Source organism: Catharus ustulatus, chromosome 21, assembly GCF_009819885.2.
Source record: "Catharus ustulatus isolate bCatUst1 chromosome 21, bCatUst1.pri.v2, whole genome shotgun sequence".
In the NCBI taxonomy this organism is placed as follows: domain Eukaryota; kingdom Metazoa; phylum Chordata; class Aves; order Passeriformes; family Turdidae; genus Catharus; species Catharus ustulatus.
Genome location: NC_046241.1, coordinates 2,780,863 through 2,851,282, shown reverse-complemented (window position 1 = coordinate 2,851,282; position 70,420 = coordinate 2,780,863). Strand labels below are relative to the sequence as shown.

Here is a 70,420-nt window from a genome sequence, read left to right as displayed (position 1 = left end):
CAGACTCCTTTAACACATACTCATTCTGGGAGTCCCAGGAAGGGAATTTTAGCTTACAATTTTCATGGAATTATTATCAGGTATTTTCCTGTGATTTAATTCACATTATGGTATTCTAATTTGTGCACACTGTCACAGTAATGATTTCTTGAAGATGGGGGGAAGATTGCTCAAATCTGTGCACTGAATTACTCAGAGAGGAGATTACATCTGTTATTATGGCATCCATTGGTAAATTAATCAGCCTGGTAATGGATGAGTTAAATAACTCCATCATCTCTCTCAGGTTTTGGCAAGAGCCAAACCAAGCAAGCAATCTTGGATCTAAACCACTGCTTTATCTTGTCTAATTCTGATGTTTCAGCACTTCCAAAACCTGTGGTTTCACCTCAATCATTCAACAAAACCCAAGTCAAATTCATGAACAGGCTTGGTCAACCTGAAAGTTCCTTTTCTAATGAACTGATGAGTCACTGAATGATTTTCTCCCAGTTTTAGAGCCCCAGCATCTCCTGGCAGGCAGCTCTTTGCTCACAGAGATGCCTATCACAGCCCATTCCGCCGTAGGAGTGTTGAAAGCTTGGGCTGTGGGCTGTGCAGCGTCTGGGACTGTATCCTGTGCTAACCTGAGCTCTGGGGCACCTCCTCCTGTGCCTCAATTCATCCAGCACTCAGTGCCATTCAGTGGCTGCACCCAGTGAACTGCTCACCGCCCTCTGCCCTGGCTGGGCTCTGCTCTGACTCGCAGCTCCACAAGGTGCTCTGGCATTTTCCACCTGGCTGCACACTCAGCTGCAGGCCAGGCTAAATATTGAGATTTCGACATCACAAGGACAGAGATACAGAAGTCTCATAGAAAATTCCTCTTTGTGTGGAGAATCCCTGATCCAAGTACTGGCTTTATTCAGGAAAGTGCTGCCCAAAAGAATTTCCTAAAGAAAATCAGTGTAGTCACCAGTGTTTGCTGCTCTGCTGGAGCTGCCTGACCTCTGCCTGGCTCCATCCCCTGGGACAGTGCCCTGGGCACCTTTTCTTGTGCCATGAAACCTTCATGACAACATCCTTCCCATTCCCTTGGACCCACAAATTCAATCTTTAAGCCACCTAATCCTCATTTATCCCAACAGCTCCTTCCTTCTCCACCTCTTCCTATAATCACCTATTTTTCCTGCCTGTGAGTCCCTGTCCCCTCTTGTGCATCATCATCCAGTCCTTGCTGCACTGAGGAATTCTTTGTTTCTTCAGGAAACAAAACAAAAGGGTCCTTTTCCAAAGTGTTACAAAATCCATTGGATTGGCAGTAAAGGAAGGTTGCCTGAATTGCTGAATAGAAGTGCTGACAGAGTTTGCTATCACCAAAAAACCACCAGTGATGCAAATATTTCATCAGGAATTAATTAGCTGTTGTGTTTGGTTTGCAATGAGGCGGCTTAAGACTAAATTCTGTTTACAAAAAAAATCCTAGAAATGTATCACAAAGAAAAAGTCCCTTTCTCCACCACTAAAATGTAGCAAGCATAGATCAAAAGGCTTAATTTTCCCCATGGTTTCAAGCTGAATAAATACACTGAATAAATAAATTAATAACAAGTGAAGAGTTCCAAAACAAAATGTCATTTTTATAGAGGAATGAGATCATTCTATCCCCCAAATTCTGAACTTGTGTCTTTCAAGCTTATTAAAAGAAAAGGTTTTGTTTTCTTTTAATTTCTGAATAGTTTTATCAGTTTTATCACCTTTCCAAAATCCGGTTTAGCTTTTAGTGAAATGGCATTTCTGAGAGGAGGGGAATCCACTGCAATATTTCATAAAATCCCAGCCTGGTTTGGGTTGGAAAGGCCTCACAGTCCATCCTGTCCCATGGCAGGGACACCTCCCACTGTCCCAGGCTGCTCCAGCCCCAATGTCCAGCCTGGCCTTGGGCACTGCCAGGGATCCAGGGGCAGCCACAGCTGCTCTGGGCACCCTGAGAAGCTCAGGCTGGTTTCAGAGTGTTGAAGCTGTCCTGCAGGTCACTCTAAAGCCTCAGTGGCCAGATGTGTCCCCAGCACATCCCAAATAGCCATGGCACCCACAGGGCTCAGGGTGTGTGATGCAGCTGGCACAGATTCCCAGCTGGCACCAATTTCCCAGCTGGCACTGTCCCCATGGCCACAGCTCCCCTGGGCACACAGAAATGCCTTGGGTGCCTCAGAGCCCCAACTCCAGAGGTTTTCCCTTTCCCCAAGGGCAGATCCATCCCCTGCAGCACTGAAGGCTTTGCTCCCACCCCAGGGGTGCTCCAGGAGAACAAGGACAGTCCCTGCACTCCAGACTGGGACACAGAGCCTCAAACCCTGAGCGGTGTGCTGTGCTTCTCCTCCTCCTCAGCCCCTGTCCCTGCTCAGGCTGCAGCCACCAGAGCAGCTCGGTGTGTTTGGGCACACCCCACACCTCAGGGTTCCACTGCTGGTTGGCACCACGACCCCAGCAAGGTTCTGCCAAGGCTAAAACACTTCCTCAAGTGCTCTGCTCACCCTGTCCAGCTGCTTGCCTTTATGTCTCATTTCTAGTTTTCAGGCTTTCAGGTCTTTGTTTGTCTGCCTAAGGCGTCTTTGGCAAGCAAAGTGCTGGTAGGGACATAAATAATATCACAAAGCAGCAATAGTCACAGCCCCAGAGCAGCAGTGTGGCTTTGCTGTCCCTCCCTCACCTATATTTGGTTTGTGGTGAGCCCAAACCTGGCTCATCTCAGCCTCAGCCCCTGCCCTCCCCTGCTTCACATTGATTATTAACAACAACAACTTCTCTGTGGGCTGTTTACCACCCACAGACATCCACCCCCTAAAAGCCCCAGAGGAAATAACACTGGGTAACTTGTTGTGTGTTTCTTCTATTTATAAACAGAAAGAGACAATTCCCAGCCGTAAAAGAGACTGAGATGTTTATCTGCTACGGCAGAAATGTCGAGTCAACTTTGAAATTCCAAAGGTGAAGTTTCCTCTGCTCGTGTCAAAGCTGCCTCATGTTCTCTCACAACCTACACCACCACCTCCTCACGAGCCTCACCACATCCCTCCCTCATTCCTGCCTTGCCCAGCTTGGGCTCAGCTGGGACAACAGGGACAAGCCCCTGTCACAGGTGTGGAGCTTTTCTCTGCCCAATGATCCTGTTGGAATTCAGGGAAGAACCCCACTGCAGCCCCACTTGCCCAATTCACCCAGCAATCTGGGGAGTCTCTGCTCCGTTTTTCACTTCTCCACCCCTATGCCTGACATTTTCTGTCTGTAAAATGGTAAAAATCAAGATTTTGCTTTGAACAGAGTTTGAGCTGTGGGGTGAAAATAGCTGGATTTGCACATAGATTTGCTTCTACTCTGAGCTGGGTTCAGGCATGTCCCTTCCCAAGGTGTGCATGGAGCAGCAGAAACGTGCAGAGCACACCTTGGCTTTCCTTGCAGAGCTCACTGCTCCTCTCCCACTCTTTTCCCTTGGGCTTCTGGCAAAACTTCAAGGCAAAGCCCTGAAATCTCTCTAAAATGATGCTGCACTTCCAAGGTGCTGACACCCTCCCATGCTCTTTTTTCAGAGCCACCAGGGTGGGACACAGCAGTGACACAGCCCTGGGCAGGGACCAGATGTGAAAGCAGATTTCTCCCAGTCTGGGTTTTACCCACAGGCCAACCTCCTCTAGAGAACAGTTCAAACCCAACCCAACCAGCCAAAAGACACATCCTGAAACTGCCTTGTTATATTCAGCAGTGGCCACTGAGAAAGGGGATATTTTCTGCTTTTGAGTGGGTGCCTCAAACTTTCAATTGTTCGCTGTGTTTTTATTTCATTCATTCAAAACACTGTTTGAAGCTGCATTTTCCCATCCTGCGTGTTTTGAGAAGTCATTCTCTGTTGAGCAAAGGAAATTTGGTACAGATTTTCCCTGCTCAATCAGAGCAGGAGTGAACAAATGGTTTGGAGTCTAGAAAATACCTTTACTGAGAGAAATTTGAGCTATTTGGTTTGTTTGTTTGTTTGTTTGTTTGTTTATTTATATATTTATTTAGTCTATTTATTTATTCCAGCTGGGGAAAGAAGAAAATCTGAACCTGGGCTGGGCTCATGTAAATTTAGCACATTAAAAAAATAAAGTTTTGACCAGTGGAAATGAGAGTTGTTGAGAGCTGAGGGAAAATAATCTACAAGGTTTTACTCTTTTCTCTCTGGCTCTGTCAATCCAACAGAAAAGAGAAGCAAATCCATCAGAGTGGAGTTAGTTAAACATTCTCGTGACTCCTTGGAAGAAGAGGCAAGTCCATCCTGACTGGAAGTCTTTGAGCTGAAACCTGACTGTCTTCTAAAATGAAATCTTCCAGTCTGGTTGAGTTTCCTGGTTCAGCTGTGCTCAATAAGGTAATTTCTAAGGAGTTCAGCAAAATGGATTAGTACTGATGCATCCTGGATGACAGAATTGGCTCAGTAGGTGAGACACAGCCTTTGGAAGTGTACCCAGGAAAAACACACACACTTGCTTGTGTGTCTCTAAAAATGAGATATATTTCAAGACAAATTTTCTACAGATTTTCTCAGTATTGTCCATCCTCATCTCACTCATGTTTTCATTTCTCTGCTATTTGACTGTCACAAATTCAAGGCTGAAGTTGTTTTTCATATGCACCACACTCACAAGAGTGTGAAACCCTGAGTTACCAAGTGCTTGAACGTTTCCCTGACTCAGAAATGAACCAAGTTTTAATCTCCCCTGCAAGAATCCTCTGTTAATCAGTAAGAGAACAACAGCAGTGTCCCAGCATTTTCTGAATCCCTTTAAACCCTGAGATACAGAAGATGTAGGCTTGGTCATGCCATGCCTGCACTGATTTCCCACCATGGGGAAAAAAAAGCCATGATTTTTTGTCTTCCAGACATGGCCTGAAACCTCTCTAAGACCAAAGCAAGGGCCTAAACCAAGCTCAAAGCTCAGGACCCAAGGAGGGCAAATAAATCAATCAATTTTCATTTAAAACCAACTGGGAAGCACAGAAATGTCTCTTGGCAGCAAAGACTTCCATTGCCAGCCATTATATTCCCAGCAGGCAGAACTGGACAGGTCACAACTCAAAGCTTTGTGTCTATTCTACCTCAGGCTCCATGAAATTTTCATAATGAAACCCCCAAAAAACAAGGTGAAGTGCATGGTTTGGTCTGGAAACCATGAGCAATTCTGTGGTTTTGCTTAGGTTTGTACTGAAACCAGTCCGGACTGGAGAGTTTCTCTTAGTTGAGTGCAACCTGACGATATTGAATTAATTCACACCTGAAACTGAGAGCGAAATTTAGGGGGCATGAACCCACGCAGACTAAAAGAAGGAAAAAGGCTTTGCAGGAAACCGCAGGCCAGGTTTGCTCACTGAGCTCAGCATCACCTTGAGCTGCTCTGGGAGGTGTTTGCTGCTGACTCACCAAACCACAGCTCCAGGATCCCACAGGGCTCCAGCTCCTTGGGAGTTGTCTGCCAGCTCTGGGAACACGCAGGTGCCCAGGTGCTGCTTGGTGACACCTCTGCAGGCATGGCTGAGCTTCCCTTGTGGGATTCCTGCTCCTCTGGGGACATCTTAGGGCACCTTCCAGTGCCTGAGGGGACTTAGGAGGAGGTTGGGAAGAAACTTTCATGAGGACAGGTTGTGACAAGTCAAGGGGGAATGGTCTGAAGCTAAAGGAGGGCAGGGATAGATGGGATATTGGGAATAAATCCTTCCCTAGGAGGGTGGGCAGGGCTGGCACAGGGTGCCCAGAGCAGCTGTGGCTGCCCCTGGATCCCTGGCAGTGCCCAAGGCCAGGTTGGACATTGGGGCTGGAGCAGCCTGGGACAGTGGGAGGGGTCCCTGCCATGTCAGGGGGTGGAATGAGATGGGATTTAAGATCTCTTCCAACCCAAACCAGGCTGGGATCTCTGTAGGCTGACAAGCCTCTGGTGTGGAAGTTCTAAGGGAAAAGTTTGGAACAGTAGAATTGCCAGAAAATCACTTTTTGTTACAGTGGCTGTGTTGATGGCTTGAGTGTCCTTCAGGCATCTCAGTGCCCAGCTCTTGTGGACAGGGGAAAATCGGTAAAATCCTGCTTTTCCACCAGCAAAACCTGCCGAGTGTGCTGTGCCCAAGAAGCCCTGAGACATTTGCACAAAGGCATCAAAGAAAGGAATAAGAGAGGGGCAGAATTCAAGAATGGGCAAAATTAAATTGTTCAGCCTGCATAAACTGAGAGTGGCATTGCAAAGAGTCTGGGGTTTCATTAATTCAAGAGAAGCTGGAGTAGAAATGATGTGAATAACAGTGGAATGCAGAGCTTTTGTGTGCCCTGATTGAAATCCAAGAAAAATGCCAAACTTAATTCCATGGGGACAATCCAAACAGGATGCAGAGTGGATGTGTCCTCCTTGTGACTCGGAAAAACAGCTCTGAAAAGGCTTTGGATAATTTTAGGGTAACCATTCCAGAGAAAATGCTGGCAGATGCAGGATTTTACCTGCAGGACTTTACTTGACAATTACCTCTGAAGGGACAAACAAAGGCTGTCACTCAAGGCTGAATATTTTGATATTCCTTTTCTGTTCTCCTGTGATTTATACATTTTGTGGCTCATGGCAGTGAACAGGCAGTGGTGATGCCCTGACAACCACAGCTGTTGTGTGACACAGGGATGTCCCCAATTCCCTTTCCCCACTGTCACTGCTCCTCCCCAGATGTACCTGAGTGATCCAAACCCCTGGACCATCCCTGTTCCATGATAGCCTTCCATCATTTCATTCCCAGGCAGAGTGATGGCAAAAGCTGGGGGTGATTTGTCACAAGAACCATAAAATAATCAACCTCCCACCCTCCGCCTGTTAATGAGGCTCCTGCTCCCAAATAATTATCCTTCTCCCAAATGCTCTCATTAATTTTCCCTGCCTTTAGCTATCTCAGAGACATCTAGACCAAAGAACTTGCCTGGGCTGGTTCTGTAATCAGCCCTGGTACTGGCAATTGCAAACATTACCAAGCTGATCTGCCAGATTAGCCAGGATGAAGCACTTACCAAGAAAGGACATTTACACACCATTTACACAGATGCCACCTTCAGAACTGGCCTGGGGAGCCCAGAATAATTTAATCCTATGTATTTTTGAGAATTTTGCCCGTTGTGAATGAGCAGAGCCCGTGAGGAGCCCAGCAAGTGTGAGAAAGCCCTGCAGAGCAGTGCTGACCCACACTGGCACACCCCAATTAGCAGCATCATTAATTGGTGAGGGCTGGGGTCTCCACAGCTCTGTTTGGAGACCTTGGTCAGCCAAGTGCTGCACTGTTCCCAGGAGGGATCTTCCAGCTTTTCTTTTGCCTTTTCTGGTGGTTTCTGTCTTTAACTGTGCTGATGGGAGCCCAAGAGAGCAGCCACAGCCTGAGGGTGTCCCAGCTCTGAACCAAAAGCTCCCAGCAGCTTTAAGCTGAACTTGTTCCAATCACCATGAATAGAAAGCTCCAGGTGACTTCCATCCTTCGAGGCATTTTAGAACATCATTGTTAAGACTTTTACCAGTTTCAATCTGGAGAGAAAGCTCCTGTCCCCCTGAGCAGACAGCTTACATTGCCTTCTTTTAACATCGATTTTTGGGGGGATTCTGAGCACACTCCATCCTTTGCTGCAGCTTTCCTGTGTGTGCGTGTGCTCCTGAGTCGTTTGCATCAACTTTGCAGGGTTTGGGGATTGCTCCAGGGAGCCTTTAGGGGCACAAACACCTACAGAGGGTCCTCAGGCTGGAGGGCACAGCTGTGTTTAACCCCCGAGGTTAAACAGAGGCACTTTTACTTTCTGATGCTTCATTTCTGTCTTTAACGGGGAGGTGGAGGAGGAACACCAACACTGACCCACCTCAGCAGCTGCTGTGGGGATAAATCCATCCCAGGCTGAGTAACAGAAGGTGACCCTGGCACCTACAGTGGGAATTTTGCAAGATCTTTCCTTATTTGCCCTACAGGGATGGAAAAAATAAACAACTTCACAGTCTCCTATCTGAGCAGAAGAGTGATGGAGCTTTCTTATTTTGAGAAAGGTGAACTAACAAAGCCTTTCAACATGCCACCATTATAAATAGACTTTCACCCCACATTCCTCCACTTCCCTTGATGTACAGACTGCATCTCAAGCTGGTGAAACACTGATTTTTCAGTGGTTCTCATATTATTGCCCAGTAGGGTTCAGTGTATGAATGCCATGCTGAGCAGACCCTGTTTGTAGGACACAGGGAGGTTTAGGAGCTGTCAAATGCTGAATGGCAGCTTTTGAGGGGTTTTATTTCTAACCTGGGTACCTTTTGCTGCCAGGTGAATTCAGCTGGGAGGTGTCTGCTCTCCCAGTGAAGCCTGACCAGAGATGATGTGGTCCCCAGAAAGGTTTGGTGGTTTTCACCCTGACCTCAGATCTCTCATCTCTCTTTTATCAAAAGCTTTCAACCCTTATGCACAGGGAATACAAATAACAGCTTCTTCCCTACATCACACTGGCCAATCTTCAGTTCACAGTTCCACTTCTTTCCATGGCCAGTGATTAATATTCCATACTCACACAGGGGAAATTCTGATTATTACAGCTGGAGCACTGCAGAGCCCTGCCTGTCCTGACCCAAAGACCCCAGGCTGCCCTTCCCAGTGTCATCATCCCCCAAAGCACTGCTCATCCCCGCCCCTGGGTGCCTCACACTGTCCCTGAGGTGGTGGCAGGGCCAGGATGTGTTCCAGCCTGACGCTTCCCAGCCTGGCTCAGCAGCATTCCCATTTCCCAGGGGCTGGGATAAATCCTCCCCCCTTTCCTGAACAGGTTCTATGATCCCAAAGGCCCTTTCTGGTTTAAATTCTGTTCTTTTCCTGCAGAATGTGTGGGTGGGACCCTTTGCAGGTGCTGCTCTCTGTGCCAGTTTGGGTGTGTGACACCGTGCCAGTGTCACTGCCCTGCCCAGCACCGTGAGCTGGGCCCTTCCCTTCTCATCCCTGGGCTCCAGTGCTCGTTTCCTTCTGCCACCAAATCCACATCCTGGCATCTCCCCCTCCTCCTGACCCAAATCCACTACACAGATTTTCTCAGGCCATGATTTTCAGGTGTACCCAGAGGTTTTAAGAGCCCCACTCACACCAACAAGTTAAATGTCCTTTTTCTCCTTCTTAATGAACTTGAAATTGATACAATCCTCTTCTATTCTTTTTTTTATTAATTAGATCCCAGAGTAAGCATGAGAGTCTGAATAGACTTCTGCATGGCTCAATCTTTTTATTATGCTGCTGAAATCACACAGAAATAGCCTGGTTTTCAAGAAATTATTAAATCCTTGTGGGAAATGAATGTTCTTTTGGTGTTCCATAACAGAATAACTGGAATTTCAGTGATTTAAAATCTCTAAACGTGCCTGAAAAATCTCATTCTGAATAACTCTGTGCGGGTTTTTTATATTTTATTTTACCTATATTAATTATTCAATTTCTTCCAGCTTTGCAATTCATGCATTATTTTCTTCTGGTCATTAAGCAGAGGGGTTTAATACCCAGAAATGAGTTTTCCACTCATTGGAATGACTCTCTCAAGTGGTGCTGAAAGGCACCACAAACATTCCAGCCCCCAATTTTGGGGGATGCCACATGGGAAGGACTCTGGGTGTGTTTGGACTGACAATAATTCCCACTGAGCAAACTCTGACAAATTTGTGGAAGTTATTGCACTTTTATAACTGTTCCATTTGTATTGTTTTATTGCTGCATTTTATTACCTCTTCTAACACCTCTGCTTTCTGCCTGTGCTCCAAAGGAGATGGATGATGCACATCCACTGCAGCATCAAGAGGTGTTTTTTCCTCATAACCAATTTTCAGCCAATTTAATACACCTGATTTTCCATATTCTTACAAGACTGAGTGATATAATTCTTTTGAGCAAGGGAGGCAGCAGCACAGCACAAATAAATCCTCTGCAGCTTCCCAAGGAGATAATACTGCTCAGTGGCAGCTTTAACCTTTCCTTTTTCCCCTCATTTTCCTGCTGTCTGATGTCTATTTTTATCCAGTGATCTTATTTGAGAAACAAAGCGAGTAAAGAACATTGCTATTCTTGGAAACCCTCCAAGAGCTGGGATGAGAGATGGGAGGTAGGCAGCATCTCCCTCAAAAGAGTGTTTTGTGCTGACAGCCAAAGGTGTCCTCACAGCAGTGAGAAACTGGAGTGTCATTTCCCTCAGCCAGAGATCAGCTTTGCTAAGGACCACATGAATGGACAGAGATTCTAATCAATGCAGTTAAAAAATAAACCCAAACAACCTTTCCAGCCTTGGCCAAGGGCTGAGATGTGGAGTTGGAACAGGAGCCCGGAGTGATTCATCAGAGGAAACACAAAGCCTCCAGCGAGGTGATTCATCCTCTCAGGGTGTTTTGCAGCCACCTCAATTTACTGATTTTGCATTTCCATATCAAATGCTCTCCACAAGTGCTCACATGTTCATGTGTGTGCAACCAGCTGCAGCTCAGAGGGGGCTGCAGAACCCCGAACCACTGGGGTCTGTCACTGAAGAGAAAGGATCTTGGAAATCATCTCATTCCAGGCTGGATGGGGCTCTGAGCAGCCTGGGACAGTGGGAGGAGTCCCTGCCCACGGTGGGGGGGAGATGGGATCATCTCTAGGGTCATTCCACCCCAAAGCCCCCTGTGACTCCCTGGTTCCATAAGGACCCCACAGGATGCCTGCTTTCAATGCCCCTCAATGAGGATGGGAGCAGGAATCACTCAGGGCAATAACACAGACATTGTGGCTCATTGTGTCTCAGATCTTGGATGAGTTCTGGGAGTCAGCTACAGGGATGGATGAGTTCTGGGAGTCAGCTACAGGGCTGTAACCACAGCTGGTGGCCTTGGCAAGACATGGACACAGCTCATATAAACCCAGGCACCTCAGATGGCACCCACACTGCTCACCCCCTGGATTTCTGTGGCAGCTGGGTGCCCACACAAGTCTCAAAAATTGGGCATTACTGTCTTTGATAAAGGTTTCAGTTATCACAGTTCATCCAGGGTGAGTTTCCAGACCCCACAGATGGGTTCTCAGCTCTCAGTAAGTTCATTTCCTTTAGCTGAGGAGCAGAACAGTAAGTACTAACAAAGGGCTGGGGTATTTTGTGTTTCTCCTGACAAAGGCAATCACTCACATCTACCAAGAAATAATTAGAGCTGCTGGTTTTGTGGTTCACTTGTTTTCTGCCTCCCTGCCCTTTTATGCAAAGCTCTCTGCTGCAGAGGACACAGCTCGTGCTGATGCAAATTCGGGGCAAGCACCGATTTTAACCTCTTGAACCAGAGCTGGGGAGAACTGATACAACACTGGTCAGAAAACATGAAACACTGAACTGTGCTCTGGGAATCAGCATCATCAGCAGGTGAGAGTGTGAGGTGTGAAGGGTGATGATATGTTTGAAAGCACATCAGCACCTCTGAGCCAGAACACAGAGCACCCAAAAACATCTATTTAATGTGGGGTGCCCCATTCCTGCAGTGCCCAAGCCAGGCTGGATGGGGCTTGGAGCAGCCTGGGATAGTTGAAGGTGTCTCTGCCCAGGACAGGATGAGCTTTAAGGTCCCTTCCAACCCAAACCAGTCTGGGATTCTGTGATTATGGGACCTTCCCAGCAGGTTCCAACCTTCCAGCTCACCCTGTGGGTTTGCAGTGCTGTGCTCGTGGGCTGACCAGATTTATCTCAGAAAGCACCAGGTCTGCTTTAACCTGTGGTTTTTTTTTTTTTTTTTTTTTTTTTTTTTTTTTTTTTGTCTGTTTGTTTGCACAAATTTTTCCCGTTTTTTCTCACTGACATTCACTGTTCTCTTTTCCTTTTGCAGCCATCACCACCACCTGGTTTTTCTTACATGAGTTTAGCACAGTTATTCTGTTTGAAGAGCTGACCTGCAATCCAAGTGTGAGTGTAAAAGCTTAAGAGCTCACTGGGCTTTCCTCACGACACCACACAAGGTGATATCCTACAAACTACACCACCAGTGTCCTCTGGAACATCATCCACCCCAGTGAGGGATGTGTCTGCTCAGTCATGAGCAGGAGTTGCTGGGCTGCCTGCTCTAGAGTCACTGAAAGACTTTGGAAATTTGGATTTTCCTGCATTTCAGAGGTGTCACATTGCTGAGGAGGGCTGGGGAGAAATTACTTTGTAGGGGATCTCTGTGTGCTGCTTTCCAAAGAGTGGATTTGCTGCTCTGCACTTGCTGCCTTAAGGGGTCAAACAAACTTTGACAGGCTTTGACAAACTTTGTCAATCTTTCCTTTATAATAAAGATTAACTTCCAGAACAAGAACCTCTGCTGCTTGTGGCTCTCCAGAAGTTTTGCATCCCCCAAGAAGGACCCAACAGGTGAGGAGGATCCAGCTCATCCAACCTGCCAGGTCTGACCAAGTGAGGCCATTTCCTCATCCCTTTGTCTCTGGTTAAAACAGGTTGTGCCTGTTCCCATGGTGATATGGGACACTGAAAAAGACTGCTTTGCAAATCTGTAGAAGCCTCTGTAGTGCTGTGCTCCAGTGATTTTACTAAAGACAGTGGTACTGATAGGAAAATGCCCCAACTCTGCTATGTCAGGGGTGTAAAGAACAATTGGATTAAAATTGAAAAGTTCTACCTTTTATCTGGGAGGCCACGAGCCCAAATCAGAGGAAACTGGAGAATTGCATGCGATAAATACCTGTTTTTTCTGTTGTGATATTTGTCCCAAGGAATTCCATGTTGCTCTCTACTGAAGGCAAGGTGCTGAGCTGGCACTGGTAAGATCCTCTTTGCCCTCTCTGATGTCCTTGTAATATCAAATTGGGATTAGCTGAGACAAATAACCCAGGATTTCTTTTCCTGGTAAATAAATTAACTGGCTTGAATGGATGTGATTCAAAAGGGGACATACATCCAGCTGGGAACATTGCCAGAAAAACTCAGGTGTGTTTTGATTTGGTGTCTTGGTTTAGGGCAAATTTAGGGAGCAAAAATTTCTGACAGGCCAGAAAGTCAGGAGTCATCCCACAGAAAACACACAGGGTCCTTTAATACTCGAATAGAGTGAGAATGTTCCCAGATAATTCTCACTGGGTTCTCTGCACAGTCAGGATGATGGTTCCAGGCCAGGACAGGAATTCCCTGACTGCAGATAAACTGGGATTGCAGACACCCTCTGTGGGCACATCCCAAACTCTGCATTCAGCTGCTTCGGTGTCACCGCTCCCTTTCTGCCCACAACTTGCACCCTGCAGCACATCTGCAGCACAGATGTATTTCTGACACATTTCTGTGAAACTCTTCAATGAAAATCTCACCCAAATATCTCCAGGCCTCCACAGACAAGCGTAGTCATAGGATGACAGAATATCTTGAGCTGGAAGGGATCCATAAGGATTGAGTCCAACTCCCTGCTCCTCCTAGGAGTGCCTAAACACAAGAGGAGAGGAGGACCAACCATCCAGAGGTTTCTGTACCCTTGGACAGGGTTAGTGCTGTGGGGAACCTATTCCAGAGATCACCACCCTCTCAGGAAGAGCCTTCCCATAATGTCCACTCTGACCTTGTCCTGGAGCAGTCCCCTCCCTTTCCTGCTGTGCTGTGAGAAGGGACCAGCAACTCCTGCTGCTGCTGTGGATTGCTATGAGATCCCCTCCTCAACCATCTCTTCTCCAGCCTGAACAAACCTCCATGTCCCTCACAAGCGCTGCCCTTGGTGCCTTTTTTGCTACCTTGGTTGCCCTCCCCTGGCCATAATCTGTGTCCCATGTCCTTTTCCTGCTGAGGTGCCCAAAAGTGCTGCCAGCCCTTGAGGTGGGCACACAGCAGCGCAGGGCTGAGCGGGTCCATTCCCTCCGTGCCTGCTTGGCCGGTGATGCTGTGCTCGGGCTGCCCTGCTCCATCCCATTATCCCATCCCATCCCTGCCTGGCCGGTGATGCCGTGCTCAGGCTGCCCTGTCCATCCCATCCCGTCCCGTCCCATCCCGTCCCGTCCCATCCCATCCCATCCCATCCCATCCCATCCCATGCCGTGCTTGGGCTGCCCTGTCCATCCCATCCCATCCCATTATCCCATCCCATCCCATCCCATCCCGTCCCATCCCATCCCATCCCAGCCGTGATGTCGTGCTCGGGCTGCCCTGTCCATCCCATGCCATGCCATGCCATCCCATTATCCCATCCCATTACCCCATCCCATGCCATGCTATCCCATCCCATGCCATGCCATCCCATGCCATGCCATGCCATCCCATCCCATCCCATCCCATCCCATCCCATCCCATCCCATCCCATGCCGTGCTTGGGCTGCCCTGTCCATCCCATCCCATTATCCCATCCCATCCCACCCCATTATCCCATCCCATCCCATTATCCCATCCCATCCCATCCCATTATCCCATCCCATGCCATCCCATCCCGGTGATGCCGTGCTCGGGCTGCCCGGGTCGCTGGCGGTGCCGAGCTCCGGAGCTCTCTCCCTGCAGGAGCCCTCGGTGCAGGGCAGGAAGGCAGAGCCGGGACCCGGCTGCAGCCGCACGCGGTATAAAATGAAAGAGGATTTGCATATGTGCCCGTTTCACAGGGCCGGGGCGGGGGATGGTGCTGTGTGTTCACCTTGTGACATCAGAGGGCTCGGCTGAGGACGGAGAAGTCCCGGAGCGACAGCATGAATGAAGCTGCTTCCCCTGCTCACAGCTGCGTCCTGCCGCACGCCCCCGGGGCCCTCTCTCTCTGCACTGCAAGTGATGAAGTTTTTTTTCCAGATCACATGAGCCAGGATGAAGGGGGAAAATCCTGCCAGGAGCAGACATGGGCTGCAACTTGAACCCGACCGAGGGGACACACAGAACAGTGCCTGGAGAGCTATATAAGAATGTGCCAGGGGCAAGAGCAAACACTTTCTCAGGTGAAGGACTCGCGTGAATCAGCCATGAATGTGAATGAAGACACTGTTACCAACAGGCTTGGAGCCACTAACAAAGTCTGTTTGTATTTTATCATCGCCATCCTGGGTGCATTGCTCGTCTTTGCCTTGGCTGCCATCATGGTCCTGGTCGTCCAGAGGACGGTAAGAGATTGATTCTCCTCTCCTCTTCTCTTCTCTTCTCTTCTCTTCTCTTCTCTTCTCTTCTCTTCTCTTCTCTTCTCTTCTCTTCTCTTCTCTTCTCTTCTCTTCTCTTCTCTTCTCTTCTCTTCTCTTCTCTTCTCTTCTCCTCTCTTCTCCTCTCTTCTCCTCTCTTCTCCTCTCTTCTCCTCTCTTCTCCTCTCTTCTCCTCTCTTCTCCTCTCTTCTCCTCTCTTCTCCTCTCTTCTCCTCTCTTCTCCTCTCTTCTCCCTTCCCCATTCTGTTGTCAGAAGAACAGATCCTACCACCATCATAAATCCACACACACGAATTAAGGGAAAAATTAAACACAGATCAAAGAACTCCAGAAAAAGAGGATCTTCCTCCATAGACAACATTTATTCTTGGCACTCAATTCCTACTCTGTGAATTGAGAGAGCACTCCTGACCCGAGGTGCCCAGCAGCCTCTGTCCCGCCTGGTTTGGTGTGTGTCTCCTGCTGGTTCTCTGGAGAGCAGTCAGTGTTTGAGAGGGTTTGGTGTGTGTGATCTGGAATGGGTCGAGCAGGGGACATGCCAGCTCTGTGTGACACCCTGTGGTGCTGCCTGCTGATGTGGTGAGGCTGAGCTGTCCTGGGCACTGGTGGGGACCCAGCAGCTCCCTCGTGCCCCCTGTCCCCTCAGTCCTGCCCTGGGTGGGATTTTTAGTGCACAAAAAGAATTGTAGAAAAGATATCAGGGACACAAGGTCACACACAAACAACTTTTCCTTCTACCAACAGTCACTTTAACTTCTTAAAATAAAAAATTGCTCTGGAATGGATCAGGAGTTGATGGGGAACCAGTGACAGCCAGAGCAGAGATGGATGGTTGTGAGGATAAAAAGTGAATTTCTGACCTTGTAGGTGCATTGCCATCAACTTCACCAAGGTAAAATGCCAGGTTAGAAGTTTTATGGGCTCTGAAATCTTATTGCAAAAATCAAAGTGCTGAGGTACCCCCACTACTGTTCATAGAAGGAAAGCTCCAGTGCAGGACTGCTGGAGGAACTGGCCATGGAAAACAAAATATGATCCTTTGACTCAGTATTTTCTCTTGCTAAATTTACCCTGTGCAATTTGTGTGCCCATGTATGCACATTACCCAGAAATTAAACCAGGAAGGCTTGACTGATACTCCTTCAGAAGAGGAATCATTTACCTGTAATCAGTGTTCTCCCAAAAGAGAAGCACTCTGAGGACAGTTAACATGAGACATGGGGCTTTTTAAGTGAGAAATAGAGTGGGATATCAGGGGAGATCTTTAAAATAACAGTCTAGGTAATTACAGACTTGCCACAGCTTTGGTGTATAATGAGGCTTTCATTTGTACTGATTATGGAAGCAAGCATTAAATCACCTCTCCATCAGGATAAAGCAGTTGCAGGAGTTGCCAGAGGAACAAGATAGCTGAAAGAGCCAAGGTTTTGACTTAAAAGAGTAATGACACCATTGCAGCTGCTTTGAAAACGAGCTTGGCTGAAGGAGGAAATATGAAGCTGAGGGGTGTGAGGAACAAATAAAATCAAGCAGCAATTTTATGCTCTGAGGAGAACCTGGCAGTAAAACACAGACTGTGTTGGGCTCTCAGGGAGTTCAGGAGCAGAGCAGTCATCCCCATCTGTGCCTGGTCCTGAAGCCCCAGAGCAGAGAACAAGTGCTGGTTCTGTGGGCCAGGTTCCACAGGGAGCTCCAGGCTGGCTCCAAAACCAGCTCAGTTCTTGTGCTGTGCTGTCAGAGTGAGGCTGTGCCACTGTGGCCTCGCTTAGGGACATGGGACACACTCTTCTGGTGCTGGCTTTATTTCCACAAGCCATCAGACAGAGTTTTACAAACACATTGTGCCTGTTTCTGGTCAGTCAGTGAGCAGTTGTTACCCTGCTGGACTGTCAGGTCACCAGAGGTGACACCAGAGGTGTCCATGTGCCAGTGCCCATCTTCTCTCCAAATCCAGATAGTTTACACAGGTGCTGTTAGCAGTCAGTCTCAGGATCCTTTCTCAAGGGAATAAGCTGCTTTCCACCACTGCAGGGTTACATTCTCAGGAAAGGCTGACAGGTTTTCTCATGGGTAAAATCCAGTCTGTGAAGCTTTACAGGTCCTCTGTTCAGCCACACAAAGCTGGGCACAGAGTCTTTTGGGAGTCAGCTGTGGTTGGGCTGAGCATCTCCAGCACTGATGGGGAATCCTTGGAGCCCTGTGGATGCTGACCTGCTGCAGGGATCAGAGCATCACCAGCTGACTTCACTATTTTCTTTATAACTGTGACAAAAGAACCAACATTTTGTGTGGCCATCTCCTTGGGACGATCAGGTTTTCTCTCCAGATGTTATCAGCTGGACTGTGAGTGGTGCTTGAGTTCAGGGGCAACTTCACACCCTCCTGATGCTGAACTGAGAGAGAAGCTTTTATTTCCCTGTGTTCCAGGGGGTGTTTGAGGGTCACAGGGGTTGGACCCTTGTGTGCCACAGCACTGAGAGGTTTGTGGTGACAAGATCCCACTGCCCCTCCCTGCCCCCATCACGGGCTGCCTTTTGATGAATTCATAATTGCCTAATTTAACTTGAAAGAAGGCAGACTGGAAAAGGAAAATCAAACTCTGCAGAAACCAGGCATTTGCAACCCCCACAATCTGAGTGCTCCAAAGAAGAGAAACACAACATGAAAGGCTAAATGAAAAAGGCAACTATGATTCAAAGCTGCTTCTCTGAATCCTACAGCACCTCGAACATTATCACACCTCCCCACTTTCCAGCACCCCAAGAAATTTCCTTTACAACTTGTTTTTAAGAAGGGTAGCACAGCACATTAGTCCCATATCTGGGAAGGGTCTATTTTAGAGCTAAACTCTGGTTTTTTTGGAGCTATTTGCAGTGCTGAAGTCAGTTCATTTCTTCAGCTCTCATCTGCAGGACCACTTGGCTCCAGGCCATTGTCGATCTTTCCCAAGTGACTCAATTTTCCTCTGGAATGAGAATAGTCTTGAGCCATCATTTTTCTTCTTAGCACTATTTACAAGTGTGTTAAATCCTCCACCCTTCTGCCTGCTGTATTCACTGCTGGCTGTATGTGTATGCACACATCTCTGGAGATGTTGGTGTGTACAGAGAAGTGAAACCAGTGACAGAGAAGGGGACAGCAAGGGCTGGAAAATGTCATTTTAAGGCACACAGACCCCCTTGTACAATGTCTAGTGCTGTACAGGAAGGTCCATCAGACACCTGGGCCTCCCATTTACAAATCCTGAGCCCATGATCTGGGTTAGTCCATCACTGCTCTGGATTTTGTAGACTTCATATATTGAACCTCTAAATTGAGCGGGAAATACTACCAGTGTGGCAAATGCTAAAGGTCAGAGCAGGTTTTTTCTGTTTGCTGATCTGCTCTTTAAGGCTGTTAAGAACCTTTAGCAGCAGATTTGTGAATGACTCATACAGCACCCAGCACAATCCTGCACTATTTATTCGGGTTTTATGTCTCCTTAAAAGTCATTTCGGCCCCAGGTGCCCCACTCGGGGCCTGTTGGCCCCCTCTTGTGGCAACCCTGACAGACAGGAAAATCAAATACATTTTTTAAAATAAAATAAAACCAAAATACTGAGAATTCCCCTAGAAGCAGATTTCCCACACGTTGAGCACTACAGGAAACCCACTGATGCATTTTAGGAGAAAACTGGCCCGGCCCAGCTCTTGCTGTGGGTGTTCTGTGCAGTGACAGTCACCTGCTGTCTGGAAGTGACACTTTCACACCTTTGGTCAGCACAGAAAAACATGATTTTCACCCCGGGCTCTGTTTCCTGTGAGGCTCGTTATCACATGGGGACATGCTCTGCTTTCTGGGCTTTTCATGTCCAGCTTCAACCTTTGCTCTTGGTCCCTCAGGAGGAGCTGCCCCCACCTTCCCCAGCCAGAGCAGGGCATAGAATAAATCCCAGCATCACTGAGGTTCACTCCCAGCCCATGGAGCCCCAGCTGTGCCTGGTCCCCACCTTGTCCCCAACCCAGCACACTCCAGCCCTTCCTTGGGCACCTCCAGGAATGGGGATCCAACCCTCCCTGGGCAGCCCCTGCCAAAGCCTGACCCCCTTTCCATGGGGAAATTCCTGCTGAAATCTTGCTGGTTCCAGGCTGAGCAGAAACAGGGGAGAGCCTTGGGGATTCTCTTCAAAATGAAGAATTTCCTTTGAGGGCAGGGGACCAAAGAGCTCTTCCCCCCAGAGCTGCACTGTGGAGATGCTCTTGGGGAGCCCCGGTTACCCTGAGCCCAGACCCATGGTGGGGTTTGGGGGAAGATAAAGACTTCACAGAATTCCAGCCTGGTTTGGGTTGGAAGGGACCCTAAATCTCATCCAGTGCCATGGCAGGGACACCTCCCACTGTCCCAGGCTGCTCCAGCCCCAATGTCCACCCTGGCCTTGGGCACTGCCAGGGATCCAGGGGCAGCCACAGCTGCTCTGGGCACCCTGTGCCAGCCCTGCCCACCCTCACAGTGATCAGAGGTGTCTGGTTCAGTGAATGTTCACTGCTGTCACCCAGGATTTGAGAATGACTCTTTTTCTGCCTCAGCTTGAGAAATTTTCTTGTAAAATGATTAAGGGAACAAAGAAATAAATCACTTTCACTGGCACCTGATTATCATTTTCTCTAATAAAGCAAACTCAAATTATTCTGCTTGCTGAGTAAAGACAGAGCTACTTCATCACCAGCCCTCAGATCACTCCAGACAGAGTGAAATTTGTTGTCTTGAATTTTTTTCTGAGCTGGCACTGTAGAATTTAATCTGTTTGGGCTCGTCCTCTGTGCCTCTTTGCATTCCAAATGACAGCATTACAAGCAATATTCTTGCTGCTGGAAAAGAAAGAAACAATACCAGTAATATTTCAAAGGAATTCCTAAAGGTTTATTTCAGCATCTACTCAATTGTCACTATAATAAATTGCTTTGGTATGTGCTGGTTTTACTCGCTGGGAGCCTTCCCAGGTGAGAACACAATGCCTTGAGTCCATTTTGATTTCACTTTTATGCCCTGAGTTCAGAGCAGGCTCTGAGCCACCAGCAAGGCAAACATCTCCCTGGCTGCTGATTTCATTGAGTGCAATCTCACTGGGGGCAGAACATCATTTTTCTGTCACCTAAAATATCCTGAATTCTCCACAGAGAGCAGGAATGTTCAGATATTGCATTGAACAGCAACATTTTCCTGTGCCCTGAGTGTGTGTGTGACAACAGCCCAGGGCAGAGGCAAAGGAAGGGGCTGAGAGGTCCTGGCAGAGATTCCTGGGGGTGTTTTCAGCCAAACCCTGCTCAGTTTAACATTTGGTGGTATGGGATGAGATCAATGACAGCTCCCAAGGGAGGATGTTGTGTCAGGGATAAAAAGCTTGGAAATACCTTTTTTATTTCAAATTACATCTCTGGGTTCCTGTTCTCCTGCTGCCCAGCACCTCCCTGCTCAGGTCAGGTCACCTGGAGGTGACACCTGGCTCAACAGGTGACTCTGCCATGCCTTCCCCTGCTGTGGGGAGAGAAAATGAACAAGTTACAGATCTCCAAATTCCCAGAGAATCACAGGATCATTTCAGTTGGGAAAGAGCCCGAGGACCAGTGAGTCCAGCCATGACCCTGTCAGTGCCCAGTCCCCCTGGGAGCAGCTCTGCCACCCCTGCAGGACACAGCATTTGGCACCAGACCAAAGGATAACAGCTCTTTGCTGGGAGCAGCTGCAGCTCCACACTTCAGTTGTTCAAAGCATGGCCACATGAAGCCAAAATCTAATTAAAAACCTTCTTAAACATTTAAGATAAGAACATTAAGTACCACAAACAGACCCAGCACAGCTTCTCTCCCTGCCCAACCACTTTCCTTCTCCCCACAGCACCTGTTTATCCACTTCACACACAGAAAGGAGGTGTTTATGCTGGAGCACCACTAAGGATGAAGCTTTCCCACCACAGCAGTGCTTAATTTCTCCCAGGAGACATCAAATGCTTTCTTAAAGCTGGTAGAACTTCCCAAATTTCTCCTTGCTGGACATCCTGAACAGGCTCAGGGAAGTGCTCAGGGCACTGAGTCTGACAGGGCTCAAGGAGCAGCTGGGAAAGGTTTTAGGTCCTATGGTTTAATTTTAGGTAAGTGAGGAGCAGGGAGAAGGACTTAATGATACTAATGGATCCCTCCCAACTCCAGACACCAATGTGCTAAGCTGGACCTGGCCTGATTAGCCTGCACAATTAACCCAGGTAATTTGCAGCCAGGTAAGAGGAGCTGGTTGAGCCCAGCCTGAGCAAAACCCAATCCTGTCATGAAATCCCTGTGGGACCAGCCAGAGTGAGAGTGAAGGGATGTGACAGCGAGGTCCCAGTGCTCTCCTCAGCTCTTGGGAGAACATCTTGCCCCTCGAGGGCATTGCTGGACATTTATTTATGAGCTGCCAGGTACTCTGGGTGGCATCAGAGCAATCCTGCTGCATGTCACCCTGGAGCTGCTTTTCTGGGAATTTCTCATGCCATGCTGATTGAGGACAGTTCCCTGTGCCATTTCCACCCTTGGTTTTACAGCTCAGCAAGAAGTAGGAGGAGAGGTGAGGCAGGGCATCACTGTAATGCTCAGACCTGTCTGGGCTCTGCAGTTTTAATGATCTTTCCAGGCACTTGGCTCTCCAGGTTCTCCAGTCCCACTCTGTCCCACTCTCTCCAAGCCTTGCAAACCACAGAGAGGGATTTTTAGGACTTGTGCTTTTGAAACAGCCCCACATAATTTTCTTACTGCACTGAGAGAATCTGGCTGTGTCAGAAATGTTGATTTTCTATGTTAGAAAGAAACAACCCAGAAACGTTTCAGATTCACAGTTGCACATGAAATTGGTATTTCCTATTTCCAGAATAATCCATCTCTTTCTTCTTTTTCAGGTAGATGATCCTGCCATGGAGGGCATCAAAAAACCCATCAGGACAGGTAAGACACCTAAACAATACAGACAATTTGTCATATCTGTAATGCAAATATTGCCCAGGGTCACAAATAAGTCAGTTGTGCACATCTTAACATTTTCAATAAAGGCTCCTCCTGGTCAAGAGCCAAAGTAGTGAGAAAAAAAAAATGAAAATGAGAAAAAAGCTTTCAAATTACTTCAGGAGCCAGTGCATGGCCGAGGAAATAACAAGAATTTCTGAATGTGCCCTAGAGTGTCTGTTCAAAAGAGCTTTTTGCCAGGAGATGTGAACATCACTCTGATTTTAAGGTTTTATTTTAAATGCTGACTCTTGCAAATGTGTGTAAAGTCCTCGTCTTCATGAGGGAGGGGTGAAAATGTGTTCCACATATTCCAAAACAGCTCCTGGTTTGAGGGGAGAAGGGAGAAAGGAATGGGTGGGTCGAGAATGGACAAAGGGAGACCAGCAGCAAAAGGCACAGAGCAAGGAATTGAAACAGGCAGAGTGTGAGCCCAGGGAGCCTGAAATTAAAAAAAATCTAACAGAGACAATTACCAAGATTCTGCCTGGCCTTAGCAAAAATCAGGAGCACTGTTCATGTCACTGGCACTGCCTCACACAGCTCTCAGCACCAATAATGGACTCCTTCAAATGTAAGTTCATGCCCAGTCCCAAAGGGCAGGAGATGCCATTGAAACCCTGTGTTCATCTAGAGGTGGAGCAGAATGGGAGCCTGAAGGAAACTGCAATTGTTCATCTGGAGCACACTGGGGGCACTGGGATGGCTCAGCTGGAGCACACTGGGGGCACTGGGATGGCTCAGCTGGAGCACACTCAGGGCACTGGGATGGCTCAGCTGGAGCACACTGGGGGCACTGGGATGGCTCAGCTGGAGCACACTCAGGGCACTGGGATGGCTCAGCTGGAGCACACTCAGGGCACTGGGATGGCTCAGCTGGAGCACACTCAGGGCACTGGGATGGCTCAGCTGGAGCACACTGGGGGCACTGGGATGGCTCAGCTGGAGCACACTGGGGGCACTGGGATGGCTCAGCTGGAGCACACTGGGGGCACTGGGATGGCTCAGCTGGAGCACACTCAGGGCACTGGGATGGCTCAGCTGGAGCACACTGGGGGCACTGGGATGGCTCAGCTGGAGCACACTCAGGGCACTGGGATGGCTCAGCTGGAGCACACTCAGGGCAGAGCTCCCCGGGGGCTGCAGCTCCTCCCCAGGGGCAGCTCCGGGCTCTGCTCTGGGCCAGGGACAGGAGCCAGGGAACGGCTGGAGCTGGGCCAGGGCAGGCTCAGGTGGAGCTCAGGGAAAGGTTCTTCCCCCAGAGGGTGCTGGCACTGCCCAGGCTCCCCAGGGAATGGGCACGGCCCCGAGGCTGCCAGAGCTCCAGGAGCGTTTGGACAGCGCTGCCAGGGATGGACAGGCTGGGATTGTTGGGGGGGCTGGGCAGGGACAGGGGCTGGGCTGGGTGATCCTGTGGGTCCCTCCAGTTCAGGATATTCTGTGCTTCCAGGATTTTAAGATGAGCCCAAGGTCTGGAGAGTCCCAGTCCCACAAGCACCTTTTCTGCGCTGCATTTCTGCAGCATTTGGGCACCCCTTACTCCATTTTGGGTAACTTTTGGATCCACGACTCCCATACTGGGTTTGTTTCATAGCCCACAGCTTCCAAAGCAGTCCCTGAGTGCCACCATGTCCTTCCTGAAAGCTTCACATCTTGCCTGGCCATCGCTTTTTTTTAAGTTTTAAAATTCCTATAACCTGGAGGAATTTTCATTTCTCCTAAGGCTCTCCCTAAGGCACCCTAAACACACACACTGCTTTTCTCTAGCAACCTAAGCATTCCCTTAAATCTTCTTATGTCTTTCTCAAGTATTTTTGTGTTTTATTTTGTATCTGAGGAGGCTCAGGAATAGAGCAGGATCTGAAGGTATGGAGCCTTATGATCCACAGAGCAGGAGCCACAGAGGTTGTACCTCTAGGTCAGCATTTTTCAAAGCAAAGCACAAGGGGTAGGGGCATTCCCAGGGCAGGGAGAGAGATGTCACTGGTCAAAAAGTCCATTTGTAGTTATATTTATATTTGAATTTACTGTATATTTATATTTACAGTTATAGTTATAGTTATATAGTTACAGTTATATGAAAGAAAATCATATATATATATATATATGATTTTATTTCAGCTCAAGCAGCTTGTGCAGATGTTTTTTCTCCTCACCAGCAGCTGCAGGTGCCAGGTAGGAGCCATGTGCTCTCTCCAGGAATGGCCAGGATGCTGTTTCATCAGCCAGAACATTTCTGTCTTTAGGTCCATATCAACCCCAGGCATCCTCGTGCTCAGAATTTCTGAATTCTGCTGCTCAATCTGAGTTGATGCCATTAGTGAAGGACAAAAGGGAGGCTGACAGTGAGAGCCCACATCAGGAAGAGCTACTGATGGTTGTGGGAGATTCAAATGCTCTCCCCTCAGTGCCCATCAGTCCCTATTGGAGGCTAACAGAGCATTCAAGTGTGAGCAAAATGTCAGGGCCTTTTATTTTCCTCTTAAATTGCATAAAGCAGAGCTTATTAATTAATATACCCAGTGGGTATGTACTGAGGACCCCTCACAAGGAGCTCTGTCAGCTGCTGCCTGCTGGCAACCAAACAGGGACCTGTGGCAACTGTGCCAGGTCCTACCCAGAGACAGGAGCAGCAGAAACGTTCAGGAAGGGAACTGTGCTGAGGCTGGAGCTGCTGTGGATTTACATTTGGATCCATTCTGCCTCCCAGGTGGAAACTGGGTGTGGTTTGTACCCGTGAACCAGGGCTCCTGCATTGTTAAAATGGGCAAGGGAGAGAAAAACCAGCATTGCCCAGCTGGTGCTCAGCCTGGCCACAGCCCTGTGCCACTGCCAGCACCTCGGGGTGCTCTGGGGGACACAGCCCCATCCCTGCAAGTGTCCAAGGCCAGCTTGGACAGGGCTTGGAGCGCCCTGGGATAGGGGAAGGTGTCCCTGCCCATGGATGAGCTTTAAGGTCCCTCCCAGTCCAAACCATTCCATGATCCTGTGACAACAATCCTGTGCTGAGGTCACTCAGGCAGAGATTTCCCAACAGGCAGCAGCCCAGACCCAGCCACAACACTGAATCAATTGTGTCTTATTAAAGCAGGAAAATGCAATGATTTAATTTACATCTCCAATGAGATTATGTTCTATTGTTAGCTAAACACCAGTGGGCACTAAAGCAGATTTATGGGAGTTTTCCAGCCCTGACTCAGCTGTCAGCCCCAATGGATGGGCTGCAGGGATCCACAGGCACAGGCTGGGAGCACTGCAATGTCAGCTCATTAAATGTTTGTGTGAAAAATGGGATCAGCCTCCTCAAATCCTCTGTTGGTGCAGTACCTGAGCAACAGGGGAAGGAATTAAATCCATCACAAACTAAGTGCTTGGGAAATGTCCTTTCTGTGGAAGCATTTCTCTGCAGAAACTCATCCCCGTGTCACAAATAACAAATCATGTATTAGTGAGGATCTGAGGGGCATTGTTATGTTCATTTTGTAGAGGGGAAAATGAACTCACAGACAAATTGATGATGGAAAGGTGCAGCCCTCATCATCTCCTTGCTGGCCTCTCCGAGCCTCATTTCCCTGGGAATTGTGTAATCCTGGCCTGATGGCTTTTCTTGTTATTTGAGCTGCAAAGATTTGGTATCAAAGAACAAATGAACACACACACACACACACACACACACACACACTATTTATAGGTATTTTTCTCTGGCACTGGACAGACCAGGAAAAGAAATCCAGCACCCCACCCTAAGTTTCAATGGGAAATAGGTTCCCAAATAAAAATCTGGCTCCGATAAATTAATATTATACAGGTGACAGTCACAAACCTGCTACTATAGAGAAAATCAGGCTGAAGCCAATGAGCCAAGGAGCCTTTTCAGATTTGCAGCAAACCCTCAGAGGACAGTTTGGCCTTCTGCAACTAAATCTGATCCAAACACTATGAGAAACAGCTAAGGGAGCTGGAAAGGGGCTCAGCCTGGAGAAAAAGGAGGCTCAGGGGGAAATTCTGGCTCTGCACAAGTCCCTGACAGGAGGGGACACCAGGGGGGGATTTGGGATCTGCTCCAGGAACAGGGACAGGGAGAGAGGGAACGGCCTCAGGCTGGACAGGGGAGGGCAGGGTGGGCACCAGCAGGAATTTCCCCATGGAAAGGGTGGGCAGGGATTGGAACTGCCTAGAGAGGTTTGCAGTGCCCACCCCTGCAGGTGTCCCAGGAAGGATGGAGGTGGCACTGAGCGCTCTGGGCTGGGGACAAGGTGGGGACCAGGCTGGATTTGATGGTCTGGGAGGTCTTTTCCAACCTCAGTGGTTCTGTGCTGACATTTCAGGGCATTGGACACCAACCCCACAGCAGTGGGCTCCTCAGAAATAGATATTTCCCACTTGGGCCATGAAGGTTTCGCCCTTCTCAGCCTCAGTCCAGGGAGGTGTCTGTGTGCCATAAACGTGACCCTGCCTGAGGTGTGTCCACCCAGGGCAGAGGAGATGGAGTTTGTGAGCTTGAAAATGGAGAAAACTGAGAGGAGATTCTCAGCTTTAAAAATCTGGGCAAGCCTGGGCTTGCAAATGCCAGAAAGAGTGCAGAGACCTCCTCCAGGCCAGAATCTGGGGAAATGCACCACACATCCAGTGTGGGCTGCAGGCTGAGTTCATCACATATGGGGGGATTGCTCAGAATGCTCAGTGTTGGGTCTTCCCTCTCTCCAGTATGTAAAACACAAGCTATATGTGAAAATATATAAATATATATGTATTCACACACACACACATATATATATATGAATAATTCATAACATTATGTGAGCTTTGCTGCACTGACAAGCAAGCAGAGATTTGAAGAGTTTTGACCTAAAATTCCACAGGTTTGGCAGTACTCAGGTGTGCAGTGAGGAATTCATAAGAGGCTCTTCCTAAATTTGGTGAGGAAAAAAGGGATATTTCTTTAATTTCTGGTTTTGGGAGGAAATTTGGCAGCTGAGTTCAGTCCCCTCCAGATCAGAGCAGCAGTCCTGGGGCTCTCGAGGACCAAAGGCTCTCAGTGTGTGTGACAGGAGGGGATGTCACCCAGCAGCCACTTGTCACAGCTTCACAGGCTGGGCCAGCCCTTTGGCTGCTGTTTGCAGGGCACTCACCTGGCAGGAGAGAGTAAAAATTAGCTATAGGGACTTCAGGGGATGGCTGCTGAGAAATAAAATGAGGCAAATTCTGCTAACTCTGGCTTGCTGACAGAGATGTGTGACATCACCTCACCTAATTCCATAAGCATTTAAATCCATGGGGGTTACAGAGGAATCAAAAGCTGTTTGTTGCCTGCTTTTACTTCTTTACTTCATAAAACAATCCAGGGTTTTGCCCTGCTCCTGTGCCTGCCCACACTCAGCCCCCAGCCAGAGGAGGCAGTGGAATGTCCCCATGGCAGTGGAATGTCACCAGGGGGTGGCTGGGACCAGGACAAGCCTCAGGAGCCCCACTCGAGGGGCTTTCCATGTCTGGGGAGCAGCACCTTCCCTGCTGACAGAGCCACTTTCAGCTCATGGTTTCAGTGCCCTTTGCTGGTGCTCCTGTCAGACCCACCTCAGAGGTGGGGAAACTGAGGCAGCCACAGCCAGCACAGAACTTTCCCCAGCACAGTCACATCCTCTTGGACCTGTCTGGAGCAGCCCATGTGTCCTTTTGTCCCTGAGCGTGTCCCTTGGCTTCATCCTGCCTGGACAAGGTGTTGATGGTCTGAGAAAACCTCAGGGGTTCATTTTGCACCTCAGGGGGAAATCCTGGGGGCTCAGTGAAATTGCAGCTTCTCTGAGATCCATTTCCCACTCCCAATTCCCAGTCCCATTTCCCAGTCTTATTTCCCACTCCCATTTCCCAGTCCTATTTCCCACTCCCATTTCCCAGTCCCATTTCCCACTCCCATTTCCCTTTCACAGCCCCTTTGGCTCAGTGGTGAAAAGCTGCATGGAGCTCCTGGAAACAGCCAGGCTCTTTTCCTCAGGGCTGCACCCTCTGGATGCCCATCCTAAAAGGGGTCAAAAAGACAAAAATAAGTGATCTCCTGATATCTTTTTAGTGCTTCCCCCTGAGACCCCTTCCTTACCAGCAGCTTTCCTTGCAGCAGATCTGCAGTGCCCGTGCCTCACAGCACAGAGTGAAACCTGTGTGCTCTCCTTGTCCTTAGCCCCAAATGTAGCTTTGTCTTTCCCCCTCCTTGCAGTATTTTTAAGCTCATCTAATCCCACGGATGGCAGAGGGATTACCTCTGATTTACACCAAGCCAATTAGGTGATGTGAGCACATCCATCGGTCAGTGCTGAAGCTCTGGTAATTTCAGCCTCTCTTGCCTTGAGCTGAAATGTTTCAGATGAAAGAATTAGCTAGAGAAATAAAAGTAGAAAACAGTTACAAGCTGCCTCAGCAGCTTGAGTGAGGACCAGACCTATCTCTCTAAAACAATTTTTTTTTCCATAGTTTCCCTTCTGACTAATGCAGCTGACGTCACCGAATTTAAACGCAGACACACCAAACTTGCTGACACCAATAAATGTTAAATGCAGCTCTGGAAATGCAAAGTGCAGCCAGGTCAGCGAGGGGAGATCTTTAGAGATGCCATGGACACCCTGAGCAGTTCAGGCCTGGCCAGAGGGGCAGCTCTGGGCAGTTTTTGGGCAGCTCTGGGCAGTTTTGGGGCAGTTTTTGGGCAGGCTCAGCCCTGGCTTGGCAGAGCTTGCAGGGCTGCAGCCTCCAAAGGCTGCTTGTGCAGCAGGGGATTTTCAGCCTTTGGAGGGTAAACCCCCTAAATGCCACTGAGTTTCTGTAAATGATCTCCCCTTCCTGCAGGACACACGGAATGGGAGCAGGCTCGGGGTGCTGATTGTGTCACCATACACTTGTTATCACCACAACAGCTGAAATAAGGGCCAGAAGGGTTTTCACTCATCCTATGCCACATCTCCACATCTCTGCTGTGCCTGTGCCCTCACTAAAACACTAGACTGACATGACTAAAACCAGGAAAGCAAGCTTTGTCTTTTCTTTGGGGATTTCCAGAATGGTGAAGGGACTTTGGTACATGACTTACTCATTCTTGGAGAGCAGTGAGCTCCTGCTCACCACAAAAGACTTTAAACTGCTGAAATCAGAGAAATATCACAATTTTTTCAAGATATCCACAGCCTCTGTCTCCAACAGAGAGTGCAAACGGTGCAATACACACCTCACCAACCCTTCCACCCAGGGGAATTTGGGTGTGGGACCAGCTTCTCCCTAATTTGTCCATCTTCATTATGAAGACCCCCTTAGAAATCAGGTCATGTAGATACAGCAAGGATCTGGAGATTTAAATCTCTTATCATTAACCCAGTTTTCATAACCCTGTGAAACTTAAGATCCTTATCCCACTATGCATACAAATAGAGCTCTTGGTAGAATCCTGGAAGCACAGAATATCCTGAGCTGGAAGGGACTCACAGGATCACCCAGTCCCTGTCCCTGCCCAGACTCCCCCAGAACTGGAAGCTCCAGCCCAGAGTAGAGTGGGTTGTGTGAGGATCACGACATACAATATCTGATGTTGAGTTTTAGTAGGATTTAGTTTTGTGCATTAACTGGTCCTTCAGAGACCCTTGTAGAGCTGGGGACTGTGATATCAGTTTTATAAGTTGAGTAGCAGGAAAACTTTGAAGTTTTGTGTACCCTGGGAGAAGGATTATAATTTGATAAGGCTTTACTGAAACTCCTTCCTTTATTCTTGGTGTTCAGCTGTGGAATGAAACACAGAAAATTCCCAGTTTGCCATCTGAGCTCTTGTGGACTTTCACAGCCATAGCAGGGCCAGGAGATGTAAAGGAGAGCTCATGCAAGGAGAAATAACCATTCAGCTGTCAGGTTGCAGCACTGGGATATGCACTGTGTTCCTGAATCCATGCCTTGTCTGTGTGTCCATCCACCTGTGGACCTAGGGGACAGTTCTGTGTCATACAGAATAAAGACAGAATAATCACAGAATCATTGACTGGATCCTAGAATGGTTTGGGTTTGAAAGGACCTTAAATGTCATCTTATTCCAACTCCCTGCCATGGGCAGGGACCCCTTCCACTATCCCAGGCTGCTCCAAGCCTCATCCAGCCTGGCCTTGGGCACTGCCAGGAATGGATCATCAGTGCCATTAACTGAACATGCAGTACGGTGAGAGGAGGAAAAACTTACAGAGAGGAGATGGAAGGCAGGAATATGGAGGAAAATGAGGTGAAATGCAAGGGGGAGAAGCAGGGAGCAGGGTCTGGGATGCAGGAAGTGGATCACAGGGATGCGGTGTCTGGAAGCGGGGGATGGGACACCGGGATGCGGTGCGGGATGCGGTGCGGGATGCAGGGATGGGACACCGGGATGCGGTGCGGGATGCAGGGACAGGACACCGGGATGCGGTGCGGGATGCAGTGCCGGACACCGAGATGCGGTGCGGGATGCAGTGCCCGACACCGGGATGCGGTGCGGGATGCAGTGCCGGGACACCGGGATGCGGTGCGGGATGCGGTTCGGGATGCAGGGACGGGACCCGGCTCTCCGCTGCGCTGCGGCCGCCTGCAGTGCCGGGCACGGCCGTGGGATGGAGCCGTCCCCGCGGCCGTGGATGGAGCAATTCCTGCGGCCGCGGATGGAGCAGTCCCGAGGCAGTGGGAGGGAACAGTGCCCGCATCCCACGTGAGGGACCTGTCCCAGCGTTTCCTGGGATGGAGTAGTTCCCGCATCCCGTGGGAGGGAACAGATTCCGCGTCGCGTGGGATGGTGCAGTTCCTGCATCCCATGGGATGGAGCAGATCCCGTGGGACGGAGCAGATCCGTGGGATGGAGCAAATCCCGTGGGATGCAGCAGTTCCCGCATCCCATGGGATGGAGCAGTTCCCGCATCCCGTGGGATAGGCAGTTCCCGAGGGATGGAGCCGTTCCGTTCCCGAGGGATGGAGCCGTTCCCGAGGGATGGAGCCGTTCCGTTCCCGAGGGATGGAGCCGTTCTGTTCCCGAGGGATGGAGCCGTTCCGTTCCCGAGGGATGGAGCCGTTCCCGAGGGATGGAGCCGTTCCGTTCCCGAGGGATGGAGCCGTTCCCGAGGGATGGAGCCGTTCCCGAGGGATGGAGCCGTTCCGTTCCCGAGGGATGGAGCCGTTCCCGAGGGATGGAGCCGTTCCGTGTCCCCAGGGATGGAGCCGTTCCGTTCCCGAGGGATGGAGCCGTCCCCGCGCGGCTCTGGCGGGGCAGCCCCGGCTCCTCCCCGTCCCGGCGCTTTGGATTTGGGGCATTCCCGGGACACGGCTGCTGCCCTGGGCTCGGAGCTTTCGAGTCCCTTGTTCCCAGAGCAGCTGTGGCTGCCCCTGGATCCCTGGCAGTGTCCAAGGCCAGGTTGGACACTGGGGCTGGGAACAGCCTGGGACAGTGGGAGGTGTCCCTGCCAATAGCAGGGACAGGATGAGCTTTAAAGTCCCTTCCAACCCAAACCACTCTAGGATTATATGAACAACCTGGTGAAATCCACGTTTTAACTCCGAGAGAACAGAGCAACATTCCAAAAGCATCCAAAGAGCCATTTTCAGAACTATGTCTCACTTAAATTTTTAAAAGGTTTCTGTAATTGCACCACAACAGTATCTTGGTTAAATTAAACTTACCTGCACATAATTTCTGTTTCATAGAATGAGAGAATCCCATCCTGGTTTGGGTTGGAAGGGACCTTACAGCTCATCCCATCCCACCCTGCCATGGCAGGGACCCCTCCCACTGTCCCAGGCTGCTCCAGCCCCAATGTCCAACCTGGCCTTGGGCACTGCCAGGGATCCAGGGGCAGCCACAGCTGCTCTGGGCACCCTGTGCCAGCCCTGCCCACCCTCACAGTAATTCCTCCTTGTATCTATTCCAAACACAGCCTCTTTTAATTTAAAACCATCACTCCTATTTTTAAGAAGCAGGGTAAGGAATTTAATTTTTCACGGCTGAGAGCTACAATCTGCCGGAGCTTTAGGTTGTTATAGATTTACCAGTTGAGTGACACTGCTCTGAATTCCCTGGGCAGATCAAATATTCTCAGCCAAGGAGTCAGAACCATGCTGCAAGTGGGGTACCAAGTGCTGGCTGCATTTTACAGTGCCAAAAAACCCAAAGTGCTCAGGAGCAATGAGTTAATCTGTTGTTTTCTCCAGAGAACACCTTTGAAGACTATGTGAAGACCCTATGGAGTGTCCCAGGCAAGAGAGCCGCTGCCTACATGAGAGGTCAGTGGGGAGTCCAGGGAGGGGGAAAAGGGTTGGGAAAGGGAAATTTGAGAGCTGTCTGAAAAGCTGCTCATGTCATTCACACTGGGTTTACTGGCAAATAGCATTTTTGTCCAAATGGGAATTTTATAGGAAAAAAAATCCTTAGTTCTCCTGGAATGTGGCTGTCAAACCCCTATTTGATCCTAGAATATTTTTTTTTACTCAATAAAAATAAAAGGAAATAAAGATTTACCTTCTGCACACACACAGAGGGAATGTACTTCTCCATGAATTGTACAATCTCCATGAATATGGAAAGTACATGAATGTACATCTCTGTGAATCGCCTCCAAATGCCAAGTGGGGAAATAATGGACACGAACATCCCTGCATTTCTCTGCCTGGGTTTCCCGAGGGCTGAGTAAATCCTTAGAATTTTTAGTGCCCCACCTCCATGTGTGAGCTCCCAGATGCCTTTCCAGGAGTTTCCCTGGTAGGAAACCTCTGAGCAGGTGTCTCCTTTGGTCAGGACACAGTGCTGGAAGTGTCCTAGGGCTGGAGGAGCTGAGGGGACTCAGAGCTAACAGCCCTTTGCTTTCCTGCCAGTGTCCAGCACAGCGAACAGCTCCAAGCTGAGCCTGGTGGAGAAGGGGATCTGTGAGGCCATGGACTGCAATGGTGAGCAGCTGGTGGTCAAGGAAGAAGGCCTCTACTTCATCTTCTACCACTTGAACTTCCACTTCCCCAACTGCTCCAAGAGCCCCATCGACCTCAAGATCGAGCTCCTGGTGAACGACAAGGTGGACACGCAGATGTTGTCCACATTTTGTGCATCTGAAACCTGCCAGGACAAGACTTTTAAAACCTTGCTCCAGCTCCACTTGGCAAACCTGAAAAAAGACGACAAGATATCAGTAACACTGAACCACCCCCAATTCCTGAACGACGTCTTCCTTCCCAATGAAAACGTTCTGGGGGTCTTGAGGTACAATGGAATGTGAGCAGCTCCCCGAGCTCCCACTGCTGCCCAGACCCTTTCTCTGAACACCAGCAGCCTGCTTTCACTAGGCACCAGCTTGGTTTAAATCTCCCAGCTCACCTCATCCCTAGGGTGAACAAGGAACTTTGTGAGCGTCCCAGAAAAAAGCACAAGTTCCCTGGCTTGGCTCCAGGTGGGATTGTTGGGCTCTGCAGCACATAACCCACAGACCCACCAGGGGCTCCTCGAAGCAATCTGTGCAAACACAGATTAAAACCCAGGCACAGCATGGGAAGAATCCCCAACAGAGGGATTTTTAGGGTCATAAACTGCTGGCACAGTGCCTGTGCTCAGGACATGGGGAAATCTGCTTAACTCTATTTTATGGAGAAGTGTTTTAACCCAGTCTTTCCAAAAACCCAACAGTCAAAGCTTGTAGTCAAGGCTTTTCTTTACCACAGGCACACGATGACAACTCTGGAATAGATTCATGGTACAACAGCAAAAATGATGAAATTATTGACTCTTGGGCTGGCAGCTGAAACTCTGGGGCAGGACATAGAAGATATGGGATTTACAGGATATTTCTGTGCTGCATTCTGCTATGGACTTTATGCCATTTCCTTCAAGTGTCTTCCTTGTCATTATTTATCCATCTTTTCTATTTAAATATAAAGCTCTTTGGGACAGAGACTTTGTCTAAGCAGAGTGCTCAGCCTCTGTTCTCCCCTGGGGCTCTCAGACCTTTTCACATTAAATATTAAAACAGAAATGGAGTTGCCAATCTGGTAAATAGCAAAGTTCATTAGGATTTGTTTTCCTCAAGTGCTGCCCTGCCAGTTTGGCAGTCCCTGAGTGACACAGACCACACTGGGCTGGGAATCCTGCTCCAACACCAGCACTCCCTGGAAAGCCAGGACTCCTGACTTCTCCAAAGCCCAGACTTTGGTGCAGACCTTCCCAAAGACAGTTTCAGACTGGCCCTCAGCTGAGAGCTGAGATGTTTGAGCAGCCCAGAGGATGGGTGGTGTTCGAGCTTCTTTGGCTGCCTGGAATGTTTAGAGAATGTGAGATAAAAGAAGAATCTCAGGCCCTCTTATTCCATCAACTGCAGTAACCCAGACATTTATTTGTAATTTCATTCTTACAGTGTGGGGAGGGAAGGGACCAAGATGTTACCAAAGCTGGGGTCAGTTCAGTCCTTCCCCTTTTCCCTGCAGCTCTGGGATCCCAGGAAAGCCTGTTCTCACCATTACTGGCGTTCTTCCCCTTGCACAACTGACATTTTTCTATTACTCGAGCTTGGCAAACTCTCCACAGCAAACATTTAGTCATAGATTGAGTTTCTGGCTCCAGAAACCCGGTTTATAATCCAAGCTTAGTGGAAGTTGGTGACTGATGGAGCTTAGTTTGTGTGATCACACTCCAATATTCCTTAGCAGTAATTTGTTTCTTGCTTTACATCACCAGAAACTGATGGTGCAGATCAGTGAGGTTTTGTCTTGTCCACCAGGTGACTTGAAATTACACCAGCCACTTTCCAAAGGTCAGGAACAACTGATATGATTCACTGCTGAGATACCCACTTTCTGTTTTGATGAACATTGATGCAAACAAAAATTCCTTTTGCTGTTAATGACTCAGGGAAAAAAAGAAAAGTAAACTAAATCAAAAGGAAAAAAAAAAACAAAAAACCCACAAAATTAATTTGGTTTCCTTTCTTCTTCCCTTAGCAAAGATAAATTTATTTTTATAAGTCAGCTGACCCTGCCTATGACTTTGGAACCTCCTCTGGGATATCCTCACCCCCCTGGGCCCTATAAATCTCTCATGTCTCTGAATAGGATTTTTAGCTTGTCTTTTCCTCCACTTTGATACACACAACCAGTTTCCAGAGAAGTTAAAGCAAGCCTGGCAGTGAGGGATCATAGCTCCTGAATACAGAAGCTGTCAGTGAATGAAAATATGCATCTCCTCACTCATCCCAGCACTCCTCCTCTCCCTCGAGGCTTTGAATTGAAAGAGAAAGGGCATTCTTTTAAAAATAAAGCAGCTCTCCCTGCACAGGGTGATTTTATTCTATTATTTTGCCAGATGGAGAAAATCCTGACAAAGCAGTGCTAAGCTGCTCAGCCCCAGGCATTTTAATACCTCTGGATAAAGAAATCTGGCCTTTACCCCCCTGCCTCTGAGAAGTAAGAATAAATTATAGCCAGAAAGAAAGCCCGTTACTAGTGGACAATTTCCCCATCAGTTACAAAAATGTTAAATAGCTTTCACTGAAGCAAGGCCCTGAGCCAGGCAGACCCCAAGACTCTTCATTCTTTCATCTCTTTTCCTTCCTTTTTTATTTTTTTTTTTTTTTTTTTTTTTTTTTAAATTTTATGAAACAGGTCATTTTGACAACAATCCTGTATTAAAAAAAAAAATATCCAGGCTGGTCCTTGTCACAGGGATGTGTCCATCCAGCAGCATCAGCAGCAATTCCCTGTGGGAACAGCCCCATGTGCAGCAGGAGGGTCCTGGCATCTCCTGGGGAGCCAAACCTTGCTCTGGTTCCCCACCACAGGGCCCAGCCCAGGAGAGCCCTGCATGCACTGAAGCTGGTGCCTTTTGGGGCCACCTAAACACAGAGGCCAGATAAAATTAAGGGAATAAAAAACAATTCTATTTATTGAGGGCCTCCAGGTACATTTAGGGCAGAAAATGGACAATGGCTCACAGGATTTCACACTTTCATAAGTTTGGTCCATTTGCACATTGGGGGTGAATATTCCAATCACAGCTGCAGGTAATGAAGTCATTTACCCCAAGTTTGCACCCCTCAAAACTCACTTTTGTTTCCATCTCTGGGGCCCTGAGGCAGTGAGGTGTCCTTGATTGCCAGCCCAGAGAGGAATTGTTGTGTGTGCCCAAAATGGGAGAGCAGCAGCTCACACTGTGTGTGGAGTTTGGAGTTACACACTAAAGAACTGCAGGGTTACAAATAAATGGAAAATATAAAAGCTCAAATCCTAAGGCATCAAAGTCATGGAGAAATTGTGCAAATTCCTCCCTTGGTCCTCAGATGGACCAGATGTGGGTTTTTCTGTGCCTGTGTGTGATTGTCAGCTCCACCAGACACAGGGAGCAGCAACCCCTCAGCTCTGCTCTCTGGAGGGGTCTGGGCCCTCTCCAGTCACTGATAAACTGCGCTCTTAATCTGATATCTGCTTGGCCATGGGGCATCTACAGGATTTATCCATAATCTTGGTTGATAGAGGAAAAAATGCCTATTATTGGCTTCATTCTGTCTGTTGTTAATTGCTGTAGAAACTTTTAACAGGGACTTCAATAGCAGTCAAGCTGATGTAACACATTTCCATCCCAGCTCACCCGGGGGCAGCATCCCAAAATCTGATCAGGTTTAATATCAGAGATCACAGAGCTGCATCTGAGCTGTGCTGGAGCCGTGAAGACTTTGAAACCACGAGTGCAATCAGATTTCACAAGGCTCACTGACACCTCCCATGAAATTGGCCCCAGCCCAAACTCCTCAAAGCTCAGCTCTGAAAATTAGGCCATGGCTTATCTGACACAGATTCATTATTCACGGAGGGACTTTCACATTCACTTCTGGTTTGTTTCGTTTTTTGTTCAGCACCAGGAGAAAACATCTCAGTCACTTGGAGAGAAATCCCTTCCTGTGCCAAGGGCCAAGCAGGGGCTGCTAGCAACCTAAAAATGCACAGCAGTCCCTATTTAAATATCTCCCCTGGATCAACAGGGCTCTAACCTGCAGCAGCTGCCTGGCTCTGCACTGCTCTGAGCCACACAGATCCCTTGGGACAACAAGCAGCACTCTGCAAAATCCTTGGCTAATTGTCCATGCCCAATAATAATAACAATAATAACAATAATAACAATAATAACAATAATAACAATCATTATTATTATTATTATTATTATTATTGTTATTATTATTGCTATTAATGCTATTATTATTATTCATAATGTTACTAGATAGAAAAATTCAAAGCAGCTCCACCCTTATAAACTTATCAACTTATCAAAGTGTGAAATCCTGTGAGCCATTGTCCATTTTGGGTGTAGCCCCTGGGGGGCTTTGTCTGCCCTAAATGTACCTGAAGGCCCTCAATAAACAGAACAGCTTTTTACTCCCTTAATTCCAAGCACCCTATCCTGAAGATATCCTGCTCTACACAAATAACCGAAAAAGAAAAATAAATAAGAAACTTTTCTATTTGGGACCTTACAACAGGTCTTTAAAAAGTGGAAGAGATATAACTTGTGTTTGGTGTGAACAGTAAGAGGAAACATCAGAGCAAAGGCAGCTTCTGGAGGGAGAATGACTGAAAGAAATGCAGATTGTGGTGAGCAGCACTTGAGGCAGCAGGAGCTGCACGTAGTGACCTCAGAATCATCTCCAGCCTCAGCTTTTAGTGGTTTTAATGGGCTCCGTTTCAAGGAACATGAGGATACAGGGTCTTGAAAAAATGTTTTGGAAGAGCACATTCTGCAGTAAGACATGGAACCCCCCAGCCCTAGCCCCACGGTTTAAATTCCCAGTTTTTCTTGAAGAAAGCTTGAAGGTTTGGGATGGAGTGGAACCCCAAGGACAACATGGCAGTGCCTGAAATTCAAGGAGAAATTCCAAGGAGAGGGAAGGCTGTGAGAGCCCAGAGCTGCGCATTTCCATGGGGGCAGAGCCTTGTCCACACTCAGCATTCCCTGGGATTGCAGCAGCATTCCCTGCTCGGCTGCAGCCAGGGATGCTGCACACCAGGAGTGGAGCCATCCGTGTTTCCTGAGCTGCCATATTCTGCACTCCATGCATTCCATTTCCCTTTGTGTCAACAGCTTCTAAATTTAGGCTCTTGAATTCCTTCTTAGAGCCAGTGTGAAACAGGAAGCTCCAGGTGAGTCAGAGCACCCAAAATAGCTGCCTGGAAAAGCCAGGCTTAGCTGCTGAGTCTTTACTCTGTCCAGCCACCTCACATTCAACAGCCTCCTTCAGTTCCAGATAAGGGAAAGATTATTTAATGTGTGAATTGATAATTTATGGCCACTTTCCAGGGGTAATTTATAGACTGAGGCCTCCAAGCAGGACACATTTGTGAGGTAAAACAATGACACTGAGCAAGTTGGTAGATCTATGGCCACACAAGAATAAGATTTGCCAGTTTAAGTGATTTTTATTCCACTTATTCCTTGAGCTTGTCCAGACCTGACACAGGGAGAGCCACATTTTGGAATTTAGCACCAATTCAGAACTAGAAGTCACTTTTGAAGCTGCTTTACTCCTACAAAACTGTGTAGTAAATATTTGACAAATTTTTCATTCCTTCAGTTTGCGTAATTTAAATTTCCTTGAGTTTTTGTCATTCTGCTTCTTCCTCTCTTTGCTTCTCTTTTTGTGTCTCTATTTTGTATGAATATGGATGGAAAAGGAACTCAAATACAAGGTAAAGGGGAAAAGGAAGGAAAGCAGAGTGTGAAGAATTGAGGAAAAATACCCCAGCTGTTTGAACAGTCAAATGAGCTCTAAGAAGTTCTAACTCCAAGGATGGGAGGGAATGTGGCTCTAAGGCCAGGTTGGACAGGACTGGGATAGTGGGAAGTGTCCCTGCCCAAGGAATGGGGGGTATGAGGTGAGGTCTAAGGTCCCTTCCAACCCAAACCAGTCTGGGATCCCTTGATTCCAATTTTCACATCAATCACAATTTGAAACCAGCAATTTCTACGTCTTGTGCTGTAGACAAAAAGGAAGTTTTATGGTGAAAAATTTTAAATTTAAAACACTTTATAGGAATGTAACTCCAGGGGCTTCAGCCAAGTTCCCCAACCTCGACAGTGGTGGAAGAGCAGGACTTTTGCCTCTGGCAGGCAGAATTATGAGCAGTATTGCAGAGCCTTTAGATTGACTGAGTTGTGAGTGTTCATTAGAGGCTTTAGCAATGACACCTATGAAATGGCAAAACAATTCTCCCACTGAGAAAATGAAATTGTGTTGTGCTAATTACTGCAGTTTAAATACTGGAGGCACAGGTGTTTTCCTGAATTAACACACCTGGTTCAGAGCAGGGTGGTGAGAGTGCCTTTAATATCTTCAGACAAATCACAGGGCAGCTTTTAGGGTAGAGATGGGCACAGACTGGTCCTGCAGGCCAAGAAACACAAATATTGCTCATGGGAAAGGAGTTCCTGGTGCTGGACCACAGAGCTGCTTGGGCTGAGGGCTGCAGGGGGGATTTGCCCTTCTTCCAAAAAGCTGTGAGAGAATCCCAGAACCCCAGACTGGTTTGGGTTGGAAGGGACCTTAAACCTCACTTCATTCCCCCCATTCTTTGGGCAGGACACTTCCCACTATCCCAGGTGGCTCCAAGCCCTGTCCAACCTGGCCTTGGAGCCACATTCCCTTCCATCCTTGGAGTTAGAACTTCTTAGAGCTCATTTAACTGTTCAAATAGCTGGGGTATTTTTCCCAATTCTCCACACTTTGCTTTCTTTCTTTTTTCTCCCTTTAACTAATGTTTGATTTTCTTTTCCATCCACTTTTATGCAAAAATAAAGACAGAAAAATAGGAGTACCTTCCACCATCCCAGGTTGCTCCAAGCCCTGTCCAACGTGGCCTTGAGAGTTCCAGGGATGGAGCAGCCACAGCTGCTCTGGGCACCCTGTGCCAGGGCCTCACCACCCTCATGGGGAACAATTTCTTCCTAACATCCAACCTAAACTTCCCCTCTGCCAGCCTAAAGCCATTCCCCAGTCCTGTCACACATACTCAGGTTGGACTCGATGATCTCAGAGGTCTTTTCCAGCCTAATTGGTTCTGTCATTCCCTGTGGCTCTCTGATTCATTTCAGAGCTGCAGAGACATTTGCAGGATCTCCCAGTGCTTGGCAGGCTTTTGCTTTTCTCCCACGAGGGTAAAATGTCTGTATGAAGATGGAATGATTCAAAGAGCTCAGCTGAGTGCTAGCCCAAGTTTGGAATCCAGCGCTGGAAAGGGCTCGTACTTGTGCTCTGACGCAGCGGAACACTTCAGTGCAGACCTCTCTCCCATCAGGTGTTTAATAGCAACAAGAGGCTCTGAAAATACACAGCCACTTCAGTTTGGAGTGGTTTAAGCAGGAACAGTCACAGAGCAGGAGTTCAGGTGCCAAAGCAACTCGGGGTCACGGCGTTGTATCAACAGTTGAGTAAGATACCCTTGGTTAGTGCCAGTATTTTGAATGAGTCACTTGGTCTTTCCCTCCAGCTTTGATCATGGAATCACTGAACGGTTTGGGTCGGAAAATACCTTTAAGGTCATCTAATTCCAGTGCTTTCCATGCACAGGGACACCTTCCACTATCCCAAGTGGCTCCAACCCAGCTTGAGACACTTCCAGGCACAGGACAGCCACAGCTGCTCTGGACACTGTGTGCTGAACTTTCACCACAGAACACATTAGGGGCATTTTAGGGTCCAAATAGCTTCAATTTAAAGGGTGTAAAACTCACTAATTTCAATTTAAAGGGTGTGAAACTCACTAACTTCAATTTGAAGGGTGTTAAACTCACTAAGCAAGAAGGACTTCAGCATGCATTTTTGTTTAGCTTTTACAGAAATTTGCCCAAAGGATAACAGGCCAAGGGTAAAAAAAATTCTTAAGCTGACTTTTGTTGAAAAAAATTTAATAAAACTGAAAACTACAGAAAAAAAACCACAACAGAGCTGACTCATTCTACAAGTCCTCTTATGCCAAATTCTATTAAAATTAGACAAAGTAACTTCCTTCTTGTAAAAGACAGAGAAATTAGAAAACAATTTTACTAATTGTCTGCCCTATGAAGTACACGCCACGTATAATTCCAAACATCTTTTTTTTTAATTTCCAGTCAGAGATTTGTTTTCATGAAGGAAGGATGTGATGGGTAGAAGCAGATTCATTAGGATGTTATTGTCGAGGGTGCACTTGAGCAGCACCACTGCCAGCTGAAGGCTGAGCCTTTTAAAAGTGAAATAAAGCTGGTTTAAGCACTGCAGGGGAAAGCAAAACCTGCTGATCTTGAGGCAAAATCAGGAGTATCCAGCAGGTGAAAGGGCAAGGCCTCTCCCACACCCCATCCCATCCCATCCCATTATCCCATCCCATCCCATCCCATCCCATTATCCCATCCCATCCCATCCCATCCCATCCCATCCCATCCCATTGATCCCATCCCATGATCCCATCCCATTATCCCATGATCCCATCCCATCCCATCCCATCCCATCCCATGATCCCATCTCATTATCCCATGATCCCATCCCATCCCATCTCATCCCATCCCATCCCATCCCATCCCATCCCAGATCTAACACCAGACATCTCAGCTCTTCTGGACACGCTCTATCAAAAAAGATCACATGAAAACCTCACCACTCCACCCTCCTGAGGTGCAATAAGCACAGACTCATTAATTAGCAGCAGTGTGAAGGGGGATCACTCCTCTGGGCTGTTCTGAACTCGGCCCCTCTCAGGCAGGGTGAGCCATTGCAGCTTGGCTTTCCTCACCTGTCCCCCAAACAGAAATTACTCACGGCCCTCACTCGAGGTGACATCGCTGATTTTGTTCCTTTTTGCAAGTTTTCCCTCCTGCTGCTCCCCAAGCCACCCACAAAAACAAGGGGAATTGCAGAAATACGGGGATCTGTCACCAAAGCACATGGAGAAGAAGCTCGAGGGTGAAAGAGGAAACAACAAAACTCAGAGTGAAAAGCAGCCCAGTCACAGAGTCCCCTGGGGAAGTGGGAGATAACTCAGCTAATCTGGTTTCATACATCTCAAAGGGTTCCTAGAAACTGTCTATTTTTACCATTCTTCCCAAACCCTATCAAACAGGCAAAACACAGCACAACACGTAATCCAGGAAAGGAAAATCCACTCCCATCCATTAGCAGGAATCCCAGCTTGGAACAGGAAGGCAATTTTTTCCTCTGATGATTTTTACAAGTTTAGAGACTGAAGTTTGTTTACATTCCAGGATTCTAAAATAGTCCGAGCCTACTCAGACCAAATAATTTGATTTATCCCATTTAATGAGGACCTGTATTACTGCATATGTAAACTCATATTATTCCTGGTTTTGTTTTATTTTTTCCCAGAAAGATCAGGGGATCTTCTTCCAAAGGAAGGAAAGAGATTTTTTTCTCCCCTCTTCACTAGCAATTGCCCACCAGAGAATGAAAATGAACAGTTTATGTTAAAAACAAAAGGGAATATCACAGAAAAGAAACTGAATACAAAATATTTGTTTGTTTTTCCCAAAGCTTGCAGGTCTCACCCATGAGGAAAATCAATGTGCAAGAAAGTGCAATCCATGAAATTTTCCACCAATACATGTGGCTTTTGTTTTTTTTTTAGTTTTTCTGGAAAGTACCAGTTTCACTGGAGCATGTATCAACAGGGGTTGCTAAGAGCATGACTGGAATTTCTGATCAAAACCACAGAAAGACCAAGGCATTAACATAAAATATCCAGGGGATCTGGCTCTTCCCAGAGCCAGGAGGGGCTGCAAGGCTTTACACCAGGTCCAGCCCTGCCCAGATCCCTGATCATTAACACAGGGATGTGACTGGGGTTAAGAACATCCTGCTGGGGCGTCCCTCTCAGCATTGCTGTTTCCTTGCTAATAACAGATTTTTAAAAGTCCCAAAAATGCTAAGGAAGAACCTCAGTAAAAACTGAGTTTTCACTAAATAACTCAGTGAAAACTGAATATGGGAGCTGCTGTCCAGTAAAACTCCTCTGTTGGAAAGGTTGGTGGTCCAAAATCCCTGATTTCCTCCAGGGGTACCAGAATGCCTCGTCTCTGTATCAGAAGTCTAATAAATTAATGCCAGTTATTTGTTGTGAGGGTTTGAGAGAAAAGCTCTGGAGAGAGTCCTTGAAGAGCTACAAATATTTTCCACACACAGGAGGAATTTTCATGGAATCAGGGAATATCTTGAGCCACCAGGATCACCCAGCCCAGCCCCTGTCCCTGCCCAGCCCCCCAACAATCCCAGCCTGTCCATCCCTGGCAGCGCTGTCCAAACGCTCCTGGAGCTCTGGCAGCCTCGGGGCCGTGCCCATTCCCTGGGGAGCCTGGGCAGTGCCAGCACCCTCTGGGGGAAGAACCTTTCCCTGATAGCAACCTAAACCTCCCCAAATTCAGAATTTACAGCCCACAGTTGTTGGAGTCTTGTGGAAATGCCCATCACCCCCCAGAGGAGGCTGTGCCATCCTTCCATCACACCCTTGGAGCAGCACCTAGAACAGCACTGGGCAGCCAAGAGCTCACCCTCCCTCACACACTGATTTTCCAGCTCTGCCTCACTGTCTCGTTGCCATCAGGCTCTTATTCCTCCCTTGGAGCCAAAGGAATCCCTGGAAAACACGTGCCAGGCCTTTTCTTTGCTGTTTTCTCTCACCACAGAGAAAAGCAGGAAGTTCAAGATGCTGGCCAGCCCTTCCTTTTTCCATTTCCTCGAGTCCTTTTCTCTCCTACGTTGATTTTCTGTGTTCCAGCTGCACTCTGTGACCTTCCCTCCGGCACCTTGGGCAGGGTCACATCACTGGGATGTGTCCTGAACACAAACTGTGAAGTGGAAGGGCACTGGGACACCACTGCCCGCTTCCTCTTCTCACAAGAAACTCTTGTGGGTGTTGGAGAAAGAAGAAAACTGTTTTGCAAGTTGAAGAGAATGATCTGTCATCTTGCCAGAGCTCAGAGTGGATTTTGCCTGGGGTTTTCCAAGGAGTTTGAAATAGTGAATGTACATTCTGAGATTTGGACAGCAGATACTTGAAATTACAGTATTCCTGACCATTCCTGATCATACCCAGGTCTGCCATTCCTGACCATTCCTGACCATTCTCAGCTCTCCCATTCCTGATCATTCCCAGTTTTCCCATTCCCAATCATTCCCAGCTCTGCCATTCCCAATCATTCCCAGCCCTGCCATTCCTGACCATTCTCAGCTCTCCCACTCCTGACCATTCCCAGCTCTGCCATTCCCAATCATTCCCAGCTCTGCCATTCCCAATCATTCCCAGCTCTCCCACTCCTGACCATTCCCAGCCCTGCCATTCCTGACCATTCCCAGCCCTGCCACTCCTGACCATTCCCAGCTTTCCCACTCCTGATCATTCCCAGCTCTGCCATTCCCAATCATTCCCAGCCCTGCCATTCCCAGCCCTGCCATTCCTGACCATTCCCAGCCCTGCCATTCCTGACCATTCCCAGCCCTACCATTCCCAATCATTCCCAGCCCTGCCATTCCCAATCATTCCCATCCCTGCCATTCCTGACCATTCCCAGCTGTGCCAGGGGCTCAGGGTGCCTGTGCCCACACCAGCCCGAGGGCAGAGTTTGTCTCAGTGTGCTGCCGGCGTGGGGCAGTCACAGTGAGGGATGCTGCTGGGTTGGGTGTGACAAATCCCAGCATGAGGCTGGGACCATCCAGGAACGCTGCTGGGAGCAGAGGTGCTGCTCCAGGGCAGGCAGGCTGTCCTGGCTCACCTGCAGGCAGGTTTCTCCTGGCCCACGGTCAGGGTCACTTTTCCTACCTCCCTTTCCAACCTCCCAGCCTGTTCCTGGCTGTCCCAGTCCCTGCACTGACAGCAGGGACAGCAAAGGGACAGCAAACTGGCCTCAGGATCCTTGGCAAGCTCTGGCAAGTCAATGACTCTGAGATGTCTCCATTTCAAGCCCTGCTGGATGTGTGTCCCTGCTCTCAGCACCCTCCAAAAGTTCTTGCATAAAATGAGCTGTGATCCAAGAAAATATCTGCCCATATCCCATCTGAGGCTGCTTCCTGATCCACAATGAAACACCTGAAACACACCAAACACTTCTCCAACTCCCCATCCAAATGGAAGCTCAAAAGCATGATTAATGTTATCAGAGAAACTGCAAACAGTGATAGGTGCATTTGTAGAAAGCACAGAAGGCTTTGACAGATGAGTTGTCACTACTGCATGTGGATGAACCCCTAGGGGATACAGCCCCTGGCACAAAGGGATCCAAAGCAGCTCCCCCAGTGTTCCTGATCAGCACCCAAACGCCAGGGAAGCACAATCAATTCAGCATGGAAGCCTGGACTCAAAATAGTTTGGAGGCATTTCAGCTGTACATCGCATATTGGATTATATACTTCAATCACAGAGATGTTTTCTAAAGAAGAAGTTTAATTCTGCTTCTCTGAAAGTCAAATTTCAGTGCATTCCTCTGTTCAAAATGTTTAATGATTTCTGATTTTCATAATATTTCAGTTTACTTAAAATATTTTTATCTTAACACATGAGGTATTAGAGTTTAGGATTCATTATACTGAGATAGAAGGAATGGTCAGAAGAAATGCAAGCTTATGGTGGAAAATAATTGTCTGTCTCATATAATGGAAATTCAAATCCTTTTCTAATTATTTTCTAGAAAATATTAAGAAAAATTAATCACAGGTCATAAGCAATCACAGACTCTCCTCAACTTCCCTTGTAAGTGCTGGATGCTGGACTTCACCTTGGAAATTCCATTTAGGCATTTATTCCTGTGCATTGCTCTCATTACTTTCATTTTTGGGATGAAAATGGACAAGTTCCTTCCTTTCACTGCTCCCAGATACCAGCAGAGTTGCCCAGAAGAACCATTGTGAGTTCCACACCCCTCAGCCCCCCTGGGCTGTGCCCTGGGATGGAGCTGCCACATTCCCTGTGGAGCCATCCCAAGGCAGGCCCCCATGCAGCTGGGAGAGCAGCATTCCCAGGCACAGCCAGCACGTGTGGTTTTCAGGAAGGCATTCCTGAACTCATACAGACTGATGTTCAACACTGCCAGGCCTGGGCAGCCCATGGCCATGGGGAGTCAGGGATATCCCTGCAGCTGTGCTTTTCCCTTCCTTCTTTCCCTGTGAATTCTCCTTCACAGAGAATTTCTTTGGGACCTCTGGCACTTCTCCTGCTGTTGTGGCTCAAGGGAAGAGCTTTTAGCATCCAGCCCCTTTCCCAGCCAGCAAGAGCAGTGACAAACAGAGGTGCAAGGTTAAGAGGCAAATCTTTATCTGACCAAAGAGATCCTGCAAGTTTCCAAATAAATCAACAAAACCCCCAGGCTGTGATTCATCCAGCAACGAATTTTGGTGGAGAATGGGAGAAAATCATTCAAGGCAGAGCACAGAGCAGTGATTTTGCAGATATTTTGTCAAGCATTGAGGCAGTCAGAGAGACCTTGGTGGCAACTTGCTCAGCATGCAGCAGAGGCCATGTGAATCTGTCCAGAATCTTGGATCATCTCAGTGGTGGGAAGAGGCCCGTGCACAAGTCTTGTGCAAGTGGAAGATGTGGTAGATCAAAACCAGAGCAATGCAAAACCCCATTTGATGTTACCAGGTCCTCTCCTGCTAAAAGCAAAAGTGACCTGAGAGTGAGTCCTGTAGACAGGAGCCAGCAAGTGCTGCTCAGTCTGATAACTGCTGATTAAATGTCTGATAGCTGGCTGATTGAATGTGTTCACCCCTGGGCTTTGTCCTGGCACAGCACAGGCAGGGATCTCATCTTTGCCACCATCTCCTGAAACTGCACAAGGAGCCCAATTACCGAGGGGGGAGGAGAGTGAGAAGCACCAGGGTGAAAACCACAAGCCCAGGAGCTAAACCAACTTGCCTGCTGTTTTCCATGCTCCCTTTTCCTGCCTGGCCTCTCGCTGGGGATCGAACAAAACAAGTTACATAACGTGCTGAGAGCTCCGTGACGTGCTGGCGGGGCTGGTCCCGCTCTCCCCATGTGTTCAGACATGCCCGTGAGGTACAGCATCCAGCTCCTGCCACCACCGAGCTGCAACAGCCTCTCCCCTGCTCAAACAGCCCTAAATATCAAATAGATATGAATCTCACTTTAATCAAAGACACAGCAACCAGCAGCCCATCGGTCAGTGTTTTGCGTTGTTGTTTTCATTAACGTCAGCACAAGACCCCAAGGCCCTATTACATTTCCCATCCTAATTTCTTTCCTTCGTGCCTAACTCTGCACTGTGCATTTTAAGGAGCCCTGCACATGTTTTCTGCTGCTCTTGGTCTTCTTCTGAAGCACACAGATGTGGGGTTCTTTAATTGGGAAGATGGCATGTGACCAGGCCCTACATTGCAAAATCAGTGGGATCTTGCTAGGGAGCTGAATGACTCCAGGACCTGGGCCAATCCAGTCAACAATTAGCCTGTTCTTGGCAGGAAGGGAAGACTGGTGTTTGGGAGAAAGACTTTTAGAAAAGAAAAGCTGAACAGAGTTAAATAAATTACTCACCACAGGCCTTGGCTGCAAATTCATCCCACTGCAGGCACGGAAAAGGAGAGGGGGAAAAACTAAAGGATATTTCAGCTCTGGAGATTTGGTTTTTCTGCTTTGTCTGACCCCAATGGCCTTGCTGAGCTTCCAAAAACTGCTCAGCCTTTTCTACACTTCCTTTGCAGTTGACTTGTGGGCAACCACAGAGCTGGAAGTGCTGTGGGAAGGACTGGGCTTCCCCTGCCCCAGAAAACACCCTCTCCTACAGCTCCTCCGTGCTCTCAGTGCCAACCCACTCCCACATACTCCCTGGGATTCCTCCGTTCCTCCCTGTCCCTCCTGGGCTGCTGCCAGCACGTGGGCTCCCATGGCAGGAAGCCCAGTGGCCACCACAGGGCCAGCACAGCCTCCTGCCCTCCTGGACCTGCACATCCCTGGGGGAGGCTGAGTGTGCTCCACATCTGCTCAGGACCCATGGGCCACAAGAGGCCAAAAGGAGGGTGAGATCCCCCCCAGCAGCTCTGTCCCACACGCCCCCAAAGCTCAGCTGAGCCCTGGGCATGTTCCCTGACAGGGCAGGTCTGCAGGCAGGGCTCCATGAACCTCTGGCTCTGCTGACTCACAGCAGTTGCTTTAATCTTCCTTCTGTTTTTTCCACCTCTGCCCGTGGTCATCATCTCACAATTAGGAAAATAAAACAATGACGTCCATAGAAATCCACAGCTGCTGGCCAGCGTTGCCTCATCCTGATCCCTGTCCCCTCAGGGGCACGTGGCCATCTCTCCCCTTGCAGGGAGCAATTGTTATCTCCAAAGGCATCCAAGCATTTCCCCAGAAAAATCCCAGAAAAAGAGACTTCTCTGCTATGTAAACTTTCATGCAGCGACAACTGGACCCATCCCAAACCAGAGTTATGTGTTGGAAAAGTGTCTCCCCAGTCACTGTCCCAGTCAGGCAAAGCTGGAGGAAGTTAGCTCAGGAAGTAGCAGGAATTTGGCTGCATAATCAAAGATTGTTTCACTTTGCACAATATCTGAAACATGAGAAACTCGACTCTATGAGGGTGCTATTTAAATGGTTATTAATAACTTATCAGCTTTATTTAATCAGAGTCCTTGGCTGAAGGAGTTACATGTGGATATAAATATGTATTTTGGCTGGACCAGATTTTGGGGGTCTGTAGCCCGCCCTCCTGCTCAAAACAAGACTGGCACTGGTATAAGATCAGTTTGGTCATGGCTTTCTCTGGCCAAGCCTTGACATCTGCCCAGGGAAGGGTTTCAGACACTCCTCTGAGGGCCTGTTCCTGAGCTCTGTCACCCTCTGAGTGAGAAAGGTTGTCCCAGCTTCCACCATCCAATCCAAAAAGGCACTGGTGGCACCTTGGGTGCACTGACAGGACTTTTTTGGTTCCCTTTTGCAAAAAAAAAAAAAAAAACAACAACAAAAAAACCAAAAAAAACCAGAAAAAACCAGCCCAGCTTCCTTGACATCTCCCAGGTTGTGCTGGGCAGGACCCCTGAGCATCTCTGGGAAGTGGAGAGGCTCATGCTGATCGCTGCTCCCTGGGATGGGACAGGTGGGAATGGTCCAAAGCTGCATCAGGGCAGGTTCAGACTCCACACTGGGAATCATTTCCTTACAGACAGTGTGATAAAGGCAGGAGCAAATTCCTGGAGAGGAATGGCCTGGCCATGTTTAAGAGGATTTTAGACAATTCCCTTCAGAATTTGATTTAACATTTGGTCAGCCCTGCAGGGGTCTGGCAGTTGGACAAGATGATCCTTGTAGGTCTTTTCCAACTGAGAAATTCTATTCTATTCTATTCTATTCTATTCTATTCTATTCTATTCTATTCTATTCTATTCTATTCTATTCTATTCTATTCTATTCTATTCTATTCCATTCCATTCCATTCCATTCCATTGCAGTCTCCTGATCCAGAAATGAACATTACATTCCCAACACAATCTCACTCTCACTCTAACCTTGCTCCTTGGTTTTCTGGCCTCTCTTCTCCTGACTTTTTAACAAAATAAAAAGAAAACACCTGGTTTTGTAATCAACTTGGTGCAATGAGGCCTGACCTAAATCTTTACCAAAAGCTGTAGAACTCCTTCCACTGATATCACTGGGCTGGGAACAAGCAGCCCCAATTTTACCAGCACTGCTACAAACCCAGCAGCACTGCCAGCTGCACACAGAGCATGAGCTGGAATTCCTCTTCCCTGGATTTCGGTGTTTTCCCCTCCCTGGGGCAAACGAACGGTGTCTCCCTGCCACAGTTCTGGTATCTCTCACTGCATTCCTTTAGAGCACAAGTACTTGAAGGAAAAAAAAAAACAAGTTTATTTTCAATGCCTTTTTCCTCTGGCAGCTCCAGGTTTCCCTGGATCTGTCCCACCCACGTCTGTGCCTCCCTCGTGGAGGAGCTGCAGAGCAGTTTCTCTGCGTGGGGGTGGCCTTCTCACCACCCCCAGACGCAGTGGAGGAGAGGAAACACTCTGCAGAGGGTGTGTTGAGGCAAGCAATGGGATTTTCAGCACATGTGGTCACATGCGTGGGATTCCAGGATTTTACTTTTTTTTTTTCCGTCTGCATCTTCATGTAAATGACATTCAGTGGTGGAAGCAGGTATTTTTCACTGGAAATGTGAATAATAGTACAAGAATATCAAGCTTTGCCCTATTTCTGGAACTTTCCTCTCATCCATCATGGTTGAAGAGCTTCCTGAATTAAACAAGGCTGCTGTGCTTGACCAGAAAAGTGAGAAAAGTGAATGTCATCTTTCAACCAAAACAAAAATTAAAATTGAAATGTCTCTTAAATATTTTCCAACTTAATCTATCCTCTGGTCTGTGTTCCTTGTGGACCACACCCTCACCGGGGGCCACATGGAGTCTTTGAATTAGTTCAGATTTGTCCCCAATAAATTCCCCTCAGGAAATGTGCAATGGGTGGCTTGTCACTAAGTGCCCTTCCTGTAAAGTGTTCCAAGTGACCACAGGAACATTAGTGATGCATGAAATGATCTGATTCATGGTGTCCCACCTCTCACACGGTGCAGTATGGTGTGGAGGAGATGTGATGCTGCCATGAAGCACCACGACAAAGCCTCAGATGTTCTCCAAGCTGCAGTGGCCACATGGGACTTGTTGCAACACAAGACTGTGACCAAGGCATCTTGAAAATTCTGGGCTTCCTTAGGAGCTGCCACATGGAAAAGAAGGGAGAGAACACCCACAGGAGCAGAAAGTGACAGTCACAGAGACATGGAATGGCTTGGGTTGGAAAGGACCTTAAAGATCATCAAGTTCCACTCCCAGGCTGCTCCAGCCCCAATGTCCAGCCTGGCCTTGGGCACTGCCAGGGATCCAGGGGCAGCCACAGCTGCTCTGGGCACCCTGTGCCAGGGCCATGCTACACTCACAGGGGAGAATTTATTTCTAATTTCCAATCTAAACTCCCTCTCTTTCAGTTTAAAGCCATTCCCTGTGTCCTGTCCCTCCATCCCCTGTCAATTGTCTCTCTCCATCTTCCCTGCAGCCCCTTCAGGCCCTGCAAGGCCACCCTGAGCTCACCCCAAAGCTTCTCCTCTCCAGGTGAACAATCCCAGCTGTGCCAGCCTTTCCTCCCAGCAGAGCTGCTCCATCCTCTGATCCCCCTGGTGCCTCCTCTGGACTCTCCAGCAGCTCCAGCTCCCTCCTGTGCTGGTTCCAGGGCTGGGGCAGCTCTGCAGGTGGGGTCTCACCTGGTGGGCACCAGTGACCAAACAGCACCAGTGGTCCCAGCAGCAGGCACAGGAGAGCCCTGTGAGGCTCTGGGGACAGAGCTGGGCTCAGGATCTCCTCCCCAGCCCCTCTGGCTGCAGCTCCTGCTGGAGCCTTCACGCTCCTGGGGCTTGCCAAGGAGATCTCACGTGGGATGGGGGAAGCACCAAAGGGTAAAACAATCCATCAATCTAACGTGTGTCAGGCCCAAACCTGACCACTGACCCAAATCTGGGGATTTCTGCATTTGGCCACTCCAGGGCTCCTCCAAAGAAAGTGAGGAAGGCCAGCTGAGAAGTGATGAAGATCACAGGTTTGGGTCACTGGGGTCCAGTCCAGCTCCTTCTGGTAACCTCAGATGACATGTGGAATACGAGCTAATACCAGAACTCTGACAAAACCAGGCTAAGATCCTGGGAATAACAGCACAGCAATGTAAACATATCTGTGCCATTGGGCTCATTTCACAAACTCTCTGCTGATTGCACCATTTCGTCATGAAACAGCTCAGAATTCTGTTTCTATTTTTTAGCACATCCTATTTCTAAATTAACAAATAGAGAAATAAACACTCTGCAGAGGGAAATATTGCAACAATAGTTTCTCACCAGTGAAATCAGGACATAGCTGTGGATATATGCTTGTCCACATTCTGTACTAATACTGTTTGCATTACTAAAACATTGCTCTTTTGTCACTGAAACTGTCTCATGATGTGACAGCCACAGGTTTGATCACTGTTAAACAGAAATGTTACTCGAAGTTTCCTTTCTGTGGTCCATGTTCTGATGTTTCACTCTGCTTTCAGTACAGAATGAAAAGCTGAAAATTATTCCCTGAATATAATTCCTTGATTTGTCTAATATTTAACTTCAGTAGAGTCATGATGGAGTGTTTTTTCAATTTTTATCAAAACAGAAAAAAGAAGGATTATTTTGAAATTAAGTCAAACTAAGTTGAAACAGGACAATCAAATATAATTGAAATGAAAACTATTGATGTTTCCCCTTGACAGCATCATTCTTCCAAGTTTTCACTTGATTCAAGCTCATTTTCTTTCCAGAGGATTTATTTATTTATTTTTTTAATCAGAAAAATTCTGTTTAGCTCTGACATGGATCACTGTGAGGTGCCAAGGGGTGGATGCACCTGGGGACTGAGGTTTTGCCTCTCACCCTCTTTGCATGTTAAGTTCTGCTGGTTCTCTTCTTCCCAGCCATTATTTTAAACAGCAGAGCTTTCATGTTATGCAATCTGGGAAGATCATAAAAGTATTTTCGTACTGCATCTGCAATCCTAAAGAGCAGAGACTGATCTTAACAGCACTGATATTACAGGTGAAAATAGTATTAGCATTTAAGAAATGTCTGCCAGTGAAGAAATTTACTTAATAATAACAATAACAATACGTGTAGTAATATTGAGTAGTAGTATTAATAATAACAATTTCTGATTAAATCATCAAGTGCTTCACAAAGGTTGGCCTCAATGACCTTGGAAGTCCATTCCAGCCTTAATGATTATGTGAAATAAGAATCCCAGAATCCCAGCCTGTATTTCCTGTTGTAAATTCAAAGCCCAGAGAAGAAGAACAACTAGCCAGTACAGAATACACCATTTAAAGCCTTTTTTCAGGTACATTTTTAAGATGCTGATCAGTTCTCTGCTCTTTTCATCCTCCTAAAAACATTTTATGTCATAGATCTCAAAGAAGCCCTGAAATCATCTTTTAGCCAGCCACTTCATGTGTTTGTGCCTTCTGCTGCCTGCATTCTCCACACCTTGAGTAATGAATCCTCACTGGATTTTCCTGGATTTCCTTCAATTGAACATGCTGCTACAGAGTTACCAGAGACAAACATACTTCCAAAGTGAAAGAGGGGAATTTAGGTTCAATATGCAAAAGAAATTGTTCCCTGGCAGGGTGGGCAGGGCTGGCACAGGGTGCCCAGAGCAGCTGTGGCTGCCCCTGGATCCCTGGCAGTGCCCAAGGCTGGACATTGGGGCTGGAGCAGCCTGGGACAGTGGGAGGGGTCCCTGCCCATGGAATGGGATGAGATTTAAGGGGATGGGATGAATCCCTTCCAACCCAATCCATTCTGGGACTGTGTGACAGCTCTTATGTTATTCACTGCTGTCTCTTCCATGGAATGTCAATAAAATCCCTTGACACCAAGCATTGCAAAGCCCTGACACACCCAGAGCTCTTCAGCCACGTGTGACCATGATCCCCTAAATGACCAGAGCCCAACCCAGAGGGGAGCTGGACACCTGAAATAGAAACCAGCACTGCTCCGGCTGGGGGCACCCCAGGGAGGTGTGCTGGGCTCTGACCCAGCTGGGGTCACCCCAGGGAGGTGTGCTGGGCTCTGCTCTGGCTGGGGTCACCCCAGGGAGGTGTGCTGGGCTCTGGTACAGCTGGGGTCACCCCAAGGAGGTAAGCTGGGCTCTGCTCTGGCTGGGGTCACCCCAGGGAGGTGAGCTGGGCTCTGCTCTGGCTGGGGTCACCCCAGGGAGGTGTGCTGGGCTCTGCTCTGGCTGGGATCACCCCAGGGAGGTGTGCTGGGCTCCCAGCCTGGCTGCACAGCCGTCCCCTGATACCGAGCCAGAGCTGGCTCCTGGCACGTCAGCGTGGGCTGTGCGTGCCAGGGGTTGTGCAAGGGGCGCTGGTGATTTCCAGGAGCTGGGTGACTTCCCTGCCAGGAGAGCAGTCCCACAATGACAGCTATTCACCCTGCTGCTGTTTGCTGCCTGCTGGCAGCAGCCAGGCACGGCTGGAGCCCTGACTGAGGGGTGGCATGGATGCCTTGGCACGCACAGGAAGGGTTCTGCAGGGCAGGGATGTGCAGGGACTGGAGGCAGAGCAGAGGTGCTGCAGCCTCCTGGATCAAGCCCAGTTGGAGAAAGGCATGGAGGAAAACAAAATAATATTCCACATATAGGTAAAAGAGAAACCTTCCTACGTGATTCCCTAGTTTTTCTCTTCCAAGGTCCATAATTTCCATAATTTCCATTAAACACAATATTACAGTAATTTCACGAATACAAGCCGCACCAATTTGACCAAAATTTTGGTGGAAACCCGGAAGTGCGGCCAATATTCCGGGGCGGCTAATACATTAACAAAATTCTAAAAGCTGCCAACACGGAAGTGAGAGCCCGCGGCAGCCCCAAGCCAAGCTGGAGCCCGGCCGGCCCCGGCAGAGGTGGGAAAGCCTGGCAGAGGCGGGGCCAGCAGTGTGGGGGGCGGGCGGCAGAGCCTGAGCCAGCAGGGCGGGGCAGGGGGGCGGCAGAGCCCGGGCCAGCAGGGCGGGGGAGCCCGGGAGAACTGGGGCTAGCAGTGCAGGGGAGCATGGCAGAAACAGGAAGGCCGGCGGGTGGGGCTGCCTGGCAGCGGGGGAAGCCCAGCAGAATCGGGGCCAGCAGCGTGGGGGTGCCCGGCGGTGCGGGGGCCTGCAGTGCTGGTCAGGGCGAGGAAACGCGGCGGTGGTGCAGACGGGAGGGGGCGGCCGGCGAGCCCGGCGGCGGGGCTAGGGAACGCGGCGCGGCGCGGCCGGCGAGCCCGGCGGCGGGGCTAGCGAACGCGGCGCGGCCGGCGAGCCCGGCGGCGGGGCTAGGGAACGCGGCGCGGCGCGGCCGGCGAGCCCGGCGGCGGGGCTAGGGAACGCGGCGCGGCGCGGCCGGCGAGCCCGGCGGCGGGGCTAGCGAACGCGGCGCGGCGCGGCCGGCGAGCCCGGCGGCGGGGCTAGCGAACGCGGCGCGGCCGGCGAGCCCGGCGGCGGGGCTAGGGAACGCGGCGCGGCGCGGCCGGCGAGCCCGGCGGCGGGGCTAGGGAACGCGGCAGCGGGGCAGTGCTGACGGGAGAGGGGGGCCAGTGAGCCCGGCGCCGGCGGCAGTACCACCCGGCCAGCCCCGCCGAGCCGTGGCGCTGAGCTGGGCCACCCGGCCCCGTCGGCAACCATGAGCGGGCCGAGCCTGCCTGGCCCCGCCCCGAGCCAGTAAAGCCCGCTATGCCGCGATCCTGTTACTAATTGGCCAATTTGTGAAAGCTGCGCACGGATTCTCGCTACGAACAAAAGTGCGGCTAATATTCGGGGTGCGGCTTATCTATTGACAAAGACAGCAACATTGTCGAGGCACCGGGGGTGCGGCTTATAATCCGTGCGGCTTGTATTCGTGAAACTACTGTACTCTCCTTGCAGTGATACCACATGACCCCAAACGCCATTCCATTACTCACCCCAAACACCAGTCCTAAATGATTCAGTGAGGACGATTTTCTCCATGAATGCCCAAGACTAGAGGTAGCACACTCAAAATCCAGTGGTGAAACATCCCACTGGGAATTAGGAAGAGTATTCATGATTGTAAAAATATGTTACTGAAATGACCCAGAGAACAAGAGCAGAGAGGAACGTGAGAAGATGAGGGAAATTGTGTCTCAACAAATTGAAGAAAAATAAATCAGAGGAGTCTGTAAAGGAGGTAGGAGGCAGGAACAGCTTCATGATTCAAGCTCCTTTTTTTGCACTCATCACGTGGGGAAGGCAGCTCTGCTGAAGGCTCAGTGGAACAGGGAAAGGAAGTACAGGGACATTTTCATCCTGCTGTGAATGAGCACACACAGATGATTCATTTGTCTTTATTTATCAAGAATGTTTTGCTGAAAGCTGTAGAAGTCACTGTGATGATCCTCCTGCGGTTTTTCTGCATTTCAGCTTCATTTTCTGGAGACCATTGCTTATTCAAGGAAATGAGATTATTTAGGATGTTTTCCCCCCTTGCTATTCTTCACAATTTCAGATAATAGGCGAAATGTCTGGGAATGACATAGCAGTCTGCATGGCATTTCTGCAAATGGAAGAGTTTTATTACACAGCACAGACAGATGTTAAAGCTTTCCACAATAACTCATCTTCCAGCAATAGGAGAGGAGAGTTTAATCAATATTAATTACAAAGAAACAGATATTAGTCCTTCAACTACAGCTGATACCATCTTGTACCTGACAAAGAGATGAGAACACAGGGCAAAATTATCCTGCAGATTTAGAAATCATGTTATTCTGTTTGATCCACCCATGAAGGCAGAAGGAAGGGAGACAGGATGTGATTTGTGTTCCTTCTCTCCGTGTTTAGTGAGTCTTACGCCACAGAGAATTTCCCAGTGCTCCAAACTAATCCCTTAATCCATGCTGCTGATTGCCCAGGTGTTTCTGAATGTCCTCATCCTTCACTTTGGTAGCAGCGAGATTTAAAGATAGAAAAGAAGTGGACGAGGGAAAGAGGCTGAAACCCTTATGCATTCTGTTTCATTTACCATGACAGGATTGCAGCCCTTCCCTCCAACCTTCCCTGTCCTCTCCCGACATGTGGAGCTGGGCGTAACAGGGAGTTGTCACTGTGTGCCTGGAGGAGCAGGACAGCTCTGTAGGGCCACATCACTGCCATAGCATGGCCAGAATTGGAAGTGTTGGTGTGTGAGCTACAGGACAGCTGTGTGTGGCAAGGGGAAATTAGATAAGGAACATCAAGTACTTCAGACATGTTATTTCCCAGGATATCCCCAGGATATTTGGTCTAATAGAATTATTATCTCCCCCAGCCTACATTCTGAACTTCCTTCTGTTTTCAGATTACCAAGACCAGTGTAAAACCAATCAGTGTAAAACTAGAAGTGATTTGCCTTAAATAATTGAATGGGAGAGAGTACAGTAATTTCATGATTATAAGCTGCACATTACAATTCAGAGTGTGATAAAAGGTATCTGTTCTATCACCATCTGTTGAGGGTGGGGCAGTGATCCTTATCTCAATGGCAGATATTCTGCTAATGGGCCATCCATTGAAACCAGGCAGGGCATTGTTCTTTATCTTTTCGCAACCCATCCTTCCTCCAGCCAGTCATTTTCTGCTCATGGCCATTGAGTCCCACTGTGGCACTGATAAAATTACTGCATCCCATTGGGAGTTGCTCCAGCCAGGGAGAAGAGCCCAACATTTCTTACCAAGATAAAAACAGAGGTTTTGGGACACTAAGGGAGCCCCTTTCTCCACTGGACTCCAGAGGAAAACCGGATTTCTCCACATCACCACTGGAGCTCCGGAGGGAAACTGCACCTTGTATAGGAGCACTGCTCCAACTGAGCCACATCTGTCACTGCAGGAGGATGCAGCCACCATGGAATGGGACTGCTGCCAACACCCTGCCTGACGGGTGTCAGGTTGTACTCTGACTGTGTCAGGGTTTGGGGTTTGTTTCTTTGTAGTGCTGTATTTCTATTTTAATTTCCCTAGTAAAGAACTGTTATTCCTAATTCCCATATCTTTGCCTGAGAGTCGCTTGATTTCAAAATTACAATAATTTGGAGGGAGGGGGTTTACATTCTCCATTTCAAAGAGAAGCTCCTGCCTTTCTCAGCAGACACCTGTCCTCCAAACTAAAACAGCAACTTTTCGTTCTTTGTCCATATATAAGCCGCACCTGATTATAAGCCGCACTTTGGGTTCGGACCACGGTAAATGAAACAGAATGCACAAGGGTTTCAGCCTCTTTCCCTCGTCCACTTCTTTTCTATCTTTAAATCTCTCTGCTACCAAAGTGAAGGATGAGGACATTCAGAAACACCTGGGCAATCAGCAGCACGGATTAAGGGATTAGTTTGGAGCACTGGGAAATTTGTTTTTGAATCTTTTAGCGTAGAGAATTCAGGAAGTCATGGATAACTGGAGGTCGTTTGTGGAGAAAGCCTGTTCCCAGTAATTTCACCATTATAAGCTGCACCATTTTGATTAAAATTTTTGTCCGAACCCAAAGTGCGGCTTATATATGGACAAAGAACGAAAAGTTCCTGTTTTAGTTTGGAGGACAGGTTCAAATCCCAGCAGATCAGCTGATAGAACATTCTGGAGGCAGAACATTTTGCCAAGCATTATGTCCTGACAGCTGTGTGTAAGTAACAATTAGTTTAGATGGCAGTACAAAAATAAGCTGATGTTTAACCTGGGAAAAGACAAGTACTTGCAGATAAAACCTGCAGGTATAATTAGGTATAGGATTAGGTATAATTTTGTGATAAAGCACAGACTGTGCCATTAAGCTGAGCATCTGTTTTTCAGCATTTTCCCCATGTAACACCTTTCACATCAGCCACTGTCCTTTTATTGCACCATACCAGAGAGGCTGCAAGTGGGAAAAAAATATGGAGCTTTTACAGAATTTTGCTCTTCAATTAATTCTTCAATCTCAGTTAAAAAAAAAAAAAAAAAAAAAAAAACCACACACATAAAAAAAAATAGTTTTACTGCTTGACTTCACTATAGGTTAATCTACAACTTCTGCCTGCTACAGCCCAGAGTTCAGCTTCACAAAAGTCATGAGCTTTAATTAGCAGCTATCAGTGTTACCAGGTAGTCAAAACTCATTTGGATGAAGGCAGAGTCACATCCTGTGTCAAAAGATCCTTCCACGAGCCACTACTGTACTCCAGCAATACCCCAGTATTTCACCCACCGGAAATCTTGGCTTTGGTGCTGGGTTCAAAACATTTCTGCTCTTCCCCAGAGGTCACTGACTCAGTGGCTGTGCCCAAACAACAGGGCTGGGAGGTGAGGGCTGTTCCATCACTTGTCCGGGCTGGTGGATGCACTGGAGAAGATGATGTCTCTGTTTCCTCATGGGCACAGTGGCACACCCTGCAGCAGCAGTGGATGCTCCTGCTCCTGTCGTGTCCTGCACTGTGGTCATGGGTGGGTTAGGGCTCACCCACAAAGCCAGTGCGTAATGCACAGGGCTGCCTCCTCATCCCACAGCTGATCTGTGCCAGCAGATCCCACAGGAAGAGATGAGGGAGCACAGCCTCGCTGGAAAGTTTCAGGAATTGACTAATTAACTTCCCTGTGAGAAAGGCCCAATTAAGAAGCAGCAAACTCCTGACCTCAGAAGGCAGCCAGGAAGAACCTGCACAGGCTGGGCTGTCCCAACAAGTCTTTCCTCCCCCTCTCAGGATGTCAGTGGCCCCCTGACAGCAGGAGCTGACAGCACTAGTGCCTGGCACGATTGCCTCACAGCCACACCTGCCAGCTCCTCAGCACCATCCCCACGGGGCTTCAAAGCTGCAACTCCATCCCAGCTCCACCAGGACTTTCACCAAAGCACGCTGGTTTCAGGGCAGGCTTCATCCAGGCACATTCTGTCAGATCCCAGAAACCTGGGATTTTTGAGCTTTCTGTGCTTTCTGGCACTGACCCCCTGGAGAACACTGCTTTTGACCTGAGGCCTTGGTAAAGGCTACAAATTTGAGTGATGGAGTTAAAATCATGGGTGTGTAGTTAAATAGAAGTGTGTGATTTCACTTGGTAAAGGGTTTTAAATTTGAGGTTTTTATAATACAATAATAGGTAAAGGACAAGATAGAGGATTTTGGGTATTGTTTCTTTCTGTCTTCTTCTTCTTCTTCATGCTTTCAGGCAGTATTTCTGGTTGGACAGTTGGTCCTCCACTCCAGGTCACAGGAGTTTGGTTATTGGGTCAGAAGTATAAATAATATAGGTGTTAATTCTCTATGGGACTGTTTAGCTTTAGAATACCTTGTACCTAGCTAGGTTCAGCTCCATTTTGCTCACTTTTAGCTGGTAGCTAGAAGTGTTGCAGAACTCTCTGTACTTTAGATAAGATTTAATAAACAACCAAGCCTGAACACAAGAAAATTCATCTCCTTCATTTTTTTAATCCTGGCTCTGAGTGAAGACAGAAGACATTTCAGACAAGGCACTAATTAAGTGGTGCAAATACCACCCTTTACACATTCCAGCTGCTGCAAGCACCTTCCTTGGATGTGCCAGTCCCATTTCCCCACCTCACTCCCTCTAAGTAAAACCAGTTACAAACCTTCTGCACAGGCTGACCATGATATTTGGCCATCATTTCTTCCCAGACCTGCTTTTCCCATGCTGTTCTCTTATCCTGCTGCCACATCTGCCCGTGAAGCCAGATGTGTTCCTAGCTGAAGCCTGTCTCCTGCCCGCTTTGACCATGCTCCTGCAGGGATGGGGGCCTCCCTGAGCAGCTCATGGCAGCAGCTGGGTCATGCAGCCCCTCTACACAGCAACCTGGGGGTCAGGCACTCCCATCTCACTGCTACTCATTTTTGTGGTCTGCACTGATGCTTGGTGCAGTTATTTTCTCCCTGGTCAGTATTCGGGAGGAGAACCCCCTCCAAGAGCAGCTCTCTGCTGTCCCAGGTCAGTAGTTAGGCAGTGTAAGATGAAGGCACATTCTTATCTATTCACTTGATTAACTCTTCAAGCCAATCCCAGTTCTTCAAACAGTTCCAGTTATGAGCCTCAAATCGAAATCAAAGTATAATGATGAATTCCAAAGCAATTCCTTTGGAAGATGTGAATGCAAGCACATTTTGTCCTGGTAGGAGACTTCTTGCCCCTCAAATGTTATCTCAAGCAGGGGAACCTTTACAGCTTTCCACCTGTCCAAATGGTGCATCTCAGGAACGCACTGGCTTTTTTGCCTTTGGGGGAGCTACAGTTTTCTGTAACTTTTTTTGGGCATCAGCTCAAGAAAAGTAGGCCTAATCTGCTCATGAAAAGCAGATGTCAGGAATTGTTCCTGTAATAGCTGCATTTCGTAGAATTATAGACTTCTTTGGGTTGGAAGGGAAGATAATCCAGTTCTAGTCCCCTGCTATTGACACCTTCCACTGTCCTAGGCTGCTCCAAGCCCAATCCAGCCTGGTCTTGGACAGTGCCAGGGATCCAGGCGCATCCACAGCTTCTCTGGACAATAATTTCCCAGGTGTTGAGATAATTTTGACCCAGCATTTCACAGGAAGAAGCCATACAGACAAGATAAATGCTGCCTACAGCTAATGAGTCTTCTGTACTTCTGTAAAACTGCGAGGTTCTGCACGTCTGTGCAGCTTCCACAGGTGTTTCAATCATCCCTGAATCTGTTCAGGGATTATTAAAGTATTAAAAAAACCACAAAGCTTGAGGGAAGTGAAGGCTGGAGCCTGTCCCTCTTCTCACAGTTGCGTCACTTCTGCATGCAAAGCCACGACAACACATTTTGTGCAAGATAACAGTAATTTGTCTGGCCCTTTATAATTTCTGTGCCCTCACCTCTCATCCCAGCCAGCTGTGGTTTTCACAACCCAGGATGTTGTGGTTTTCTTTGCTCACCATGAGCAGAATTTGCCCAGTCACCACAGAGACTCATGATATCTCACAGAACGTCAACAGTGTCTCTTTTAATTGCATGGGCTGTGTTCTGGGCTGAACCAGCCTCCCAAATCCCAATGAACATAATCACACCTTATCTGACACACACACTGCAACTTCCAGGAACAAAACTCAAGGTCAGCACCTTGTGGATGGATGGATGGATGGATGGATGGATGGATGGATGGATGGATGGATGGATGGATGATGGATGGATGGATGGATGATGGATGATGGATGGATGGATGATGGATGGATGGATGGATGGATGATGGATGATGGATGGATGGATGGATGATGGATGATGGATGGATGGATGATGGATGGATGGATGGATGGATGATGGATGGATGATGGATGGATGGATGATGGATGGATGGATGATGGATGGATGGATGGATGGATAGAAGTTGGATGATGGATGGATGGATGGATGATGGATGGATGATGGATGATGGATGGATGATGGATGGATGATGGATGGATGATGGATGGATGGATGATGGATGGATGGATGGATGATGGATGGATGGATGGATGGATGGATGGATGGATGGATGATGGATGGATGGATGGATGGATGATGGATGGAGGGATGATGGACGATGGATGGGTGATGGATGGATGGATGATGGATGGATGGATGGATGATGGATGGATGGATGAATGGATGGATGGATGGATGGATGGATGGATGATGGATGACGGATGGATGATGGATGGATGGATGGATGATGGATGGATGGATGATGGATGGATGGATGGATGGATGATGGATGGATGATGGATGGATGGATGGATGGATGGATGATGGATGGATGGATGGATGATGGATGGATGGATGATGGATGGATGGATGGATGGATGGATGGATGATGGATGGATGATGGATGGATGGATGGATGATGGATGGATGGATGGATGATGGATGGATGGATGATGGATGGATGGATGGATGGATGATGGATGGATGGATGGATGGATGATGGATGGATGATGGATGGATGGATGGATGATGGATGGATGGATGGATGATGGATGGATGGATGATGGATGGATGGATGGATGGATGGATGGATGGATGGATGGATGGATGGATGGATGGATCATGGATGGATATAAAGAGCCTTAATGCTGCCTGACAATTCCTCTCAAGTCACACATCTGGTCATAAAGACTCAATTTAATGTTGGTTTGTCTAAATAGAAGCATAATCTTTCATAATCTAAATATATATTGACAATGCTGCAAATACATATGAACATTCCTGGCAAAAGCCTGGCCCTGAGAGGTCTCTGTCCCCCAGAGCTGAGCATCTCCTACCAGCCTGGCAGCCCTCCCAGTGGTTGTTTGCTGTTCTCCAGGAAAACAAGGGAGAGACAAAAAGTCTTGAAGCACAAATAAATTTACTGTGCTTTGTTGTCCACCCATCAGTCTGGTGTTTCTCATCTCTGCAAAGCAATATTTGGGTTCCACTTCCATGACAGATTTGTTTTCATTAACAGATTGGAATGTTTTTTACAGGAGGAGGATCAATCAATAATAAGCCATTATTCTACTGCAAGGTGAACTGTAGGAGCTCTACCCTGGCTGGGATTAGTGTCTGCTTCTTTTAGGGTCAAAATAACAAACTGCAGTTGTTTATCTGTACTTCACATTCCATGAAAAAAGTACCTGTGGTGAGTTTGTAATCTCAGTGTCAACAGAAGTAAAATCCCCCTGAAATAATGAAGACTCAAATCGACAGTTTCATCCAGAGCCTCTGAGAGAGACAGCCTGAAACAGTAAGATCATCCTGAAAAAAATTTCATTGACAAACCATACGCCTTTCCCAGCGTGCTTTGTTTCTGATAAACAGATTTGTTTCAGAGATTTAGAAATTCCAGATTAATCTTGGAGTACTTTCTGTTGCATTTCCACCTGGAGCACCGAAATTCTCACGATACATTGCATTTCTGAGAACACCGGCTTGAGGCTCAGCTCCTGAAAGGTGAACGTTCAGCACACTGACTCTCTGGCCTCTGCTAGGGGTATGTATTTCCCAATCCCTCATTTCAGTAAGAGTTTTGTGTGGGCAAGCAGCTTCTTCAGAACTGCAGCCAACAGAAAGGGTGTGTCGGAGGGCGGGGAAGGGCGATACAAGCGAGGAGTCTCCCACGCCAGGCGCACGGGATGGGACGGCGGCCACAACCCGGCAGGGACACCCTGTCTCATCCCACCTGGAAAACCCAGCGGGGACACCCTGTCTCATCCCACCTGGAAAACCCAAGGATCAGGTTTCTGCAAAGGACATGAAAGGCTGCGAGCAGGAAATGTGTAATTATTACACAGAGAAATGCCTGAGGAAAAACTTGTTCAGCTGGAGCAGACTGGGGGCACTGGGATGGCTCAGCTGGAGCACACTCAGGGCACTGGGATGGCTCAGCTGGAGCACACTCAGGGCACTGGGATGGCTCAGCTGGAGCACACTGGGGGCACTGGGATGGCTCAGCTGGAGCACACTCAGGGCACTGGGATGGCTCAGCTGGAGCACACTGGGGGCACTGGGATGGCTCAGCTGGAGCACACTGGGGGCACTGGGATGGCTCAGCTGGAGCACACTCAGGGCACTGGGATGGCTCAGCTGGAGCACACTGGGGGCACTGGGATGGCTCAGCTGGAGCACACTCAGGGCACTGGGATGGCTCAGCTGGAGCACACTCAGGGCAGAGCTCCCCGGGGGCTGCAGCTCCTCCCCAGGGGCAGCTCCGGGCTCTGCTCTGGGCCAGGGACAGGAGCCAGGGAACGGCTGGAGCTGGGCCAGGGCAGGCTCAGGTGGAGCTCAGGGAAAGGTTCTTCCCCCAGAGGGTGCTGGCACTGCCCAGGCTCCCCAGGGAATGGGCACGGCCCCGAGGCTGCCAGAGCTCCAGGAGCATTTGGACAGCGCTGCCAGGGATGGACAGGCTGGGATTGTTGGGGGGGCTGGGCAGGAACAGGGGCTGCACTGGATCCGCCCTTCAGTCCCTTCCAGCTCAGGATATTCCATAATTGTCATTTAAAATCCTGACCAAGAGGGCAGCAGGCTGAGCGTGGCTGCCCCCACACCACTCTGCATCTGCAGCCTCCAGTCCTGGCAGAGATTCCATTCATTTCCTCACAATGGTGCCATGACAAGCTGCCAAGATCAGGGAGTCACGGTGGAGTAATTTCCAGAAATGTCCCAGCCTGTTGGCTGCTACCTTCAGCTGGACACATCTTTTCCACAGGTCCCAAATCTTCCCACCCCCAGTGCAGGTGTGGATACACTGGAAAACCTATAAAATGCTTCCCCAAAACATTCACTCACTCCGGCAATCCCATGCTCACGAACTTTCCTGAGACACACAAATCTTGAGTATTTTGTCCCCACAAAAACTCCTCTTCTATAAACATATCCATTATGTGCTTGAAGCTGTCAAATTTGTCAATTTGTATCCATAAAATACTACAGAAAGGAATTTTACAGTTTAGTGGGGAGTGGGAATGCTGGGGGTGTGTTTATAAAACCTCACCTATTGGTAGCAGGGAGTTTTACCCTCTCTCTTGCTGGTTTAATTTTTTACTAAGTGCTAGAACCCATCCTAGCATTAATTCAATCAATCCTAGTAATAATGTTATGTATTTAATGTGTTATTTTTAGGAAGAAATTCTTTGCTGTGAGGATGATGAGGTTCTGGAAGGGGTTGCCTGGAGAAGTTGGGGATGTCCCATCTCAGGAAGTGTTGGATGGGGCTTGGAGCAATCTGAGATTGTGGAAGGTGTCCCTGGCCATGGCAGGGTGTGGAATTTGATATTTAAGGTCCCCCAAACAAAATGAGTCTGGAATTCTTTGATTCTATGAATTTAATTGGTTCAGCTGATGGTGGCAGTGAAGGCTGATGATAAAATTTCTGTGAGTTCCTCTGATGTTCACTCAGGGTGAACCAAGCTGTGGATGTGCACAGCTGTAACATCAGCTGTAAAATCCTGGCCTGCTCAGGGCTGGGCATCCTGCCCACAGCCAGAGAGAGCAGAAGGGCATTGGGTTTCTTCCTCTACAGTTATTAATTACATTCAATTAATTACAAATAACTGAATTATTAATTGCATTCTCCCCACCTAAACAAGGGCATTCTTGGTATCACCACACTCAGAAATAACTTTTATAGACAGATACATGACGGGACTCACATGAGGGCAGGTGCTACACCTGGGTGAGCTGTTGGGAAGGAAAGCTCTGAAATTAATCCCAGTGGAGGCCACTGGGCCAGTCTTTCTTTATTTACCTGAATGGAAAATGATCCATAAAGCCTCTGCCAAAGTAAGCCATAAAGCTATGAGAGAATGACACAAAAGGGCAAATGATGTGATAGTAGAAGAATGGCAGAAGATGGCTGAAAAAATCCATGCCATTGCTCATTTCAAGGGAAAGCCAGGATCAGATCAGTGCCAGGAAATCCTTGGCACATGAAAAGTCATTGATTACTCCCAGATGTGAAAAACTAAAGTTCACTGTCATTTCACAGCACAGATGGACAGTGAGGTCCTGAGGAAAATTTGTGCTGATTTCTATTTCCCAACTCTGCCCTTAGCCAAGGCCTGGAGCTGGAATGGGGTGAAGTGTAATGAGTGACTGATGCAGTGTGAGCCCTCCTTTTCACCACATGTGTTCCCCAGACCCAAGGACTAAGAGCCTGGATTTCATGGTCCATGCACTTCGTCAGAGGCTCTGCTTTAGCAGAGTCATCCCCTCTGTGCCTCCAGAGTCACCTCTCTGCTTCCTGTGCCACTGAGTCAAGCCTGACGTGTGAACTTTTCCGCTTGTTAGTGGGTCTTCCACACACTGGACAAAGACTGCAGCTAAATCAGAAACACAGTGGAAGAGGTTCAGATCTGACACAAACTTTCCATGATAAACTTGAGAAAATCCATAAAGCCCCATTTCATCGTGTAAATAAAACTTTCTCATTGAGCTGTTAGGAACCATCTGCGGTTTGCTTCTGAATTTTTGCCTCCTGTGTAAGGGTTTCTGCAGGATTTGCTGAGGCCCTGTGGTTTGGGGAGCAGGAACACAAGAATGGCACCCTGGATCAATGTCCTGTGGTTTGAGGATGCAGGAACAGAGAATGGCACCCTGGATCAATGTCCTGTGGTTTGGGGTAATAGGAACATGGGGATGGCACCCTGGATCAATGTCCTATGCTTTTGAGGATGCAGGAACAGAGAATGGCACCCTGGATCAATGCCCTGTGGTTTGAGGATGCAGGAACAGAGAATGGCATCCTGGATCAATGTCCTGTGGTTTGAGGATGCAGGAACAGAGAATGGCATCCTGGATCAATGTCCTGTGGTTTGGGGTAATAGGAACATGGGGATGGCACCCTGGATCAATGTCCTATGCTTTTGAGGATGCAGGAACAGAGAATGGCATCCTGGATCAATGTCCTGTGATTTCAGGATGCAGGAACAGAGAATGGCACCCTGAATAGATGCCCTATGGATTTGTGGATGCAGGAGCTGAGAATGGCACCCTGGCTGAGCTCAGCTCTGGCTCCTTTGCCCAGCTGCATGTGACTGTGCCACTTGGCACTCCAGCCATGCCTGGGGCTGTTTCGGTGCCTACGGGAGCAGCAGGCTTTGTCTGGAGGAACGTGAGGCATCCCTTCAGGGAAAGAACACAATTCCCACTCCCTGAGTTTTTACAGCATTAATTTCATATGGCAGCCTAAAACTTGAAGGCCTGTGTTAAAAGGGAAACAAAGCTTTGGCAGGCTGAGCTCAAGAGCTGAAGTGTTTTAGATCACTGCACGCTGTGACCATGAGCTCAGACTACGTCACCACTGCTCTGCTCGGGAAATTCAGAGTCTGGAGCCAGTGAGCTGCAAGATCCTGTGATCCCATTGTTCACTCAGGACATCACTCCCAAAGAAGGCAAAGGGAAAGGGAAAGTCCAGCTGTGTCCAGCTGTGACGTGTTAAAAGAAGGCAGTGACCAAATCATTCTTCCACTCCGTACAATCCTTTCTAGGGAATCACACTGTATAACCAGATTTTCTGCCTGTGTTTGCATTTGTCACGTAGAGCCACGTCTCCCTTTTGCTGCTCCGTGTATCCTCAGCAACGGCTGGGCCTCCCCAGAGCAGCAGGCAGCTGCGGTTTGCTGCCGATGGACACCCCGGCACGTAGGGCAGGGAGGCTGGGGCACAGTCACGGCTCCGCCTGGCTGGGGACTGCGGCAGGGAGGGAACAAAGCCCTGGGCCATGGAGGGAGCACTTCACAGAGCAGCTTCAGTGGGAGCTGCAGTGATGGGGAAATGTCCAGCCGAGCGTGCCTGGCAGTACCAAACTTGCTTGCAAAGCTCCAGCAGAAGGGGTGCCCCGCGCAGCCACTCCAAACGCCGGAATTCCCGGCTGGCCATGTCACCCTCTCCTCCCACAGCACACGCGTGGGGACAGGCCAGGATTTACCCTGCGAGGCTGTCCCGGAGCCCCCGGAATGGCTCAGCGCCGTCCCACAGCCCCTGCCTCCCCCGCAGCCCGCACACGGGAGCAGCATCCCTTTGGGCCATGACATTCCTGCCAGCTCCTGCAGCTCCTGCAGCTCCTGCCAGCTCCTGCAGCCCAGCCCAGCCCAGCCCAGCCCAGCCCGGCTCCTGCGTGGGTGACAGGAGCGGTGGCAGGAGCAGCTCGGAGGTGGCAGGTCACAGCAGGGACACGGCGGCTCCGCAGGGACCATCCCGCAGCCTCCTGTCCTGTGTCACCCCATGCCTGTCCTGTGTCACCCCATGGCAGTGCTGGAGGAGCTGTCCCATCCCTGCAGCCGACAGAGCCAGGCTCACTGCAGTGGTTCCCCACAGCAGCTTGGTTCACCCTGCTCTGCCCACCGGGATCAGGGGACCTGCACACCCCTCACCTGGCCATGGTCCCCAGAAAACCCTTGCACAGCACGGCTGACATCCCAAGGGCTGCTGGTGCCAAGGGGAGCCCTCCCACCCCTCTGCCTTCCCTCCCCCCCCTCTGCCTTCCCTCCCCCTGGTGGGAAACTCAGATGATCCAAGCAGGAAGGAAGTGATGAGGCCAAGGGGACCGAACTCACACCCCGATTCCCCCTCTCCTCCCAGCTGAGGGATGCTCTGTGCTTTGTCCTTCTATGGGCAGTCTCTCAGGATTCAGCAGGAATGGTGGTGCAAATAAAACAGTAAGCACTCCCCACACAGTGAACAAAAATCACTTTGAAAACTCTTCGAAAATCTGTGAAATGGGCTTTGAATGCTCAAGACTTTTTCTCCATGCTCAGTGCAAGCTTCAAAACTTAAAACACAGACACAGAATCATCCAACTATAAAACTGTTTAGCTTGGAGAAGACCTCCAAGGTCATTGAGTCCCACCATTCCCCCAGCACTGCCAAGGCCACCACTGACCCATGTCCCCAGGTGCCACATCCATATGGCTTTTAAATCCCTCCAGACACCACCACAGCCCTGGGAAGTCTTTGCCAGGGCCTGACAATCTTTTCAGTGAAGAAATTCTCCTTACATCCAACCTGAGCCTCCCCTGCCACAACTTAGGGCTGTTTTCTCTTCTTCTGTCATTTATTACTGAGGGATTGGAGCCTGACACCCCTGGCTGTCCCCTCCTGTCAGGGAGTTGTGCAGAACCTCAAGAACCCCCCTGAGCCTCCTTTTCTCCAGGCTGAGCCCCTTCCCAGCTCCCTCAGCCTCTCCTGGGGCTCCAGCCCCTTCCCCAGCTCTGTTCCCCTCCCTGGATATACTCCAGTGTTATTTTTGCCACGATGAGACTAAAAACTAAGCACAGCCAGGTACTTGATGTACACAGGGAATTAATAAAGATTCAATATAAATGAGCATTTTCCATGCTAAAGACAGGAAGAGCTGTCAGACCATCCCTGTGCACTTCTCTCTCCTCACTCTAGATGTGATCCAGCTTGTCCTCAGACAAAGTGTCCTCAGAAACTTCAGGCACAAACACGCAGGGAGAACAGAAAGCACTTCAGGCAGCAGAGAAAACTCAGCAGCACAGCAGCGACATGCCCCAGTGCCAGGCTGTTTTCTTTGGATCCCTAATTCCTTTCATACTTTCTCAGCTTTTCAAAAACATGTGTGAGTCCCACAGTAACTCCCCAGAGAACACCTGCCCACTCCACAGCCCGCTGAGCTGCGGCAGGGCTTGGGAACCCCTGCAGATTTCTCTCGGCAGCAGAAACTGCTCCAGGGTCACAGGCTGGGACATGTCTGACAAGAGCGGGAGAATTTGCACAACAGGCTGGGCTGAGAGAGGAGCTGGGGACAAACGGCGAGCAGCAGGAGGCATGGGAAGGGTGGCACGATGTGACACGACGTGACAGCACTGACAGCGAGCGGGACTGTCCCTGCCTGTGCCCTGATCCAGATCCCACCACGGGAAAGGTGAGACCATGGAGCTGCCCCAAAGTCCCCATTCTCTGTCCTGCAGCCAGGGATGGCTGGGGAGCATCCCAGTGCATCCCAGTGCATTGCAGTGCATCCCAGTGCGTCCCAGTGCATCCCAGTGCATCCCAGTGCATCCCAGTGTGTCCCAGTGCATCCCAGTGCGTCCCAGTGTGTCCCAGTGCATCCCAGTGCATCCCAGAGCATCCCAGTGCATTGCAGTGCATCCCAGTGCATTCCAGTGCATCCCAGTGCGTCCCAGTGCATCCCAGTACATCCCAGTACATCCCAGTGCGTCCCAGTGTGTCCCAGTGCATCCCAGTGCATCCCAGAGCATCCC

The 70,420-nt window shown here is 48.7% G+C and overlaps 1 protein-coding gene across 1 annotated transcript; it reads left to right on the top strand.

Moving 5' to 3' along the window:
• The first annotated feature begins 14,859 nt into the window (after window positions 1-14,859).
• Window positions 14,860-33,907, top strand: LOC117005737 (tumor necrosis factor ligand superfamily member 8-like). Its single transcript, XM_033077759.1, has 4 exons — window positions 14,860-15,099; window positions 22,041-22,086; window positions 32,332-32,403; window positions 32,992-33,907. The coding sequence occupies exons 1-4, from the start codon at window positions 14,905-14,907 to the stop codon at window positions 33,384-33,386; spliced, it is 708 nt and encodes a 235-aa protein (XP_032933650.1). The 5' UTR covers window positions 14,860-14,904; the 3' UTR covers window positions 33,387-33,907.
• Window positions 33,908-70,420: the final 36,513 nt, after the last annotated feature.

What these genes read in the sequence shown, in the direction of transcription:
- LOC117005737 (XM_033077759.1), top strand. Translation starts at nt 14,905, where the DNA reads ATGTGCCAGGGGCAAGAGCAAACACTTTCTCAGGTGAAGGACTCGCGT. An exon ending in TCCTGGTCGTCCAGAGGACG is followed by an intron (nt 15,100 to 22,040) that starts GTAAGAGATTGA and finishes CTTCTTTTTCAG; the next exon opens with GTAGATGATCCTGCCATGGA. An exon ending in AGCCGCTGCCTACATGAGAG is followed by an intron (nt 32,404 to 32,991) that starts GTCAGTGGGGAG and finishes CTTTCCTGCCAG; the next exon opens with TGTCCAGCACAGCGAACAGC.